We start from the raw sequence: 72,089 nt of genomic DNA on the forward strand, positions 1-72,089 counted from the left end.
CACAAGGGTTCATGGCGGTGATCTTACAACACAGGTTAGATGATGAACACGCATGCACCACGCGCAGTGCACTCGACAACAAGTTCACCATTACGAAATCTTGTATATTAATGGTGCTCTGCAGTGTAGTATCATTTTGAAAACTACTCCAAACGGGGTTCGAAAAGCTTCATTGTAAACATACCGTTTTCTCGCCCTACCTTCGTAAGTTTCACTGTAGCTTGTCAGTCGTGAGATTCACACAGTCTAATTGTATGTGCATATTACAAGAACCATCCTCCGTATATACAACGCTCTCTTCCGCGACATGTGGCTGCATAATGGCAAGTGTTACGTAGAACGCCACATATCACGTGGCAAAATGAAAGTACAATACTTATGAGAACTTGTATTTATATCGACAAGATGGTCCTATTCAAATAGACAGCTGCTGCATCATCGCAAAACGTGCGCATGCCACAGGGTGCGACATGAAAGCCGCACCATTACAATATAACGCCTTTGCTTTCATTTCGACGAATAATTCGAAAATTACGTCCATGTTTTACGGCATAAAATACAGAGATTCGCTCACACCAGCAGCATTGCGCATGAGATTCTCGTGCCTAAGCTCTCTTTTATTCCACCAGCACATAGCCGCATAGTCCAAGGGGCACCACACGCGGGACAGTGACGTTTATTGAGAAAGGTTAAATTTTGTACATTGGTCTAGTGGCAAGAGTTGGATGTTTCCTCTTAGATGAAAATAAACGACGGAAATGACAGAAACAGACGGCTATTTTAATTCAAACTTAGCACACGCCCGCAACAACCATCATGGTCTTCAATTTTTTTTAATTTTTTCTACCTTAGACTGGACCACATCCGCGCTCTTCATGCCATAATGTTGGAGCCTCCAAGTATAACATTACGAAAGCATTATACTTACACTTGAGGCCTGTTGACGTTCTCGGAACCATGGCCGCCATCGCCTGTACCTAGTCACTATACCGTCGCAGCGTTCTCACTGTACTGGCGTGGCATGCGCAACTCGTGCGTGGAGCATTAGGTCTCTTGAGTGCCGATTAAGCAAAGCGTCGCTGTGCGTACCTTTGGCATTCTCGCCAAACACTATGGATACGCACCGCAGCGCTTTGCTCAATCGGCTAGGTATCGGAGCCAGAGCAGCAGGCTGCCTGTTGCAGAATTCTGGTTCCGCTTTCTGTTTCTGGTATGAACGCTGTGCACACAAACACTATATAGCTTACTTGCTAAGAGGCTTTGTGTATACACTGGTTTCAGCGGAATGGGCCGTGAGCTTGAGGCTAACACTGTATTATCATGTCGCTCGGCGTCTTCAGTTATCCTGTGCCGGATTGCTCGCAAACCGACTGCAGATTTTGGTCTGAGTAGTGCTGACACAAAAGGGTATGTCACAGACCCGTGATCCAGCTATCCGGGACCGTGCTCGAATGCTCCGTGATAGGAAGTCACCATCACGGCTGCTCTCGTATGGTCGTACCTAAGCCCACTGAGCAGCGAATTTAACACCATGACCTCTGAGATGGCGCAGTCACGGAGGCAATTTCATCGAGACAAGCTTGCACAATGGAATCGCAGCCTGTGCTCATAGAACGTGTTCGCAATGTACACTTTATGTCGCGCTCTCATTCTTCTTGCCACATAATTGCTGTCATTAAGCTAGCTCGTTGCCTTCAAAATTTAAGCGCAATCCCCAAACCAACGTAAGAAAAAGACCGTGTCACGTCGCTGTTCAAGCAGAAAGCACCCGTCGATATCTTCTAAGCTTGTCAGACCGTATATTAAACACCTGACGGATGTCTTCGGAAAGCCGAATATACTCCGTAGCGTCAAGTTGATACGGCAGTATGGTGTCCAATGGGCACGAAGGCTCACGGCCATACACAAGGAAACAGGGGCAGAAACCGGTGGTCGCTTGCGTCGCGGTTTTGTATGCGAACGTAAGAAAAGGGAGTACGGTGCCCCAGTTGGAGTGATCGGATGAAATGTACATCCGCAACATGTCGCCAAGAGTGCGATTGAAACGCTCGGTCAAACCATTGGTTTTGGGATGGTACGTGGTCGATTTGCGGTGAATTATCCTTCACTCAGCGATGAGGGCTTCGACGCCCTCCTACAGGAAGACACGGCCTATATTACTCAGTAGTTCTTGGGGAGCACCGTGGAGAAGAACAAAAATCGCGAAGGATGAAGAAACCAACGTCACGGGCGGTCGGTGCTGGCAGAGCTGCAGTCTCAGCGTAGATAGTAAGGTGGTCTACGCCGACAATAATCCAACGGTTTCCACACCCGCTATAATGAAGCGGGCCGTAGAGGTCGATGCCGACGTGGTCGAACGGACGAGAGGGGCACGGTAGCGGCTGCAACGGTCCTGTGAAACGCTGGTTAGGTGTCTTACCTTGTTGGCATGTAGTACAAGACCGAATGCACTTTTGCACAAAGTTGTAAATGCCTCGCCAATAATAGCGCGGACGCAACCGTGTGTAAGTTTTGAGGACGCCGGCATGGGCGCTTAGGGGATCAGCGTGAAAAGACGCGCAGATGTCAGAGCGCATATGACGAGGTATAACAAGGAGCCATTTCCGACCGTCGGGCACGTAGTCGCGGCGATATAGAATGTTGTCCCGCTGAGAAAACTGAGTTGATTGGCGACGCAGTGCTCGTGCCGAAGGGGCGCCAGACGGAGCGGCAAGGTATTCAAGTAACATTACAAGTGTTGGGTCCTTGCGCTGCTCTGTGAGCATGTCAGTGATGGCCAACAATGACATTGTGGGCGAGGAAGGAGACAAAGACGCCATATCAGGCGTTAGTGGGGAGCGAGAGAGCGCATCAGCGTCGGAGTGCTTGTGACCGGAGCGGTACATGACGCGGATGTCGTACAATTGCAAGCGAAGCGCACAACGTCCCAAGCGTCCCGACGGGTCTTTCAAGGAAGAAAGCCAACAAAGGGCATAGTGGTCAGTAACTACGGCGAAAGAACGGCCGTAAAGGTATGGGCAAAACTTGCTTAGTGCCCAGATGATCGCTAGGCGCTTCTTTTCTGTGATGGAGTAATTTAATTCTGCTTTCTTTAGAGTACGGCTCGCATAAGCGACGACGTATTCATCATAGCCAGCTTTCCGTTGTGCTAAGAGCGCGCCAAGGCCAACTCCGCTGGTGTCAGTATGAACTTCCGTGGGAGCATCAGGACCGTAGTTGCGAAGAATCGGTGGTGAGGTCAACAAGTGGCGCAACTGCTGAAATACTGCATCACATTGAGGTGACCACGCTGCTATGCCGTTACTGGCGGAATGTAAACTTGTCAAGGGTGCCATGATGGATGCGAAATTGCGTACGAAGCGACGAAAATAGGAATATAAGGCGATAAATCTTCTCAGAGCTTTGATAGACGTGGGCTTTGGGAAGTCTGCAACGGCGCGGAGATTATCTGGGTCCCGGAGGACGCCGTCTTTTGAGATAACGTGACTCAATAAGGTTAGCTTGCTCGCAGCAAAACGGCACTTTTTGAGGTTAAGCTTTAGGCCGGAAGATGCGAGACAGGTAAAAATCTCATGCAGGCGAGCGAGGTGTGTCTGAAGATCGGTTTAGAAGACGACGACGTCGTCGAAGTAACATAAACAGGTCTTCCATTTGTGGCCACGCAGGATGGTGTCGATCATACGCTCAAAAGTTGCAGGCGCGTTACACAGCCCGAAGGGCATGACGTTAAAGTCGTAGAGCCCATCGGGTGTAACGAATGTGGTTTTCGCACGGTCAGGTTCGGCCATACGAGCTTGCCAGTACCCAGAACGCAGATCCAAGCAAATGAAATATTCTGCGCGTTGTAAACAGTCAAGAGCGTCATCGATCCGAGGCAGTGGATAAACGTCTTTTCTCGTTGTCTTGTTTAGGCGTCTGTAATCGACACAAAAGCGAATGGAGCCATCGTTTTTTCTTAACAATACGACAGGTGAAGACCAAGGATTTTATGAGGGACGGATGACTCTACGTTTGAGTATATCGTCCACTTGCTCTGTGATCATTCGACGCTCGTCAGTGGAGACACGATACGGGCGCTGTGGCAAGGGGGATTGGGACCGGTGTCGATGGTGTGAGAAGCACCGGTGGCATGGCCCAATGACGTCTGATGACAGTCGAAAGAAGTGAGAAACTTGTGAAGGAGAGTGAGCAGTTGGCGGCAATGATATGGGGAAAGAGCAGGGTCAATGGCTTTGTCAAAACCCACTGAAGGTGATAAGTCTGAGACCGAAGCGATGGCGTCAACGTGATGGAGGGAGTCGGTAAGAACATCGAGATCGTCAACTTAGTCGACCGCGTGGAAGTATCCTACGGTCTCTCCACGCAGTAGGCTGATCGGCTACTGGTTGTAGTTGGTGACCAGAATCACAGTTGACCCAAACGTTATAGAAAGCAGGGCAAACGGAAGAACAATGCCTTTGCGGCGAGCAAACAAATCGGACGGCGTGAACACTATAGTGGCGTCAGATGCCGCATCAGACGACAGCACAACAGCCATCGATGACTCAGGGGGCGTGGCTGTGTGGTCATCAACAATGAGTTTGTCGGAAAAGTTATGAGAGCTGGTCAGCAGTGATTCACATAGTGGTAAAAGCGACACTTCTGGACGCGAACAGTCAATGACAGCATGATGACGGGACAGGAAATCGCAACCAAGGATGAGGTCGTGAGAGCACGATGGTACCACGAAACACTCGATTAGGTAGAGAACGTCGTTGATGACGATACGGGCCGTCGCGCTGGCAGTGGCGAGCACCAGGCCAGAGGGAGATATAGTCACTTTTTGTAATTTGCGACAAAGGTTCTCGTGAATGACGGAAAAGGATGCTCCGGTATCGACTAATGCCACTGCGGGTACTCCCTCTACAAAAACGGTAATAACATTTTGCGGCGAAGAATGAGGGCTTGAAAACGTCGATGTATTTGCAGTTCTTGCCTCGGGAACTGCACCAGTCCGTTTCCCTCTTAAGTGGGAGCTCGACGACGCAGGGGTGAAATCGAACGGCGACGAGGGGAAAAGAACGCCGAGTTTCTGACCGGCGATCAGCATCAAGACGTCGTGGTGAAAATGGAAGCGTGGCGGCGCATTGTGGCACGTAGATGGGCGTGCCAAAGGTGGTACACGTAGTTGGGGCGCGTCGGCAGATAGGCCGGTTGTCTATAGTGCGCCACGTCTCGGTGGGACGAAAAAACCATGGTGACGGTCCGGCAACTGGAAATGAAGCCGGGTGCACGGGCGAAGAAAAGGGAGCTGTCAGCGCAGGTGGCCGTGGAACCACGGCTGCATAACTGTGCGGTAGCGACGTACGATGAGGGGCAAAGTCTGTATGGGACAGCGGCACACTCATAGGATTGGATAAGGGGGTCGTTGGAGCTGCAGGAAGCGCTTCGAATATCTGAGTCCGGATGGTGTGCTGCACCACTGGAGGCAAAGCTGCCGTAGTTTCGTCGCTGTGAGGCAGCAGCGAGAACTGGCTGGCCACCTCTTCACGAATAAAAACTTTGATACGCTGTGAGAGGGTAGAATTGGTCATGTCGGGCGAAAGCACTATGCTCGAGACGGAATCGGCGTTCTGAATGTTCTGGCGGGCGATGTAACGTTGGCGGCGCAGCTCGTCAAAGCTCTGATAGAGGTTAATATGGACGGATACGCTAGTTTGGCCTTTGGCCAGCAACATCTGGAATGCGCCGTCGTCGATGCCCTTGATGATTTGTTTGATCTTGTCATCCTCTGACATGCTCGGATTTACCTGCTTGCACAAATCGAGAACATCCTCGATGTAGCTGGGGAATGTCTCTCCAGGCTGCTGTGCGCGCTGGCGTAGGCGCTGTTCAGCGCGTAGCTTACGCACAGCTGCGCAATAAAACACTTCGGAAATGTAGTTTTAAACGCGGACCAGCTTGTAAAGACGGATTCGTGGTTGAAGAACCAAAATTTGGCTACGTCGGTGAGGTAGAAAGGCACGTGAGTCAGCTTAGACTGGTTATCCCATTTGTTATGGGCACTTACACGTTCGTACGATGACAGCCAGTCTTCAACGTCGTGTTCGGTGGTCCCACTGAAGATGGGTGGGTCGCGTTGACGAGGGACGCCGGTGCAGATGACAGTGGCAGCCGGTGGGGCAGGCAACGAGGTGGCGGGATCAGGCATAATGCAGCGAGATCTTGTAGGCAGGGTTCGAGCTCGCAGCTCCAGGACGAGGCGAAGGATCTCAGCAACCTCCACCAAATGCGACGAGGTGTATTGTCGTTCACAGCGTTGCGGAACGCTAGGTAAGGGCACTGCAAGGGCGGTCCGTAGCACGGGGCTCACTCGCGATCAAGGCAGGGTCCTTCGACTTCCTCTCGTCAGCCGGCACACACACAAGGGCGCGTCTGCTTCATTACAATATATATATATACATATATATATATATATATATATATATATATATATATATATATATATATATATATATATATACCAACCAAATATTTTGTAGGTCCGGTCTACAGGTGCGTGAAGCAACGAAGGGGCAGACTTGTGCAAACTCCATGTTTAATGGGTTAACATTGTGGCAGCGGCACGGCCTTCGTCAGCATAAAACACCGCTAATCCATGAAACGTGCAACATTCGTAAATGTGTTCTTTCGTTTCTTCATATATATATGTATATATTGGCCCGGCGCAGATCTCCGCCAAGTGCACTACTTCTATATATATATATATATATATATATATATATATATATATATATATGTGTGTGTGTGTGTGTGTGTGTGTGTGTGTGTGTGTGTGTGTGTGTGTGTGTGTGTGTGTGTGTGTGTGTGTGTGTGTGTGTTTAGTGCAATTTGCGGCGATCTGCTCCGGGCCAACGTAATTTGCACTCCTCCATGAGTCATAACATGTGTTGAGTGACCTCGTCGACAACCCTTTGTAATGGGGTGAACTCGGTTGAAATCATAGATCCAGGACCTCAAAGAAGTGCGACGTATTGGCTAACGGATTTGTCTCGCGTTTACTGCTAAATCACCACTGTTTTTTTTTACTATGTACTCAACCTTAAACGAAAAGACCACAATACGTCACACACGAAAACATTCCACAAAACACAGCCACATGGGTTCTGACCTCTGTATGGCGTAATACTGGCCTAATAACGTCCGAACAAAGTGTCAAAATAGTCTCACCCTGTCCTAGGGCACAGGCCAGCCACATAAGAGAGAAAAATGCGTCATTGATTAAATTACGCATTTACAGTGTTTTTCTTTCTGAAAGAAAACAAAATGGTAATAGTAGCTATGTAAGGAATACGCCGCACCAGCATTGCCAAATTAAGGCACACAAGTCAAACCCTACTGAGAGTAGCGTGGTGTTCCCCTTGCATATTATAGGCACGACTTATTTGCACAATTAACAAGACATTCAGCCCTTCACCTTTATGCGAGAATCTTGCCGCAGTGTCTGCACGAGGCCAATGGGCACAGTGTGACCACTAGGCAAACTTCAGCTATCCTGACGGCGTGTTCATGTTTATAGCTTGCATCCTAAGGGCGGATAAAAATGACTCGTTTTCGCGTCCTTCCCACTTTTGCGAGAAAGCACCGTATTTACTAGAATCTGCGCAAGCCCCTGTTGCGACCCTCGAGCTTTTAGCGGTCAGCAACTTCAACAATCTTGTTTGGAATGTTCACCGAAAGGACATATTCTTTAAATAACGCTTTGGAGCTCTTCGCCAGGAGGTGCAACGTCCAGTTGCTGCTTTCAAAGACATCGCTTGCTCCATTGTCACTGATATTTCCCAGACTTTGTTCACCTTACTTTCGTCTAGCATGTTGGGGATGTAGCACTTTCTGAAGACAGGTATATATTAGGTCGCCCAGAATTTTACCCCATCGTGCCACGGTACAGTTCACTGCCTAAGCGAAGCAGACATGTGGAAGTCGTGTCCGTGGTTAGCACATGGATTGGCCTACATTTCGTCCTCGTGGCTTTTAAATGGCTTGGGGACTTCGCAAGGTGATCATGTTTAACACAGTACTTCGTTATAAATAATTCAATAAACATTAAAATTATCTGAAGGTAGGATTCGAACACACGGTCTTCAGCACAGAAGCCCGATATTGAACCATAACGCCACGGACGCCGAGAAAAGGGGAGCCACTAAAATTACCACCGATTATGCGTGTTTGCAGTTTTATTTTCTTCCACGTTAAAAAAAGCACAATTTGCTTTGGAAGTTAGGCCAGTTTAGGCCCCGCTAAGGCTTAATAAACGGAAACACCACAACGTCTGAAACTCGGAGCACGAAGACGAGTCCAATCCATGTTTTACCCGTAATTGCTATGGTGGCTGAACAATCGCCATGCCGGAATTCTCTCTAGCAATTGCAAAAACACTTTACGTATATTGTCAACTATTGGTGTCGACTGTTCTGCGTCGACAGTGTCTGGAGGTGGTGGCCCAACCGCGTGCTCGAATGCAAGGCGGCCTCCGATTTTTTTTGTGCATTATTAAAGGAAAGTATCGTCCTACACATGAGTACGTAGGGTATGTAACCACTAAGGCGTTGCAACAACTCAGGTGTTAACTCTGCATAATGAAACCATATGGTCTCAGATTAGGCAGCTTTAGAATAGAATTCGGTAGAACACGTGCGTTAAATGCAACGACTTTGCAGGACCCTATGCGACACGCTTTTCTATAATAATAAGTGGCGAAAATTGTGGAGCTATGCCGCATTACGGCCAGCCATTCCAATGTTCCAAGCAGTGCTTCGAAAGGAAAACAGAACATAACAAAGTACCGCTTTGTGATATGCGTTCTCTGCTAAGTCAATATTCATGCCGTGTGCTGTGTCACCCTCCGTAGAATACATGAAGACGAAAGTAACAAACACTGCGCACACTATAGCTGATTTGGAACGCACACAAACATTGTCATTAGGCCACCGGCGCTGCAAGCATGGTAGAGTGAAAAGGTGCAGTCAACACCTCACAGTGAGAGAATGTCATACAATTCTTAACGAATATAGGCGATATCCAGACTAGGTCATAACCATAATAAAAGGGAAGCATTACACCTAAGCCGCATTCAAATGCAATAGAACGTAGCCGTAACTTGGAGGATGTACGAGTTCGCTATAAGAACACCATATTTGAAGCAGCTTCATATATAGTGTGTAAAGGTGTTTATTAGTTATCGGCGTTTGGACCGACCATTAGAGCAAGGCATGGACTCTCAGCACGAGCAGCGTTTCCCGAGCCAGGGCACTGAAGCAAACTCTCCAAAGCGCTGGAGAGGACAGCCCACTATAATGTTCCAAATCGTTCCCTGCAATTACCCTCGAGGAACGAAAAGCAAGCCACCGGGTGACCTAAAATCTTGTCACTATGAGTTCTGAGGCGGTCGACGTTAACAATGTCTCGTCCTCCACGGCGCTTGTTTGAAGACGGTTCAACTGGTTCGGTTTCATCACTTAGTTCACGGGCGATGCGCGTTCGCCGACACGGTAGGGCCCTTCACATTTGGGTAAACGATTTGAAGATATACCAGGTGCAGCAGAATGAATTGAGAGCCACACAAGTGCTCCAGGAAGGAAGGTGTGCGCAGAAGTGGTGTCAGTTCGGGTGCTCCTTTGGCGCTCTTGGTCGTTGGAGATATGGGCCCAAACAACATCGCAGCACCCGTCAGCATGTCTTGCCGTGGAAGAAAAGGGAAGCACATTGTGATGTATCCGGCGTTATCGTACAAATGTGTTGATGGTGTGAAAATACAATATGAAAAAGTGTGGAAAACCGGTGGTGCTCGAAGATAGCAGTCTTGTGCACGTAGATCACGGAAGGCAGAATTATGTCCGAATTTGTGCGGTCGGACGAGACGTACGTGGCAAGCATGTCACCAAAGATACGGTCGAAGCGTTCAGTAGGGTATTTGGTTTGAGGATGGTATGCCGTGGTGGCACGATGAACAACGTACAACTTTGAGAATGTGTTTAAGAATGGCTTCAACTACTTCGGACAAGAAGACACGTCCACGACACGTTCAGTTCGTGAGGTGGCCCATGACGAAGGATGAATCGACAAATCAGGAAGGCGACAACATAGCAAGCCGTAGCTGCCGGGAAGGCGGCAGTTTCAGCGTATCGCGCGAGATGGTCGACTGACACGATGATCCAACGGTTTCCAGCCGATGCGGACACGCCAAGACGACCGGGCAGGGCAAGGTAAAGGTTGCAAAATGGCTGGCGAGAGGCGGTGTGGAGATGTCTGGCGTTGACGATCGGGACAAGAGCGAAAGAATTTCTGAACGTAGCTGTACATCCCTTGTCAGTTGTACCACCGTACAAGGTGCTGGAACGTCTTAAGAACTCCCGAGTGTGCACACTGTGGATCGTCGTGGAAAGCTGCGCATATCTAGGAACGCAAACTGTGAGGTATTAGTAACAACCACTGGTGCCCGCCAAAATTATAATTGCGTTGATGAAGCAGGTTGTCGCGAATGCCGAAATGGTGGGCTTGACGACTCAGCATGCCGTTGATTGGTTGGGCTAATGAACCGAAAAGCAGCTCTATAATAGAGGCAATCCATAGGCAATCGGACAGCTCTGAAGCGATGGTGGTAAGGTCGAGCGAAGAAACGGTAAACTGAGATAGTCAGCCACTCGCATTGTCGACAGGTAAGGGAGAAGGCGAGAGCGCGTCACCGTCAGAATCCTGTCGTCCGATGCGGTGCAGCATGCGGATATCACAGACCCGCAGTCGAAGTGCCCATCGTGCAAGACGGTGTGAGCGATCTTTCAAGGACGGTAGCCAACATAGCGCATGATGGTCCGTGCCTAAATGAAATGGACGGCCACACAAATAAGGCCAGAACATAGAGCCCATCATGGCCAAGCATTTTTTGCGTCACAGTGTAATTTGTCTCAGCTTTCGTAAGTGTGCGACTTGCCTAAGCGACGACATACTGAGGAAACGCTTGTTTGTGCTAAGGAAGGAGAGCACCGATGCCAACACCACTGGCATCTGTGTGCACATCGGTAGGGGCTTTCCGGTTGTAATGCCCCGAAATTGGCGTAGACGTCAGCAAATGACGGAGCTTTGTGAAGGCATCATCGCACACAGACGGCCTACAGAGTGAGGGGTCCGTTGCTTCTAAGTAGCCTTATCAAGGACGATATGGTGGCGGCGAAATTGCGGATGAAGCATCTGAAGTTAGAACAGACACCTACAGAACTCTGTAATTCTTTGACGGATGTTGCCTTAAAGAATTCGGCAACATCCCGAAGTTTCAATTGATCGGGGAGTATTCCGTCCTTGGGCAAGACGTAACCTAGAATTGTCAGCTGCCAGCTGTTGAACCGGCACTTCCTTAGGTTTAGTTGTAGGCAGCGTTTCTTAAATACACCAAAGCACACCGGAGCTGTTGAATCTGCAAGTCAGGAGCAATAACTACAATGTCGTCAGGATTACACAAGTAGGTGTGCCATCTTCAAGCCGCGTAGAAGTGTGTCCATCATACTCTCGAAAGTTGTCGGTGCATTCAAAGTCCAAAGGGCATTAAGTTAAATTCGTATAAGCCGTCGGGTGTGCCAAAAGCTGTCTTCGACAGATCAGCGTCTGCCATGAGTATACTTGCCAAAACCCTGAGTGCAAATCTTAAGAAGAAAAGAATTCTGCGCCTTGTAGACTGTCACTCGCATCATCTATGCGCGGGAGAAGTTAGACGTCCTTGTCGGTGATCTTGTTCCATCTTTCTCAGAAGGGTGCTCTCCTCTGAGGAACCGCGCAGAACCATCTTTCTTCGTAAGAAGGACGACAGAAGATGCCCATGGAATGTTGAAATGTTGTATGAACTAGTGGCAAAGCATGCCGTCGACTTGTTCGTTTATTAAATGACGCTCTGCAGGAGATACTCGATACGGACGTTGCCGCAATGGTGGTTGCGAGCCAGTGTCAATCCGATGATTAACAGTTGACGTCCGGCCCAATGAATATTGCCCTACATCTAAAGAACAACAAAATGGTTCTAAGAGGCACAAAAGCTGATGCCACTGGACCCGTGTAAGACCATCGGCAATCAAAGAGCCGAACACGTCACTGGGTGATGGGTAAAACGTAGAAACAGCACTGATCGCACTGGAACTAGTACAGTAACGGTTATTGAGGACGTCCATAGCTTGCACGTCCTCGGCCGCTTCTATATTGCCAAGACATTCCCCTCGGAGCAGCTTCACAGTATGTGAGAAAGGGTTGCAAACGAAAATGGGGCTCTAGCCCTGTGTGTTGTCCATTGTCGCAAAAGGCAGGAGCAGGCCTTTCCGAGTGAGAAAGCGGTCAGATGGAGCAAATAGTGCCACTGCGTCTCATATTCCGCTGCAGTGCGGGGCACGACCTGCTGTTGATTCCGATCTCGAGTGAGTCCGCCTTGGCCTTATTTCTGTTACTGAAGTGCCTCAACTATCATGGACCAAAACTTAAAGAAATAGCAATTGCGTTATTGGAGGGTGGGGGGGAAGAAAACCTAGTGCATGTTGTTTTTTGTACAGTGGAGCCGCCGCCAGTAATTCTTTCGTTTCTGAAATTTAATTCGACAATTGCACATAAGTATCTCATTCTAGAAGTGCTGTCCTCATTATAACAGTGTCGATGAGACATTTCTACGCACCCCAGTCACCCCCAAATGATATCTAAATTCTGTGTTTTCAGCACCGTACTAAATGCGTGTATTCTTTTTTCCGACTGGCAAACAAACCTCACGAAATATGAAAAATATGACAGGACTGCGCTCCTATCCGCATCATACAGTAGGACCCTCAAATAAGCTGATTGAAAGCAATTGCATTGCTTGTCGCAAACCCGAAGAAACAGCACAACACCTTGATAATGTTACGGAAGGGCAGCAACGGCATTCTTCGTAGCCTTGCATCTATTCCTTCCTCTCAACGTCACACTTGTTATCTGTGTCCCAAAGCCCCTTGATAACGCGGCCGAAGCGCCGTTCTGACCATGCAAGAAACGCGAAAAGCGATGTAATAGGCATAGCATGTTTCAAAATCCAGGCTCTGCACGCACCGCATCGGCAGAGTGCGCGCGCAGCTATATATTGCGCCCCAATCTTTCTTCGGACCAAAGCCAAATAAGACATGCCTTATCCGTGTCTTTAGCTGATCTGACGTCCGCGTGGATCGTGAAAGGTCAATCTTTCGTATAACCCTAAAGAAATAAATCGAGTGGGGAGAGGTCAGGTTACGTAGCCGGCCAATTTACATGCCCCTGCCTTCCCATCTCATGGAAAAGCCTCATCCAGCCAGTTTCATCCTCGGCTGCTGCTGTGTGCTGGTGCCCCATCTTGCTGATACCGCAGAAGTGGAAGGCGTGAAAGTTGGGCTTCGCAGAGAAACTCATTCACCACTAGTTCAAGCATTTCGTCCACGTAACGTTGTCTAGTGAGTGCGTGATCGAAGAACAAGGGACTCATTATAGCACCGGCGTAAATTCCGCACCCCACATTCAACGACCACTGGTACTGGTGCCGATTGCACGTTAAAAGGTGTGCATTGTACTCATCGCAATAGTCTGCATTATGCAAATTTACCTTGGTGCTTCTGTGAAAACTGGCTTCATTTGCGCACATCATGTTCCTCGAAAATTCCGGTCAATCATTGGCTTTTGTGAGGACCCAATTCGAGAAATATAGACGATTCTACAGGTCCCTATATTTTAAGCCTTGGTGCTGGTTAATGTGGTACGGGTGAAAGGCCGTCATTCAGAATCCTCCAAACTTATGACTTCTAAATTGGTACCAGGGTGGCCACGTCCCGCACGCTAGTATGACGGGTTGAGCGCATAAATGGTAGAAGCTCCATGCGTAGGCAAGGACTAGAAGATGGAATTCTCCACCGCTGTTTCGTGAAGTTGCCGGTTTGTCTCAGGTTTTCATAATTTCTGATGAAAGACGCTGCGTTTGCGCTAGCATCACACTGCCATGACCTATATATATATATATATATATATATATATATATATATATATATATATATATATATATATATATATATATATATATATGGGCCTTCCTCTAGTTGCCATTTGCAGATCCCAAGGCAAGGACTATGTGTACCTTCTGCCCTATAGAGAAAGGCATGACGACTGGGACAACACAACGCACTTTAAACAGTTGCACTGACGTTGTCAATTCGCTTTTGTCATGATAGGTTTTGTGGCAAAAATAAAAATATACGTGCACTTTATCTACGCTAAGACAACGGCTATCCCAGCTTGCTTCCAACTAGCACCTAATGCGACGTGTTACTTCGGCTGAGGCATGGCAGATAAGGCACTAGCGCGATCACGATGTTTTACAGCGAAGCTTTGTATGACTAGCCGATTCGTCCGTCCGTCAGTTTGCCACCTGTGTGCCGAGAGCTCCTCCGGCGCTACCCCATGCGAATGCACGAAAAAAAAAGCCAAAGAGGGGTAAGCGATTGGCTGCGCCAGTTCTGACGTCGTTGCTCACCGTCTAGCTCGCAGAAGTTTGTCTCCGTCTCCGAAATGGGTAGACCACGCGTCATGCGTACTGCTGAGGAGCAGGCAGCTTTCGATCAGTAACTCTGCGAGTAGAGCCGGGAACGAGCTCATCTACGCGTTCCGATGCGGCTGCCCGGCCATAAGAACAGGCTCGTGCAGCCGGGCGCAAGCACCTACTGCGTACCGAGGATCTGGCAGCCTACCAAGCCGTCGTTTAATGAACCGTCAAGATTAACCCAGTGATAAACACCGGGGCAATACGTTTCAGCTTCGCTGGTTAACTACCTCTGCCGAGTCCTTGAACGGTGACTTTGTTTCTCCATTTCCTTCATTTCGTTCTAACTCGGATGGAGCCTGTTCGAGGGCGCTGCTTTATGATGCGGGTGGGAGCGCAGTAGCCTGGTATTCGCCATATTTCGTCGGGATTATTTATCACTCAGAAAAAATTAGTAAGCAATTAGGACGTCGCCGAAAATACCGTAGTTAAATGTCCCTTGGCTGTGCCTACAAATGCTTCATTCAAACTTTGATGATTATCATAGTACAACTCGAGTTATATAATTATTTGCAATTACGTAATTAAACAACACTCACGAAACATTGCTGGCAGCTACTCCGCTGTACTGGAAAAAATATGCATCAGTTTTTCTTCGAGTATCGCATTGCTCTTTCTTCAAATCTTGGTGCATGATAGTTAATCGGGACAACCTGTATGCATTTATGTAAGCGCTGAAAGATTTTTCTTTTTCTAAGTTTCTTTTTTTATCCACACCACTTTTAAGATCTGTTCAATTTTGCCGAAAATATATCGCGTATCTAGCCGCGTTATCAGCCGTTTACGCACGGGAGACTCTAAAACCACGGTGTTAGAACCATTGAAAAATATCGCGATCATCGAAACCCGTATACAACGGATAATTCAAGCATGTTTTGAGGCATTTGAGATATACTAAATGGACTTAAACTGACCCTACCGACATGTCTCGCGCTTATTTTCTAATCAGATCCTCCCCCCCCCCCCCATAAAAGAAAGTGCAGCATTAAATGAAGAAAAAATATGAGAAGGACGCAAGCAATAAGAAATAAATAACCTAATGTCTACATTTGCAAAGCTAGCATACAGATGTTAATCAAGTGACAAAAGTCGTAGCTTGCGTCCAGTTATTTTTTTTTGTCCATATATTCGTTTTAGCGAGTTTCAGTTTGTACTCCTGTAGGCCACGAGCCTGTATTTGCAACTGTGAATGGTCGTCGGTACGCCTGTAGGGTTTGCCTAGCCCAGTTAACGGCCGCCTCGGCACGTGCGACTCCAGAACTACGAGGCCAGAACCGTTTAGAAACTGTTCTATATTGAGTTGCCCATCGTGATCAGGAAAACACTTCTATCGCGGATAAATCAAACAAATGTTTAGCCATGTAGAGCCCTCTGGGCTGTACTTGTGGGCGATAAGGTGTCCTCGCCATCTTTGGGATTATCGAACAGTACTATGTCGAATGATCGGTTGCCATAGGTGGAAGTTGGAATCCCTCTAGCAGATTTTTTTACGGTGGTGAGCATCAAATTCACCTTCTCCAGTGAACAACATCTGCAACCTTGGAATGACGCCTGTCTCTGGCAAAATATGCTAAAACCAATTGGGGTTATACTAATCCAGGTACAGCCAAAATAGGAATGCCCACAAGGCTCCAACAAGACACTTCTTCAAGAGAACAAGAATTGGCCTCCCTGGTGCAGTATTCGGCCACCCCCTCCCACATGACTCCCTCAGTTGCCCAATAGCCCTCAGTCCCCAACAGCTGCGGGACACCTGACCAAGCCGCCGGTCAGACTTGTAACACAGCAGAGGGTGCTAAGAATCTCTGTGTCCGGACAGGCCGCCAATAGAAAATGACCCTTGCAACATTTAACACCAGAAGCCTATCGGGTGACGCTAGCTTAACAGGACTCTTTGAGGAACTATCAGGCATTGTTTGGCATATCATCGGCCTTAGTGACATTATAATTAGTGAGCCTTATACATCGCTGAATAACGGACATAACCTCTGCTATAGAGGTCTAATGCGAGGTAGCATTCTTGATCCATAAGGACATAGCGGACGACGTTGACGAATACTACCGCGTTAATAAGAGGATAGCTGTAGCCGTAATCAAACATAATAAGAGGTCTATAATAAAGGTAGTACAAGCCTACGCTGCAACATCCAGTCACGATGATGAGGAAGTAGATCAGTTTTATTAAGATGTTGAATTAGTGATGAGAAAACTGCAAATTCAATATACTGTAGTAATGGGCGACTTCAATACAAAAGTGGGGGGAAAGCAGGCTGGTGAACAAGCAATTGACAACTACGGCGTCGATTCTAGGAACGCTAGAGGGGAGATGCCGGTAGAATTCGCAGAAAGGAATAAACTTCGAATAGTGAACACCTTTTCCAGGAAGCGTAGCAACAGAAAGTGCACCTGGAAAAGCCCAATAGGTGAAACAAGAAATGAAGTTGACTTCATACTTTCTGCAGATACCAGCATAGTGGAAGTGATACCTAGGCTAAAGGGCAGTGATCATAGGTTAGTGAGGCCTAGGATTCACCTTAATCTGAAGAGAGAAGGAGCAAAATTGGTCAAGAAGGAACAGGTGAAGCTAGAGGCAGTAAGGATAAATGCAGAGAAATTCAGGCTAGTACTTACAAACATATATGCAGCCGTAGAACAGAGACAAGATGAGGACATGCAGCTAATGAATGAAACCTTAACTGGGCAGGCTTCAGAGGCAGCAATTGAAGTGCGAGGCAACACACCAAGGCTCCCAGGAGGCAAGCTTTCCCAAGTAACAAATGACCTAATAAAGAAACGACAAAGAGTGAAATTGTCCAACTCAGGAGATAAGGTAGAATTCGCGGAACTGTCAAACTGATCAACAAGGTGAGAATAAGTGATATTCAAAACTATAATGGAGAATGACAGACGAATCCTTAAAAAAATGAACGCAGCCTGAAATCAGTGACAAAGAAACTTGGCATAGGACAAGCCAAGATGTATGCACTGAAAGATGAGCAAGATAATATCAGCAGCAATCTCGAAGACATAGTAAAAGAAGCGGAAGGATTATATGCTGACCTGTACAATGAAACGAGGAAGGGCGGCAGAAGATGGAATAACGGTCGATTTATTGAAGATGGAGGAGGCATAATGCTCGGAAAACTGGCGGCTCTTTGTACGAAGTGTCTATCGACTGCAAGTGTCCTATAAAACTGGAAGAATGCCAACAATATACTAATCCATAAAAAGGGAGACTTTAAAGAATTTAAAAACTATAGACGCATGAGCTTACTCCTAGTATAATATAAGATATTTACCAAAATCATCTGTAATAGAGTAAGGGCAAGATTATACTTTAGTCAACCAAGGGAACAGGCTGGCTTCACGAAGGCATACTCTACAATGGATCACACCCATGTCATTAATAAGGTTTTCGAGAAATCTCCAGAGTACAATAAGCCTCTCTATATGGCTTTCATAGATTACGAAAAGGCATTTGATTCAGTGGAGATACCAGCACTCATAGAGGCACTACGTAATCAAGGAGTACAGAACGCTCACATAAATACCTTCGAAAATATCTACAGAGGTTCTACAGCTACCTTAATTGTACAGAAGAACAGCTCGAAGATACTTATAAAAGAAGGGGTCAGACAGGGGCACACAATCTATCCAATGTTATGGACTGCGTGCTTATAAGAAGTATTCAAGCTATTAAACTGGGAACATTTAGGAGTAAGGATCGACGGCGAATATCTCAGTAACCTTGGGTTTTCCGATTACATTGTTCTATTCAGCAACAATGCAGACGAGTTTCAACAAATGATTGAGGACCTTAACAGAGAGAATGTAAGTGTGGCGTATAAGATCATTATGCACAAGACAAAGATAATGTGAATAGCTGGGTAAAGGAACAAGAGTTCAGGATCGCCAGTCGGTCACTAGAGACTGTGAAGGAGTACGTTTACCTTCGGCAAATAATCACAGGGAACCCTGGTCATGAGAAGGAAATTTAGAGAAGAATAAAAATGGTTTGGATCGCATACGGCCGACGTTGTCAGTTCCTGACGGGAAGCTTACCATTATCATTTAAAAGGAAGGTGTACAATGTGTGCATTTTACCAGTGCTAACATAAGAGGCTGAGACTTGGAGACTGACAAAGAAGCTTGAGAAGAAGTTAAGGACCGCGCAAAGAGAGATGGAACTAAAATTGCGAAGCATACCTTTAAGAGACATATGAGAGCGGTATGCATCAGAGTGCAAACGCGTATAGACGATATCCGAATTGACATCAAGAGAAAAAAAAGATGGAGCTGAGTGCGTCATGCAATGCGCCGGGTAGATAACCGTTGGACCATTAGGGCTGCAGAATGGGTACCAAGAGGAGGTTAACGCGATTGTGGACGATAGAAGACAGATGGAGCGATGAAATTGAGAAATTAGCGGGTGCTGGTTGGAATCGGTTGGCGCAGGACAGGGGCAATTGGAGATCGCAGGAGAGGCCTTCGTCCTGCAGTGGACATAAAACAGGCTGATGATGATAATGATGATGATGATGGTGATTTATGTGTGTATTTATGACATCTGCATGCAAAAGACGATGTTTTCATCCCGACTAAATATTGTACATTATTACAAGTGTTCTCTAATGAGTCGTTAGTTTTGCTTACTGGAAAGAGAAGCAATACTGAGACACATATGATTCACGTGCACTTTACAGGCCGTTGATAGAGGACTCTGCCGAATGAGTCACTCAAGTCTACAGGCCTTCTTTAGGGTCCAACAAGCACGCAAATCTTTTGAAGTGAGGTGAACATACAGCAACATATTCATTCTCTAGGCATAGGGTATCCATACCTTTAAGAATAATTCTTGCCTACCTCCTTCTCCTTCAAAAATATAATAAAATTCGTCCTGTCTGTACATTTAAATATATTATGTATGTGCAGGGTGTTTACTGCGCAAATCTAAAACAATGTTGATGTGAAAAAATACGAAAGAGGAAGCCGCCGTTGGTAACTCTAATGCACTTCTTCTCATATTGTCAGCATTTGCGGAAATAAAGCAAAGTAGGAGCTAAAATCCGTGCACGTCCACGCCAACAATGGTGCAGTAAGCTATTGGCAACAATAAAGCTTTAAGTGAGAAGCTCGAGAGAGAGAGAGAAACAACGCTATTGTCTGGGTGGGGCCCTCAGTCCAGGGTTCCTCTGACTCTTGCGGCTCGCTGAGCTTGGTACAGGAGGGCCAATTGGCTCCCCTGATCCTCGCTTCCGAGTAGTGCCTGCCACAGCCATAAGAAGTGCGTGACCCTTATAAAAGGTGAGTTGACGTTGCTTCCCGCGTTCATTGATTAATTGGTCGTTGGTATTCCCACGTTATGTTGGCCAGTGTGGCTTTTGCGCCGCACCATGGGCAGGTGTCCGTGTAATATGTCGGATGCTTCTTGCGTAAGAGGTTTAGGCGTTGGTATGAAATGGTTTGTGAGTATCAGTTGGTGAATTGCTGAAACTCTGTCAATGACACATTAGGCGGGAGGGATGGTGGGTGTCGGATGGTGGGTGTCGGAAGTGGGGTCTCAGCTCCCTCCCGACGCAAACTCCGGAGGGGGCTCGGGCCCGGAGCCCCCTCGTTGTCGGCGCCTATGCGTGAATGTTTCGAATAACCTGTGCTACGTATTCCGTGCTTTTCCTTCATTCAGAGTCACATATTGTGTTGCATTGAGTAATGGGAAAACACTTTTATAACTTAACCCCCCCGATCTTGAATTCCGTCTGCAAAAACGCGCATTAGGAATCGTTATTTGTTCAGGGAGCACACAATCCAGAACCCACCAGTATAACTCATTGCATGTGTTGGCAGTGCATGCACTGTATGAACTGCAAATTTCTGAAATCATTAATAGTGTTATCGAAACCAATGATCCAGTTCCTATTACGTTGTTTCAAATATCATTACGAAATACAAGAGCTGCAACTAACCAGTCTGTACGGGAAAAGGCTTGTGGAATATAACGGCACACTTGTTTGGAATTCTCCGCCAATATATATAAGAGAAGCCCGTAACTTTAGGTCTGCGATAAGAAAATACCTTTTTTTTGAAAAATACTGTGGATAAAAGTACACTTGATGTATACTTACAAACTGCGTTAGTTATGCATGTCAATATCATTGTTATGTATTTTGTCTGTTTTGCTTGCTCGCGTGCGTGAAGGATAAAAGTACAGCGAGTTTATATTTACCTTCGTGCTTAAGCTATATATCTTACTTTTATTATTACGTATTAGGTCTGGTGCTTTGTTTCGTCACGTGCTGCGTTTTTTGTACCATAAGTTGACTATGGAACCGGGGCTAGCCAATGGCTATAGGTCCAGTAATGCTTTTGTATTTTGTAAAATATTTTGTAAATGAAGAACGAATGAAATGAATGAAAAAAAAGTCGCCAGAGCCCCAGCCTGAAGCGATGACCTATGCCACCGTCGCCGGCTGTCAAAAAGTATGCCTCCGCGGCCGCGGAAGGTCCCCGTAACACCGTAGTTTGACAAAAATATTGTTAATAATTTCGAGATAAAGTAAGTTAACATAAAGAAATGAAATAATAGAAATAATTGATAATGTTAATTGATAATTCATAAAGCAAGGTACCCTTTATGTCTAATAAAATTGTAAACTCCAAGACAACCATTCCTGTGGCTGGATCCCCATGAAGTCGCCACCAAAAAAGAATGGTTGGCAAGGTTAGCGATATCGAGATTAGTTTCCTAAGAGTTTTCTTCGTCTATAGAATTGGCGGCACGAGAGTAAGTACTGTTAAATAAAGTCAGGTTCATTGCAAAAAAGAACATAAAGGGATACATTGAGACCAGACCTGCGTAAGTAAAAATTTATAGGCGTTATACGACATCTCAATTTTGCAAAGAAATTTTCCGATTGGCCCCATATTTAGCCCGTAAGGCGATTCGTCTTCTTCCTTACATAAGATTAAATTGCAATACATGAATATGCTAATATGTATATGTGAATATTTTCTTCCCTACTGAATGTTTTCTATGAGAAATTTGCTCAAAATTTACTCATTATCATAATGAGCACCTTTAATCTTTTTTGTTACTCATCTTCTTCTGCATTTATATGTTGAAAATTGTATCCATTCCGATTTCCTCCATTCTCATTGCACAGTGTCTTATGCAGGGTGCCCCAACTATCAAGCACCAAGATTTCGAAATATGCAAATGCAACTTACCTGGGCTAAACCAAGGTAATAGTGTATGCCGTCGCTCGGAGGTACTCAGATTATTTTTGCATTCCGCCTCATTACATCATAATCATAATCTTCATCAATCTATTTTATCTCCAAATAGTCCTTACATCCTTGTTTAATTATTGTGGGGTCTCTGGCTCTCGCGGTGGTTGTGTGGGGGCTGTTGCGTTGTGTTGCCTGGGGGCTCCGTGTCCCTTTCCTCCTTGCCTGGACAGGGTGGCTGCGGGTCATAAAACACTGTCACTCTGCTGTCATCCCGCCCACGGGAAGGTCAACAGGCTTTCCCCATTGGCCGACATTTTGTCAGGATTCGGGCCCTGCTTGCGTGCACTCCGGGTAAGAGAGCGCAAGACGGGGCCCGACGAGACCACATCGGGGCGTCGGAAGGTGCGCCCGTGTTCCTCTCTGCCGGCGGCGGCCCCCTTTGTCCGCCGCCGGGCGATGGTTAGTTCGGCTCGTCTGGGTCCCGGCCTCGGCGGGCGCGCGCACTTTTCCGTCGCCTCGATGTACTGAGGCAGCGTCTTGCGATCGCGCCCCCGTCTGTTCGTCTGCAGTTTCTTTCTATTTGCCTTTTCTCTGCTGTGGGGCGCGCGATGGCAGGCGCTGACCGAGGGATAGGCAACTTCTTACTGCTGAGGTTCTTTGTTCTTTGTTCCTGGGTTCTTTGTTCTCTCTCTGTCGCGGTGCGCCGTTAGTGGCCACCGGCGACCATTTGGCCATGTTTTGTGTATTAATTAGCCTCAGATTCGGACGTGATGTTAAAAAGTGTGTCTGTATTGAGTCCAACCTTAATAAATGTTCTTTGTGACTTCTAGAGAGATTTGCCTAGGGTCTCCCTTGCTGCGCGCGCGGTCTCGCCTTCCCCTAAGCTGGGGGCCGGTGGGGCGCGTCGGCACACGGAGCGGACTGGAGCAGGCGCGGACGCGGCGCCCTGCACGCATGGCGGCTCGGTGTGCTCGAAACCGCGGTGGTCGTCTGGCGCGTGCGGAATCGAAGTGTGCGCGCCGTTAGCGTCGCGAGGAGACCACATTATTGAATGAATTTCTAAAATATAATAATTATATGAAAAGTGTCAATGAAAAAATCGATACAGCTTTCTGCTGCTTAATACGCGCTACATAAAAGTATTTTTCCGAGCATCAAAGGAGCCCGCGATTACACTCGATCTCGCGTGTAATCTTGTAACACGCGATCTTGCCATCTCTAAGCGATGGCAAGGAACATTACCTCGGTTCCGTCAAGCTACGTGGCATTTGCTTAGTTTAAATCTTTGTGCATGATAGCTGAGACACCCTGTATAATGTATGTTTTAGTCAACGGCCACCATTATTCTTTGAAAAAAAAAGAACAAGACGTCGTAATTAGGCAACATTTTTCCGACTTAATAATCCTGTGATTCTTGCCTTGTTTCTGGGATGTCAGAGGTTGTCATTGCCGCGTGTCCAATTTCAACGCACCTTCTGTTCTACGTACGGATCGTGAGGTTCCTACGCACTCTATAAGGCCTTTTCTTATAGTCAATGTGTTCTGTGCCACAATCAAACAATGCGGTTCTTATATTAATAGAAAGTAGTCACAAAAATGGCCTCGAGTATGCGTTCGTATTCCACTCGACAAAAGCTACGTTTCAAGACCAAGCTCAAGTCCGTGAGTGAATGGTTCGTCATCCAACGCGACGTTGACAATTCGAAGTGGCGGAAGCCCCGTTAGGCCTCGATAGGCTTAACTAGTGAGCGACCGCCTCCCCACTTTTTACTATCCGGATCGCCCCTAACGAGCGTGAGAGATGGCTGCGTAAGAAGCGATGTATATCCAAATAATCCCCCCAAATAAGAATAACACGGATGATAATGGGGACACAAGACGGATGTATGAAGTGGGGACTAGTCAAAGGCAGGGGACCGCCGTCCTGTACGAGGTGACGCACGGCTGGCAGCTAGTTGTATCGCGGCGACAACGAGAGGCTGCCAAGCAGGACGACAGGCAACTAGCTTCCACCAACAAGAATAAGATTAACGGATAGCGCAAAAGGAGAAGGGTAGAACGGCGAGACGGGTACCGGTTGTCGCCACATACGCCCGATGAAGGGAAAGCCTCTACCACAATTACCGAAGAATTACATTAAGATAATACTGAAACCCCACAAGGGACTAATGCTGAATGCCTGAGAACAGAAATACCATAAGCGATTATCGCGGCTACCTGGACGATACTCTCTGAAAAGAGACCGAACCAACATAACATCACCGGAGATGATTTCCCTATGCGAATCCGAGAGGGGACGAATATCATCACCGTCTCCACAGCCTCTATGGAGGTTTCGGACGTCAATCGGCGAATCATATGCACGGAGCTGCGAGCAACACAACCCCTCTTCAACGCATACGTAATGGATCCAGAACATAGCGCTTAAGGGGTGGTGCACACAACCCCAGCCCACACAGAGTCAGCAGATCTCCAGCAACACCTGTGAGTCAGGGCACAAGAATCGGCCATCGAAAGAGCACTAATGCTAGGAAGCTCAAACAACGCTCTGCTGACATTCTCGGGAGGCACGCGCCCCAAATACATGTACTACATGGGATTATAGATGCAGGGTATGGAGTACAGACCGACAATCCAAATGTGCCTGGAGTGCGTGTAAGAAGGACACCGCTCAGACGTGTTTACAAAGCCCAAGAACATTTGCCGGGGCTGCGGACTCGAAAAACCATCCGCACGAGGAGACGAATGTGAAGTGCGCCGTGTAAGCGGCGGCTGGGCACGAGACGCGTAGGTGCCCGAACAAACTTACTGCACCCAAGTGCGAGAAGCCGACTCGCAAGTCTCGATCGCCGGAGCGGTCGTGGAAGAACACCAAAACGACACCGGGGCCGTGGTTCGAGCCGACGGAGGAGGACCTCTGCCGACGCCGATCGGGTTCCAGATCGACACAAGGAAGCAGAGCGAAGAGCAATGCCCCATCGAGGGACGCCTCCAGCTCCAGAGCTTAGCAACGGTCGAAGCTGCCGCCGCCTCAAAAACAGCAGGTGTGCTGGACGAGGCATGTTTCTTCCACTGCTCCAAAACAGAATACTGGCGAAAATGACAAAAGCATCACGGAAATGGAAAAGGAAAACGCGCGACTAATGAACAACTCTTAGAAGAACGCAAACGGAAATCACTAGAGGAACAAATGTCACAATTAGAGGCGCGTCTAAATAACAAGATACAACAGCTCCAAATGCCACGGCAATATAAAGAAATAGCCAAAAGGAAGGCCGCGGCAGATATAAGCTCGGACTCCGCCCCATCTGCGACAACACCACTCTCAAATAACACGCAAACAGCGGACGCGCGAATCGAAACAATGATCACCTAAAACGTGAAAATATTTATGCATGAAATGATGGCGTTAGTTAATCAAAAGCTAATGGTATTTCAACAACTATGCATCGAGTGACATGGAAAAACAAGTCATTGATGGGGGAAGAACATAAAGCAGTCACGAGGGTTGCTCCGACCAAAAAATAACGTGTAATTTCGATAGGAGCGGATTGGCAAAATCTAAAATAAGCCGCTGCGTAACAGAATCCGACGGCTCGGACTGGGAAACGCCGCGGTAATAAAATAAGAGTGGACAGCGTGGCTAATCACACTAATAAACAACAACGAATACCAAATTTAGACCAACTGGAGATATGGCAATAGAATTCCCAATCCTTCTCCAGCAATGCTGCAGCTCTAGGAAAGTTTACCCCAAACTCTGAAATCGCTCCAGACGTGATATGTGTGCAAGAGGTCGGAGCCAAGCCGGCCAAAATACAGGCATACAACACCCTTAGGGATTACGAAAATGCGAAGGCCGCCACGCTGGTGAGCAAGTCAATAAACGATGAATTATTAACACTTCCAGAAATTCAGGAAGTACTCATTCAATAGATAACGGTGTGACGCCAAAGAAACGAAGTAAGGCACACGCAGCAATTACAAATGTGTGCAGTTCACGTAAGAGCCAAGGGAAGACCTACCCCAAATTCTCTCGGCAACGAAAAATTTATTGGGGGCCAGGGACATGGCGGTGACAGTGGGGGATTTTAACGCACCCAACGTACTATGGTGATACGTGAAAACGTCGCCGAAAGGGTTCCTAATCGAGCGCATCGCCACGGCTTGGGCTTACTGGCAATCAATCAAATCGGCAAACCGACGCACACGGCTAACAGCGTCAGCAATGACACGGCGCCCGACCACGCATCTACAGATAACGCCAGAGACGCACAGTGGGTTTCTCTCGACGAAAACCTGGGAAGCAACGCGACATCGTCAGAATAGCACTCTCCAAGCCCAACTTCCGTCGAACAATAGGGACCACTAAGTTAACCGACTGGCCTCGCTATAGAGAACTCCAAAGGTCGCCGGAGGAGCCGGATGCCACCCCGACCAACATGCGCGAATAGGCTCAATTTCTTAAACAAGTACACACAGGCACCACCAAAGCCATTCAGCGCACAGCGGAGGCACCGTAGATAGACTCACTTGGTCAGCCTACGTGAAGAGGGGTGGAAACCAGCCAAGAGGTGGAAAAGACAACGCCTAAACAAACACTTGTTATAACGCATTACTCTTTTGGCAGAGCAAGCACAAGACCACGCCAACGAGCTCGCTAAAAACAAGTGGGTGACGTTCCGGGGAACCCTATCAGGGACTCTGGGAAAGACCAGTACGTGGCGAATACTACGGAGCATGCTAGACCCGATGAGCACGCGTACTGAGAATAACAAGAAGTTTCAGACTATAGCAGACAGCTTCGAGCGTACAGACCAATAACTGCTGAAGGTCCTAAAGAACAAATAAATAGGGCCCTTACCCGCGACGGCATCGTCCTACACGATGAGACCATAGACGGGAGAGGCCAACCCAAATTAGACGAGGAAATAACGCACGCGGAAGTCTACGAGGCGTCACAAGCCGCAGTTAAAAACTCGGCAGCGGGCCCAGAGCCGATCACAAATTCAAGGATTCGAAACATGGAATCATCGGACCTAGCGAAAATAAGGAAGATTTTGAACAGCGAGTACTGGTACAAGGTACAAGGGTGCCTCGCACCTGCAATGGAAATTAGCTAAAATAATTATGATCCCCAAGTTAAAAAAGAATCCCTCGATCGATCCACTCCGGCCGATATCGCTCTCGTCCTGCCTGGGAAAGCTCTATGAGAGGGTGATCCATAGCAGACTGCAGCGATACCTAGGAAAGCGGAACTAGTTCCTGGACTCCATGATAGGATTTCGCATGGGTTTATCGTGTGAAGATGCGTTTCTCCTACTTGTAGACAAAATTATAACTAATATACGTTCGGCGACGAGAGACTAGTCCTAGCACTAAAACCTCAAAGGAGCCTTCGACAACGTCTCTCACGCCGCAATAATCGAGGAACTCGAACTCGCGGGTTGTGGTGACTGTACCTACGAATACATAAGGCCGTCTCTTTCCAACCCCGAGTCATGCGTCAGTATTGGCAAACTCACATCGGAGACATTTAAAATGCCTAGCAAAGGAACACTTCAAGGAGCGTTAATATCGCCTCTTCTCTTCAACATGGCGATGTGTCACCTCGCACGTGATCTGAATCAGATACCAGACCTCGGTTACATACTCTACGCGGACGACATCATGCTGTGGGCGAGCGGAGGTTCTCTAGGGGATAAAGAATCTACGCTCCAAACAGTATGCCCTCGCAGAGGTACGCCTTGGGAGTCGTGAACGCGATCTGCCAGCATGAAATAACCTCGTCGGCCATGGCGGCATTCCCCCACCCCCCCCCTCGGCCGAAATGTTAGCAGTGGCGATCACCCTCGCTGAAGCAAAGCGTTCTCACAGGGACTAGGTTGTGGTCACGGACTCCCAGGAGGCATGTCACACGTTTAGCAAGGGATAGGTGACTGCGGCTAGCTTCGCGAAAATTCCCTAATCTTTCAACCGCCGTCATCGTCTACTCTGGCCACCTGGACACGCAGGGGTGCAAGAGAACGAACAGGCCAACGTGTTAGCTAAAGGGTGTAACAACCGAGCAATGGCAGCCTCATCTAATCCCAACCACGCGCACTATCTCTCTCCAAATCTCATCGATTTGAATGCCAAACAGATCTTTGGTCATCACCGCGGAGACGGCAGAAAATACCCACCGCCTCACCCACAACTTAGCGGGGGAGAGGCCGCCGATTGGCACAAAATAAAGACTGGGGTATTGCCCCACTAAAATTGCTAACCGTCATGCATCCCACCAACTATAGGGCAAACTGTCCTTGGTGTGGTGGCATACACACCCTAATACAGGTAACCTGGCAGCGCACTAAGCGGCCTCATGGGCCAAATAGTAATGACACAATGAAGCACTGCGAGGCACAACTCGCCCGTTCCGGTTTGGCGGGAAAAAAGTCCTTAATTAGCGAGGTCAGGGAGGCGGCAGAGGCCAGTGGGGTTCTGGACTGGGGGGCTCCGACCACCCCTCCCTAACATCTCTTCCTGACAAATAAAGTTTCTGTATATATATATATATATATATTGTGGTGTTTAAAGAGGTTGCGGAGATGCTGTACAGCTGTTGCGTTGTGTTTTCGGGGGCTCCGTATCCATTTCCTCCCTGCCTGGACGGGGAGGCAGCGGGTCGTCAAACACTCTCGCTGGGCTGTCATCCCGCCCACGGTAGTGTCAATGGGTTTTACCCATTAGGCGACATTTTGGCGGGATTCTGACCCTGCTTGCGCGCGCAATACGGGCCCCGAAGGTGCGTCGGAAGGTGCGTACGTGTTCTTCTCTGCCGGCGGCGGCCAGCTTTGTCCGCCGCGGGCTGACGGTTACTTCGGCTCGTCAGGGTCCCAACCTCGGCATGCGCACGCGCTATTCCGTCGTCTCGATGTCCCGAGGCAGAGTCTTGCGATCGTGACCCCGTCTGCTCTTCTGTTTCTTCATTTCCATTTTTTTCTGCTATGGGGGTCCGCGATGGCGGTTGCAGACAGAAGGATAGGCAGCCTCTTACTGCTGGATTCTTCGTTCTTTCTTCTCTCTGCCGCGGTGCGCCATTAGCGGCCATTGGTGACGATTTCGCCATGTTTTATGTTTCAATAAGCTTTAGATTGGGATGTGTTGGTAAAACTCGTGTTTGTATTGAATCCCAGCTTCAGAAATGTTCTTTGTGGCTTCTCGAGAGCTTCGCATAGGGTCTCCTTTGCTGGACGCGCGGTCTCGCCTTTCCGTAAATGGGGCCGGCGGGCCGCGTACGCGCGCAGATGCACGTTTGCACACGGAGCGGGCGGGAGCCGGCGCGGACGCGGCGCCTTGCATGCATGGCGGCTCGGAGTACTCGAACCCGCGGTGGTCGTCCGGCGCGTGCGATATCAGAGCATGCGCGCCGTGTGCGTGGAGAGGAGACCACAATATATATCATATAAATAACTTCTAACCACTACCTCAGATTGTATTTACACCACTAGAGAATATTCGGTGAACATATTCCTTTTTAGGCCTTGAACGTTCGGTAGAATAACTATCGAGTAATTAAAAACTGGATCAGACACGAGTAATTTTTCAACCAAGAGAATCGGTTAATATAAAAAATTTGCTTAGCGCGCCATCCAAAATTGTTCTGCAACATGTGGACATATCTCGATGTAACTAGTATATTTAAGGAGTCACATATTCATACGGCAATGATCAGTCTTCATAAATAGAATAATGAAAAATATGCCAATTAAGGCTGCATAGTTTCGATAATGCAAGAGAGAGAGAGAGAGAGAACAACTTTATTGAAATTGCCTGCGGAATCGGTTAGGTTACCTCCACGCAGGGAGGACAAGCTTGTACCGCGACGCGGCCACTACGTCAGTTTCGTGAGCTGTGCGGCGGCTGTTCGTATGTTTGAATTTTATTTTAACAATCTTTAAATTTTCAGAGTTGTCAGTAAAGACAACTTTATTACGATTCTGTACAGGCCAGTTTTATATGAAAAATAGCTTATAAATGTCGTACGACTACAATATAGTTAAGACTCATTTTACTATAATGGGCGTACTTTGCATTTATTTGCCCGAATCATCATTGCTGGCAGCTTTGAAAATGTACACATCGTCAAGGACAAAATAGCGCAATACACAGGAGAAACAGGAATATGAAACAGCACACATAAAATAGCGCTATTTATTCTTGACAATGCGACAACAACTTTACTGCACTTGTGCACTACTTAAGTGTTAACCTTATGTACAATGGTGCATACGGATTCGCACTAGTAGCGGAGTTGTGGTATCAAACTCCAACAAACTTCGCACACTCGACATGTCGCAAGGATATGCTTCCGCCATTTTGCAAATAGACAGAGTTTTAAAGCAGACAAGTAAGGTGCGCTTGTTGTGGTATTATGTTTTAAAAGCATATTGCGCAACATCACGAAGATTGTCACCAAAATCAAGTTGGTTCTAACGGTCCCCATCAAGCTTAAGGAAATGTTCGCCTAAGCGAACAAAAGAGGCAAAGATCTATGAAGGCGAACGTGTGACCTCAAATAGGGGTGCAGATACGTAGAATATACAAAAGAAAACGTGGTCTGCAACATCCCCTTCTCTTGTGAGCAGACATACGCCGGACAGACTAGATGGTGTTGGAACAAAATGCTACGCCACTAGCATGCAGAAACCTCGCTGCGCACTGCCCTAGATATGCTTGCGAGCCAGAATTGGATGAAACTGCCTATGCAACGCACAACCAACAATTTCACCGAGAAATATGGGAACATACCGCATTACATCGCGATCAAACACACTTCTGTTGGTGTATCGCCCATAGCACTACTTCAGAAAGCAACCAAGCAATCGAACGTTCTTTAAGAAACCACGCTGAGCTGAAGTTATTAGACGTTCGCACGCTGACATAAACTTGAAACTTGCTTAATTTCGCGTGTTCAATGAACTGGATGTTGATACTCCACGAGATCATATTGAATGAATTGAATCGGTTGACATCGCAATGAGGAGATGCTAAGTTGTCTGTTTTACTGACTCGTTGCACTAAGCAGCGTCTTCTTTCTCTCCAGAAAGCAGGCCTCGTGTCTGTGATAAGCATACGAGCGAAATGTGCACGGCTTCATGAAATCGAAAGAAAATGCAGTAACTGTTACCGCTTTGCAATGATGCCTGACGCGATTAGTTCTGCTTGTTGCAGGCTCCAGGGGTGCCGCACGAAAGAAGAGTACTTCTGTAGAAGATGTCGTGAAATAGAATGCGCTTTCGACCTTGCTAACGAAGAGTGAAAACGTAATCTGGTAGTTGACGGGGAACATTCTGAGTAGAAAATAAACTGGTACTTTCGTATTCTTTAATGAATTTTTTATCATAAGTTTTCTCCGCACACCATAACAAATAGATATTTTTGTGCCACCGCCCTTCTTTACTCAGTTTACGCGTTCTCAAAAAGTCCGACTTGAGCCTTATTGTGCAATGTAATACACATTTTCTAAGCCCCATCCACCAATTCTACTAAAACAGTGTTTGCATCTTTAACCTATGTAATCAGAAAAGGTATTTCTGAAACTCCTACAGCACTTGCTGATCCCAAATTCTCTCTAGCACTTGAGATAATATATTAACAGCTGTAGACAATGTAAACTATTGAGTGTTCACTTGCTGACAGATGTCATATCCAGATCGCTCAAGAGACATCAACACCCGTCTTCTAAGTCACTCAATTTACAGTAACATTGTAGTCTCTACCCCCTGATTACGATAACACTGGAAGATTTCACACAGGGCTGTACGATTTTCTTGAATATCGTTCCCATCTGCCGAGCCTATATCATAGAATATTTTAAAAAAGAATTAAGAGCGTCTGTGAATAATAATCTCCACTAACAACTGCAACAATTCTGGAGTGAACATGAAGATCTTAGTTGTTAGCACCCACTCGTACTTACTAGATTTGGGTCACAGCAAACGCTTTCTTTGAGCCTCCTACCACCACTGTTTTATAGCTTTTGACCTATCCTCTACGAAAACTATGAAAACCGAGAGGAGTGACGTCCTCCCAGTGCAGTCATTGTTTCAACAAATCTACATGCGTCATTGACACTTTTTCTTGTGAATTGTTGAAAGAAAAAATAATAAATCAATCCGGCGACTTAATTACTTGTTTGGTGGTAGCTGTCCCACATGTGTCATCTTATTTCTCTGCTGAATGGAATCCTGGCTAATAAATTAAGTCATTAAATTATTTCAATGCAGTCACACACTTTTAGTGTGAATTACCAAACTGCCCAAAACGCACCATGCGATGTCCAGGAAACGTGCATCACGTTTTCAGCAATTAAATAAAATGTCATTATGTGCCATTAGTAACACGTATAAATGTGAGGCTTTGCTTTTCTATGTCTAATAAACATCCTGCAGCATTCCCGTCCGCCATTTCGAGCCTCTTAAGTCCTTTAATCTCTAACTCTGCATTTGTTGTGAACCTTTTATGAAATAAATTCAAGTCTCAAGAAACAACATGTATTTACCTTGTTACTATTCAGCCGCCAGTACTTGAAGGTGATGCAATCCCTCGCTGCTTTTCATAAATTTGCAGCAATGGTAACAGCGGCAGTAAACGCCATCTTCCCTATGAACTATTCCATTGCAGCCTAAAGGGTGGTGTCATTATGAAAATTGATATATTTTAAAGACCAAAGTTGTTTGGTATGCATAGCGGGTGTATTTCACTCTGACACTAGCCGATGCCCCTCTAATGTTATACTGCGACATTATGAAATACTGCGACATTATGAAGTGATAGATTCCGGTGAATACAGTTACAATTTCTCAACGAAGAACGTAAGAGACGCTGCACTTGCATGGTCACTTAACCTTTGTTCCTAAGTTAACAAAGGTGTCACTCACCTCGGTCTGGTTGTCTTTTAGGTTCCTAGCTTAGCCACATATTCAAGCCAGGCCGACGATAATGAAGAGGCTCAAACCGCGGCAAATAACTTTCTCCTCTGTTGCTCTTTGTTAAACTTTGCAGGCTGCAACAGAACTGTCACACATAATATGCCCTATAACGGAGAACTATTCCAATGTGTTTTTATTCCAACCTCTTGACGTTGAATTGCGGAACCACCGACGCAAGCATCGGGCGGGAACCCGCAGCGTTGTTTAAAAAAGCCCAATCAAACGCCGTCCACATTTATGGGAGCTCATGTATTTTGCTTGCAAAGCGAATAGCATTGTCTACATTGAGCAGTTTTTCTTATCCAATTGGCTGATACGAGGCGAGGAGCAGGTTCAAGTGGAGAAGGTTTCGATGGGGCCGAGCCAGCACAGTGAAAGCAGATCACCGGATGAGAAGTTTGGGGCCGCCGTTTGCGATTGGTCCGTTTTCCCTTGCTTAGCTTGCGGTGGCTGGTAGAAAATCGCGGTGGCGTACAACGGAAGATTAAAAATGCCGCTAACATGGATAACATCGAGCAATGTCGTATGCGTGCTGAAGAGCCTCGATAACGCTTTATGGCCACGCAAAAAGATTTATTATATTGTTGCGCGTGGACGGACACAGACAGAAGAGGCTATTTACAGGCTATTTACACTGGACTGGAGCCAGAGTGCCAGGCCGACGTTCACTCGGGCCAAGGGCACAGACCCACTTCCTCGTCGTTCTCGCGGCGGCTCGTCCCTTGAGCATCGCTCGATTATATCGTAATACTACCAGCCGGCGGCAAAAAGCGCCGTCACGGTGCTGTTAAATATCCAAGGGGCGTGGAGAGTTGTAGGGTTTGAGTCGTGCGACGGTGGACCATGTCACTGGTTGTCACAGCAGAGGACTTAGTGGGCGTGGCTTGAACGATTTCGTAGGTGACATCGGTCACTTCCTGAAGCACGCGATATGGGCCCGTGTAGCAGGAAAGCAGTTTTTCACAAAGGCCAACTTTACGACATGGTGAGCAAAGCAACACGAGGGTGCCGGGCACACAATTGACATCACGGTGACGGAAGTCGTAGCGCTGCTTTTGTTTGTCTTGAGAGACTTGTAGATGAGCGCGCGCAAGCTGGCGAGAATGGTCAGCATGGGCGACAGCATCACGGGCATAAGCGCTAGTTGATGCAGTGGTGGACGGAAGCACAGTGTCCAGTGGTAGCGTCGGACACGGCCATACAAGAGGTAAAAAGGAGAAAAGCCAGCAGGGTCGAGACGGGAGGAGTTGTACGCAAAGGTGATGTAAGGTAGAGCCTGATCCCAGTCACGGTGGTCGTCTGAAACGTATTTGGATAGCATGTCTGTAACGGTGCGGTCCAAACGCTCCGTGACGATGTTCGTTTGAGGGTGGTAAATTTATGTGGTATTGAGCAGGCAGGCATGATGTCCTCAATGACTTTGGCTAAGAACGTACCGCCACTGTCTGTTAGCAGTTGACGCGGAGCGCCTTGAAACAAGATGATATCATGCAGGAGAAAGTCCCCAACATCAGTTGCGCAACTGGTCGGAAGAGCGCTTGTTACGGCGTAGCGGGTCGCGTAGTCCGCCATGACTGCAACCCACTTGTTTCCTGATGTAGATTCCGGAAATGGGCCGAAGTCTAAACCGACACGATGGAAGGGCTCGGCAGGGATGTCGAGTGGCTGCAGGTAACCAGCGGGGCGTTGTGAAGGCTTCTTGCGTCGTTGGCAAAGTTCACAAGCGGCGACGTAACGTCGTACGGAACGGGCAAGGCCCGGCCAGAAAAAACGGCGACGTACGCGGTCATAGGTTAGAGATACGCCGAGGTGTCCTTCCGTTGGTGTGTCGTGAAGCTCTTCTAGAACGGTTCAGCGGAGGTGTTTAGGTATCACAAGTAGGAAATCAGAGCCGTGGAGGACGAAGAGGCGTAGTGTGGCGTCGGCCGGAGAGTGTTCAAAACGGTCGATGAGTGCTCTGGTGTAGGTGTCACAACGTTGCTCGTCGGCGAAATGAAGCGGCTGCGACACAGAGAACACGCAAGCAGCACTAGTAACATTGCAGGAGTCAGGGTCGTCAACAGGGTAACGCGGCAAGCTGTCAGCGTCTTGGTGCAGGCGGCCAGACTTGTAGACCACGGAATATGAAAATTATTGTAGCCTCAAAGCCCATCGAACAAGCCGGCCAGTAGGATCACTTAGCGATGACAGCCAGCAGAGAGCATGATCGTCAGTGACTACGGAAAAAGGGCGACTGTGAAGGTAAGGACGGAACCGCCCGGACTACAGCAAGGCGTTCTCGTTCCGTAATGGAATTGTTGCGCTCCGATGGTGTGAGGAGGCGGCTCGCATAAGCAATAACGCGATCCTGGCCACGCTGACGCTGGGCTAAGACGGCACCTACGCCATGACCGCTGGCATCTGTACGAAATTCTGTAGGGGCATCAGGGTCGAAGTGGGCGAGAATTGGGGGTGAAGAGAGAAGAGTAACGAGACGAGAGAAGGCGGCGGCTTCTGCGGTACCCCACGAGAATTGTACGTCTTTCTTCAAAAAATTAGTGAGGGCTCTAGCAATTGCCGCAAAATCTTGAATAAAACGACGAAAGTACGAGCATCGCCCTGCAAATCTTCGAACGTCTGCGGCTGTCTTCGGAACCGGAAAGTCTCGGACAGCGCGAGTTCTGTCGGGATCAGGCTGTACTCCGGAAGCGTCAACGAGGTGGCCTAGAACAGTAATTTGGTGGCGGCAGAAACGACATTTGGACGAGTTAAGTTGCAGCTTCACCTTTCGAAATACATCAAGTATAGCCGTTAGACGCTCAAGGTGAGTGTGGAACGTGGGCGAGAAGACGGTGAAGTCGCCGAGGTAGCAGAGACATGTGGACCATTTGAAACCTCGGAGCAAGGAGTGCGTCATACGCTCAAAGGTGGCAGGTGCGTTGCATAGTCCAAACGGCATTACTTTAATTTGGTATAGGCCATCAGGTGTGATGAACGAGGCTTTTTCTGTGTCCATATCGTCAAGAACAATCTGCCAGTATCCAGAACGAAGATCAATAGAAGAGAAATAGCTGGAACCGTGGAGCCAGTCAAGGGCGTTGTCTATACGTGGCAGCGGGTAGTTCTCCTTCTTAGTAATGTTGTTCAGATGACGGTAGTCTATACAGAAGCGCCACGTGCCATCCTTCTTCTTAACCAACACTACAGGCGACGCCCAGGGACTCGAAGAAGACTCAATTATGTTTTTGTCTAGCATTTTGTTCACTTCGCTTCGGATTACTTGGCGTTCCGACTTAGAAACTTGATACGGTCGTCGGTGAATAAGAGTAGCATCGCCAGCAAGAATCCGATGCTTGACCGCGAGCGTCTGGCCTAAAGGGCGATCGTCGAAGTCCAAAATATCTCTGTATGACGATAATACTTGATAAAGGTCTTCAGCCTGCGCAGAAGACAGGTCCATCGCAACCATTTTCTGTATCTTGGGATCGGCGGCCGACGCTCGCACGATGGGCCTGCTAAGCTCGCAAGACGCATCGGTCGATAAAGTTGGCACGTGATGGTCGCCGAGACAGTCAACGTTGGCAAGGCAAATACCTTGCGGTAGAATTTGCTTTGTCAATCCAAAGTTAAAGATAGGCATGAATGTGCGGTTCGCAGTAATAGTAAGTATACTGTGAGGGACGGTAACGTCATACTGTAGTGGAATGTCGGGCATAGGAGTGACGAGGTACTCGCCATCAAGGACTGGTGGAGAGGACAAAAGTTCAATATAGGCTATTGATTTTGGCGGCAGGCGAATAAAGCCGGTGGGGCGTAAGCGGCACTGGAGTGTGTCAGAAGGTTCTGCGAGAATCGGCAACTCAAGGCGAAGGGTACTGTCAGAGCAGTCAATAAGAGCAGAATGAGCGGAGAGAAAATCGAGGCCGAGAGTGAGGTCGTGGGGGCAATGAGCAATCACGGTGAAGAGGACAGGAGTGTGGCGGCCGGCGATGCTAACACGTGCCGTACACATGCCGATGATATGCACAGTACGGCCATCCGCAACGCGGACGACGCGTGCCAACGCTGGGGTGATGAGCTTGTTCAGTCGTCGTAGGAAGGCATCACTCATAATAGAAAGATGTGCCCCTGTATCGATGAGTGCCGTGACAGGATAGCCAAGAACGTTAACGTCAAGAAGGTTTCGCTTCGTGTTTAACGTGAGCACAGGATTTGAGGGCAGTGTCGACAGCGCAGCTTCACCTCCAGAAGCTGCAGTGCCTAGTTTTCCGGCTGGGACCGGGAGGCGATAGGCGGCGAAGAGAAGCGGCGGGGTTGGGGCGAACGAGACTGATGGCGTCGAGGTGAGGGCGAGCGGCTGTAGCAAAGGTTCGGAGCAGGGGCATCAGTGGCAGTGGGTTCATGGCGGGTGGCTTAGGGAACAGAAGGTCTAAAGGTGCGGGAATAAGTTGCGGCGTATGTCCGAGGAGGCGGTGGCCATCGGTTGCGGCAGTGACGAGTGACGTGGCCGATGCGACAGCAGTGGAAGCAGATTGGTCTGTTATCAGGGGTACGCCAATCGGACGGGTTGCGGCGAGATGTGGCGGAAAAGGGCTGTCGGGGATGAGGAGGGCCGGTAGAGAACTGGGTTCTCTACCGGCCCTCCTCATCCCATGGGTCTCTGGGCCGGTAGAGAACTGGGTTCTCTACCGGCCCAGAGAACCATGTTCTCAAATTCCTGTCTGACTACGGCCTGAATCATGGCAATCGTGGTTGCTGGCGGATCGGGAGGCGTCGTGGAGAAAGATGGTGAACAGGTGGCCTCGAGCTCGCGGCGAACAATACGGGTGACGTCGTCACAGGTGGTGGCCTGACGCGGTCGACCCTCACATGTCGACATAGCCGCGGTGTTGGGCAGCCGCGTGATGTGGTGTGTGATACGGCGGCTCTTGGCTTGTTCAAGGCGACGGCATTCTTTAATGAAGGCGTCGATTGTCGGGACGTTCCCGAAAAGAAGCAAAGTGAAAGCGTCGTCGGCGATGCCGTTTAAGACATGTCAAACTTTGCTTCGGACATAGCATCGTCTGCTTTGCGGCATAGAGCCAAGACGTCGAGGATGTAGGAAACGTATGGCTGCGTAGATGACTGAATACGAGACGCAAGAGCCTTTCTCGCGGCAGCCTTGCGCCCAATGGGGTTGCCGAACATTTCGCGTAGCTTTACTTTGAAACTGTCCCAACTGGTTATCTCGTCGTCATGTGTTTGGTGCCACAAGCGTGGGGTGCCGCAGAAGTAAAAGATGACATTGGTGAGCATAATCGGTGGTTCCCAGCTGTTATTAGCACTGGCGTGTTCATAGAGCTTGATCCAGTCGTCAACATCATGTCCCTCCAGACCAGGGAACACACATAGGTCGCGATGTGGGGCGACCCTGACGATTGGAGCAGTGGAACAAGCCGAAGCCGTTGCAGAGGTGGGCGCATCACCTGCAGGCATGGTGACAAGCTCGGTGTGCCGACCACTTCGTAGTTCCGTAGTGAGGACGGAGATTGCTGACCTCCACCAGAATGTTGCGTATGGAAGGACACAGACAGAACAGGCTATTTACACTGTACTGGAGCTAGAGCGCCAGGTACACATTCACTCGCGCCAAGGGCACAGACCCACTTCGTCGTCGTTCTTGCGGCGGCTCGTCCCTTGATCATCGTTCGCTGATATCGTAATAATATGCAAATAAATCCTTGTACCCAGGCAGCTCCGACTTGCCGGTACCAGGGCGATCGGCGAGTAGGCATTTTCTATTACGTTTCCAACGGGGCACTGCCCGGCTATTCAGAAAAAGAAATCAGTTTTGTTCGGTATATTAATGCGTCTTTAACGCGTACACGTCACTATGACTCCGTAAGTTTTCGGGATTTTTTGACATCGCGTGACAGAGAAGGGATTGGGGCGCAGCCGAAAAACGCTTGGCCAATAGCTGAGGGCTAATGGAAAAGGCGTTGAATAAGAAATAATTATGTTTCTTTCGTTTGGTATAATCACGCATAATCAGTGTGCACATATCATATCAAATGGGGCGGTTTCACCGTTTTCGTGACGTCGAGTGACAGACAGGCGAAGTGAGGGTGGTCCGAAAATTTTTTTGACCAATCGTGGAAGGTTGATTACGGAATTGCAATAGAAAAGTTTGCAATGGCTTCACGTTATAGCGTCCCATAATTACTTTTCATTCTTCATGTATCATTTCTACTTGGAGATTCTCTAATAAAGAGAATGTAGCCGGCAACTTTTGCCTTTCTTGCGCCTGTAGGTCCGACTTCTCCGTCCTTTAAGCCAGTTTTCATGCACTTCTGAAGAAATAACCTAAAACCTAAAATAAACCTATAACCTAAAAAATATTCCATTCTTTTTTTATTCCAATCCCCTGACGTCAAACTTGCGTAACGACCAACGCAAGCATTAGGCGAAAACCGGCAGAGTTGTTTAAAAGCCAAATCAAATAGCCATAGGATGTCACTTTCTTTTGCTTTCAAAGCGAATACCTTCCCTACATTGATCAGTTTTTCTTATCAAACTGGCTGAGAAGAGGTGAGCAGCACGCTAAGCTGCAGAGAGTTTCGGCGTAGCTGAGCCAGCATAGTGAAAGTGTATAACCGGATGAGGAGGGTGGTGTCGGCGTCTGCGATTGGTCCGTTTCCACCTTACTTACCTTGCGGTGGCTGGCCGAATCGCGGTGGCGTACAACGCAACGTTAAAAATCCGGCTAATACGGATAACAAACAAGGTAGAGTTGATAGAGCAATGTCGTATGCGTGCTTAAAGGTCTCAATTACTTTATACGGCCACGCAATATATTTTATTCTACGGAAATAAATCAATACTTCCCGGCAGCTCCGTGTAGCCATTGCCACAGCTATTGGCGGGGAGCCATGTTCTCTTATTTTCCGAACGCGGCATCGCCCGGCTAATAAAAAAAAATTCAATTTTGTTCAGCATAATAATGCGTCTTTAATGCGTACACGTCACTTTGACGAGGTGAGTTTTCGCCGTTTTGTGACATCACGTGACAGACAGGCAAAGTGGGTGCAGCGTGAAAAAGTTTGACCAATAGCAATTGGTCCAATCACGCGTTTTTCACTGATGGCGAGAAAGGCATTGAAGGAGAAATCAATATTTCTTGTCGTTTGGTTAAGCAGACATAATCAGCGTGTGCATATCATGTTACATGGGTTGTTTTCGCTGTTTTCGTGACGTCACGTGACAGGTAGGCGCATGGATGGTGGCTCCAAAATTTTTTGACAAGTCGTGGAGGGATGATTGCAAGATTCGAACAGAAATTTTTGAATAGCTTTACGTTATAGCGCCCTTGGTCACTCAAACAATTTGCCTGATCTCAAAGAATTGTTTTAAGAAGGGCGCAACGTGTAGTTATATATTGAATTATGGGAATTAATTCCAGGCTAAAGTATAATTGCTTCACCGTTCAACCTATTTTGGGGTGCTGCATAAAAAGAGTCCATAAGATTTTTTTCCAGTGTTTGAGAAGACCAAAGAAGGCATTGATTTCGTATTTGAAGGAAGAGAGGTCACTCCTACGCACGGGCTATTTCGAAAGTTCAAAAACTGCGGAACAATAGTGTGCCTTAAAGTATTTAAAGAAAACTCATTCTTTGCTAGATTTCATGCGTCGCAGGAGGTTTGTAGATGGTTTTTGCCATTCACTTCGGTGAACTGTTCTAGGTGATTTGGCTCAATATTTCATTGAAGTAGAAAGCAGCTTGTCGGTGGCTTACGATAAGTGTTTAGTTTTTGTACGTTCATCAAATCCTCCGAAAAATTTTCTTAATCAAGCACTCCAGAGTTAAAAGTATGTGGCCTAATTACTGTCTTTGTAATAATTACTCATTCGAGCACGCCAAAGTTTCACGTGCGTTTTTTGAACGAGACATAATTTATCCCGCTTCCTAGGACAAAATATAGACGCTAGCAAATCAGATTTTACTTAAATGGTTATAATTTTACGATATATGATCCAATGTATTGGAAGATATGCGGTCGAATTACGGTCTTTGCAATTCATATTTTAGAAGAGTTGGAGAGTGTCATGCGGCAGTCGTTACATGTCTTTGAATCTCTAGAGAGAACAAAATGGCGCCCGGATTTGAATTTTATGAAACTGGCAGCATGCTGGTGGTAATGGGTGGAAAACTTTACGGTTTTTTTGCGTAATCAGAAATGTTCAATTAATGAACCTTCACTTTTATTGCGATAGCAATTACATCGTCTCTCCAGGCGCATTTCTGCCGTCATTGTCGCAATCGCCGTCAGCATCACCGTGATGTTCCACGTAAAGTCCAAGTGCGATGGCATCGTGGTGGTGCATATTATGCTATGGATGTGAGTGAAATCTTCCGAGGGTGAGCCGAGGGTAGTGTCCCATTCTCGCGTGCGCGAGAGAGAAAGGCGGGGAGGAGGAGCGCCATCTTCCATCGCACGTTAGTCCGGCGGCAGCTGCGTATGGCGCGACTTAACGCAGCCGCGTGGGCCCTATTTTGATTTCGATCTGCGTTCTGTAGAGAGTCTCGGAACGGCGAGAGCTGATAGCTGCGTGCAAGGCCAATTCACGTGGTCGCGAAGGCAAGGCTGAAATGCTGTTCCAAACTAATGAGCAGAGATATCAATTATGGTCGTGAGATTGATGCGCCACTAATCTAGGGGCAAAAGACTAGTTTATAATGAAACACTATCTCGAGGCCAAAGACTAGTTTATAATGGAGAATCACGGGATCCTGACTGTAGCGTCTGTCACACTCCTGAGACAATAGCTCACGTACATTGGATGTACCCTCAATATGCGTTCGAACGAAGAACACTCAAATCTATTGTTGACTGCTTGGACTCCCGCCCCTTTTCGGAAGAAAAGCTTTTGGGTGCGTGGAGGAGTGTTGACTGTGCCCAATGTGCCATAAAATCACTTTTCAACTTTCTAAGTCAGACTGGTTTAGACGATCGTCTATAGAACCTGTGAGACGTGCAGTCAGTAGGAAATGTGTTTGCGCAATAACTTTTTGTGACAAGATTACTTTTTGCGTGGACAAGATTACGCTTGCGTGTATTGCGTCTACAGTGCGCATCCGCATATATGACAACGTGCATATAGTATCTCATTGTACCATAACATAATCACCCGCCTCCAACCTTTCCCTGTATTTCCCACTTCCCCTTTCCCCAGCAAGGAGTAGCAGGCTAGAGGCACGCTCCCGAGGCTGGCCTGTCCCCCTTTCTCTTTATTAATATCTACTCCTTCTCCTAGTTTATAAAAATTTTCACCCAATATGTCACAATGGAAACATTTGAAAACGTACAGACAATGTCCTCAGAAAAGGAAAATGTGAAGTCCCAGGCTGTTTGCTTTCATCCACGATTAATTATGAGTAAAGCTTTGCCTAGCGAACCAACGGAACAAAGCATTCCTCATCGGTAGACGTGCCAGTCTCGGGTGCTATTCACGCTTCGTCGTTTACTTAAGGTGACCAAACCGGCGCTACCTGAGACATGTTCCTTATCTTCGGCTTCTCGAACGGCCAGAACTGACAGGCGAGACGAATGCCCGCCCGGACTACTACTGGACCTGGCGCCGACGCCGATCCGTGAACAATGACAGCTTACTTCACGACTACGACGCTGCCCTCCGAACCGCGTACCAGTCTCCCAACCCTGACAGATTGACCGTCATGAAGAGGCCACTAATTTTTGAAGGGGCCAATATCGATGACTCCCGGGGAACAGCTTCGACGGCAGGTTCAGTTCGCCACGTGGCTGCATCCTATTGGGTAACGTAGCAGACCAGGATGCGGGCAAAAAGGTGCGAGTTTGGCAAAATGATGGGACATTGGAGGTGGGAGGTTGTGAATAGTTGGCCGTTTGCGATTTCCGAGATAATTCCATCGACGAGTGAAAGAGGGAAATAAACAGCATAAAAAGCCGATCTGGACTGCTGTGAGAAGACGGTATTCGAAATACAAACACTTTAGCATGTAGTGTGCTCCGAGAGTCACAGCCTTCTTCTGTAAAACTCAATCACGTACATTTGACTATAAACATCTTGTCATCTTCTAAACATCGCTCGGGACCTTTCTCCCAGCAACTGGCACGGCACCATCCACGAAACCGTCGTGGCCACGCGGACCCTCGACTTCACAACAGTGGCTTGCAGTTTATGTGATCGGTCGGCCTTGGCCAGATCAGTGTGGTGAGTGCTGCGTGTTTGCTTCTTTTTTCGCCAGACACGTTAGAGCAGGCAGTGGGTAATGGCATTCGGTGTTGTTAGTGATTCTGTCTCGTACACCATGAATGTAGTGTCTCGCGGGATGAGTTTGTTGTGGGGAAGAAACACAGGGTGCACTGTCAGCATCGATAAGCTTAAAATCCAAGAATTCCTCGAAAGTCGGGAGCACATGGGCGTTTCGGTTGGCCCTGGGAAAGGCAAAAGGGAGAGCGTAAACGTTATTATCCAGTCAACAAAATTTGAGTCTGGTGAGGCCAGGAAAGTTATTTTGTAAGGAAGGAGCACTGAAAGATTCTGAAACCTCCTGATGGTAGCGATAAAGACGGGCAAGCTAGTGCCTGGAGTTTGCTCTTCATGTCGCCGGAAGCCTCTCTAGTAAAAGTAATCAGTTGCTAGGAGGATATGTTAGTGTTTTCTGGTGGGCGCTGTTTCGGAAATTCCCCTTCTTTAAATAGCGCCATTAGATTTAAGGAAAGCTCAATTTCTTAAGGCAGGCAAATTCGGTGTGTAAAAATTGAAAGTGCACGACTTCCTTTTCATTTCCGAGGAGTTCGGCATTTCCGCCGGCTACGCAAAAACTGAAAATAGCCTTTCTCGACGACATGAAGACAGAAACTGTGATGATCGAGGAAGCTAACAAGACTCCGGAAACCATTGTTGAAAGAAAGAAAAACGTAGAGCAGCGCGAGAGGCGCGACCGTGAAGAGGCAGAAAGTCGCAAGCGTGAAGCAGAAGTGCGCGAGCGGCGCGAGTAGACGGCAGCGCAACGGCTTGCTCTTAGAATGTGAGAGCTTCAACTGGGAAATCAGACGCTTAGACGGCAAGTAGCGCGAAGCCAGCTGTACACTTTCCGGACAGACGAGGATGTGGTTAATTTCCTCGCCGGTTTAAAAAAGGTGTATGAGAAAGAGGGTGTCAGCACAGACACGTAGACCCAGAGATTGCAAGCGCGGATCCCGATTGGTGTCGCTAGGCGTTTCATGAATTGCTCGCCCAATCAGAAAACGCGAGGCTACGATCGGGCTAAGAAAGCTTTGTTCAGACACTTCGGTCTTGCATTTCAGGCCGACTGCGAAGGCCAAAAATATTTGGGAGTATCCTAATTATTTGTGGCTAAGGCCGATAATACCACCTGCCTTAATTTTATTAGCTCTTTAGCAATTTGCTATCGCAATCTATGCTTTGCCTCTCAGGCGAAACTGCGACATTTGAATCAGGAGCATTTTTGAAGAGAATTTGCCACTTTGGCGGTATCTGTCTACCTATATAGCCGCCCACGTCTTGGTGTTCTCATGTTCGTTTCACTAACTTGGTATGTACGAAAATTGGCGTAGTATGACAAGGGTGTATTGCGAACGTGAATGATTGGTGAAGATATGTCATGACATTAATGTCATGTAGGTCACCGAACAGCCACCTATGCCTTGGTGCTCTCATAATCCTTTCGTTAACTTGGTGAGTTCCAAAACTAGCAAAGTATAAAAAGAGTGTAAAAAGAGCATGTACACCGATGATGAAGAACAGCACAATACGTGTAAGAATGAGCGTTTCTATCAAGGCACACTGATGAAAAAGAAGTCGCGGTTTCGTTCAGCATTAAAAGGTGACCTGCCGCTGTGCCTGCTGACTAGTGCTCTACGACCCCTGCTTTAGAAATGCTGCCACGCTGGTGGAGATGCTAGAGCCTGTGACCTCACGGCGGGCAACCCTCATCCGGACCCGTACACCCAATCCCGAAGCTCCACCTCTCGCGACGACTCCAGTCCATCGTTTCAGTCGGCGTCTCCTTGATTTGAGCGTGGAATTCTCCCCCTTTGAGACTTCCACCAGCATCTTACCCTGCCTTAGAGACATCCGCCAGCATGGCTACATCATCGCTCCTTCTCCCTCCTTCACACAGAGAGAGAGAATAAACATTTATTTCATAAAGCGAGTAGAAAATTTCCTCGATGAGTGGGGCCCTCAGTCCAGGGCTCCATTGCCATGCGCGACTTCGCGAGACGGCGACTACCCTTTGCCAGCTGACTCTTGAACAACCCCACGTCTCCGAAATCTTCCACGGGGATGCTTTTGACGATGTCGAATACTCGCTTGACCAGTACGAAGGCGTCGCTCTGGTAAATTCCTGAACCGAACAAGAAAAAGTCGCCGTGCCTTTTTCGCGCTAGAAAACGGCGCTCGTACGTGGCACGCCGACAGGGAAGCAAGCGTCCAAACGTAGGACAATTTTCGTCGACAGCTCCTCGATTCATTCTCTAGCTCGGGGCGGCGAGATTAGGCGCAACAACTTGTTGAGGCTCGGGATACCATCACCATGTGTGCGGAAGGTGTCGCCTGTCTGTTTCGCTGAGTTGAACACGAACAGACTGGGCACGGTGGCACCGAAAGAATGCCGTCCAATCCTCTGCTTTTCTTTGTGCAGTCCTGCCTTCTGCGCACTGCATACTGCCTGGATCACAACGTGGTAACGGCCGCTACATACAAGCACGGCGATCTCATCTACCATCAAGCTACTGATCAGTTTCTGCTGCCGCCCATCAGACCACCTCATCATACAACAACAGCAAGCGCAGAGGGCGCCACGCAGCCTCTGCAAGTGACGACACCATGCGGAACAAGTATAAAGGGTCACCTTTTGAAATACGCGACTACTGGGAACGGTGGCAACGAAAGAATGCGGTTCAATCCTCTGCTTTTCTTTGTGCAGTTCTGCCTCCTGCGCACTGCATACTGCCTGGATCAGAACGTGGTAACGGCCGCTACATACAAGCACGGCGATCTCATCTACCATCAAGCTACTGATCAGTTTCTGCTGCCGCCCATCAGACCACCTCATCATACAACAACAGCAAGCGCAGAGGGCGCCACGCAGCCTCTGCAAGTGACGACACCATGCGGAACAAGTATAAAGGGTCACCTTTTGGAATACGAGACTACTGGGCACGGTGGCACCGAAAGAATGTGGTCCAATCCTCTGCTTTTCTTTGTGCAGTTCTGCCTCCTGCACACTGCATACTGCCTTGATCACAACATGGTAACGGCCGCTACGTACAAGCACGGCGATCTCATCTATCATCAAGCTACTGATCAGCTTCTGCTGCCGCCCATCAGACCACCTCATCATGCAACAACAGCAAGCGCAGAGGGCGCCACGCAGCCTCTGCAAGTGACGACACCATGCGGAACAAGTATAAAGGGTCACCTTTTGAAATACGCGACTATTGGGAACGGTGGCAACGAAAGGATGCGGTTCAATCCTCTGCTTTTCTTTGTGCAGTTCTGCCTCCTGCGCACTGCATACTGCCTGGATCAGAACGTGGTAACGGCCGCTACATACAAGCACGGCGATCTCATCTACCATCAAGCTACTGATCAGTTTCTGCTGCCGCCCATCAGACCACCTCATCATACAACAACAGCAAGCGCAGAGGGCGCCACGCAGCCTCTGCAAGTGACGACACCATGCGGAACAAGTATAAAGGGTCACCTTTTGGAATACGAGACTACTGGGCACGGTGGCACCGAAAGAATGTGGTCCAATCCTCTGCTTTTCTTTGTGCAGTTCTGCCTCCTGCACACTGCATACTGCCTTGATCACAACGTGGTAACGGCCGCTACATACAAGCACGGCGATCTCATCTACCATCAAGCTACTGATCAGTTTCTGCTGCCGCCCATCAGCCCACCTCATCATACAACAACAGCAAGCGCAGAGGGCGCCACGCAGCCTCTGCAAGTGACGACACCATGCGGAACAAGTATAAAGGGCCACCTTTTGGAATACGCGACTACTGGGCACGGTGGCACCGAAAGAATGCGGTCCAATCCTCTGCTTTTCTTTGTGCAGATGAGGAAGGATTACGGCAAGTGTTACCGTTCAAGCGATCCTTTTCTAGATGTGCTGTCGTGCCCATGGCTGTGTTGCTTGCTTGATGTTTTTTGCCTCCGGAAGTTGCTGCTTTTAGGAGGGGACATTGAAACTAACCCCGGGCCCGAAGTTGCTCAAATCTTGAAACAACTTAAGGAAATCGCAGCTGATATTAAGGATATCAAAGAAAACCGCCTGGTTGAAATTGAAAAAAAAGGTTGCCGCTTTATCGAAACTTCAAGACAAGGTCACTTTATGCCAAAACCGGCTTTCACATATTAACGAAGTTGTTCTGACCCTTGAAAAGAAAATAGACGAATTGGAGAACCACAGTAGAAGACCTAATTTGATTATTTTTGGCCTAACAGAACCAGAGAGGGAAAACGGCGAATCACTGGAAACAGCTGTAAATAAAGGTATCTTCCAAGAACTTCTCAAACTTAACCCGATAGCTATTGAACGAATACATAGATTAGGTCGTCCGTCCGCGAATAAGAAACGACCTGTCATCTTGAGATTGTTCGACACAAGAGACAAAGCATTAATTTTTAAACAATGCCACAAACTGAAGAACACTACTGTATCAATAAGTGAAGACTATTCGCGAGAAGTTAGCAGGAAGCTGTGGGCAAGTGCGAAAGAAAACCGCGAGAAGGGTGATAAAGTTTCCTTAGCTTTTGACAAATTATACATCAATAGTACAGCTTAAATTTGGAGCGAGGAAAAAAATGAAAGAATACCTGCTAAAAAACGACGCAGAAAAACCATACCGCGCAACGACCTGCCGTCACGCGCAAGCGCAGAACTAGGCACGAGCGTCGCCAATGATCCAGACAGTGTTTCAGAACTTTCATGTTTAGAAATCTTTCAACCTGCCGTCCATAGCAATTCAGTTTCAGCTAAGGACAAACGTCTGCGTATCGTGAATTTTAATGCTCGTAGCGTGGTGAACAAGACAGATTCCCTAGAAATTCACTTGCTACAACACGATCCGCACATCGCAGTCATAACGGAAACCTGGTTGCGCAGCGATATAACAAATGAACTTGTTTTCCCCCCAATTACAAAGTATTTCGTAAGGATAGACTGCGCAGAGGTGGAGGTATAGCGGTTCTAGTTAAAAATCAAATCGGAGCCACGCTTATCGGTGATACTCCCCAACTAGAGTACCTATGCGTTAAGCTATCGTGCTGGGGTCAATCCTTTGTGCTGTTCGCATTTTATAGACCGCCCGATTCTACACCAGACTACTTGAATAAACTTAAAGAGCGCATGTCTCTGTATCAAAATAAGAAAAGTTTTTTGATCGGCGATCTTAACATGCTTGGTGTCAATTGGGAGCTCCTCCAAGCAAACAATAAGGCTGATGCAAATGCTAACATTATTTTTGACATTATGCTAACACATGATCTTATTCAAGTGGTTAATCAACCCACGCGTGTGCAAGGGTCATCACGTTCTATATTAGATGTTATTTTTTTAAACCGAACCTTTTCCGAGCATAGCCTGTCAATCGAAGATGGCTTATCTGACCATTACCTTATTGCACTTTCCTTGCCCATTGTCAAAACTACCGTTCCTAAAACTAACAATACCAAATCTTTTAAAGATTACACTAGAGCGGATGACGCCAGCATAGTTGACTACATGGAAACTTGTCTTACGCGCTTTGCAGATAATGGTAGTGATGTGTCTACACTTTGGACCACGTTTGTTACAATGTGCAGGCATTGCATAGATACATTCATACCCACTCAAACTAAGAAAGTCAATAAAAGTACGCCTTGGATGACGCGTGGAATAGTACAACTAAAGTGCAAAATCAAACGATAAAAAAGAAGCATCCACGCATGGTCGTTATCACGGAACTCTAAAACAAGCTGTCATGCGCCGTGCGCGATTCAAAAAATTTTTATTTTTCCACAACATTACCGAACTTTATAAAAAACGCACCGGATAAGTTTTGGGGATACCTTGGCAATAGCAAGAAGGCTATTACGGAAATTGCAGTTAATGGAACCATTATTACCGACTTAAATGCCATTGCACAACATTTTAACTCTTATTTTCATAGCGTATTCTCCCGTGCACGATCAGGCCCATCTTTGAGTTCTGCAGGGTTTGAAGAGCATGAGGCGAACTTTATATCTTACCATGGCATTGTGTCTATGTTGCTCAATTTAAAAACCAAAACAACTCCTGGCCCTGATAACCTCCCGAATGTGTTTCTTAGGCGATATGCCGAAACTGTTGCCAAGTTCTTAGTGGTATTATTCAGAGCATCTTTGTTAAGCGCGAAAGTGCCTGAGGATTGGAAGATGGCTCGAGTTGTTCCGGTCTTTAAAAAAGGCGATCGATTATTGCTAGAGAATTACCGCCCCATATCATTAACGTCATCTTGCTGCAAACTTTTCGAGCACATAATCGCAACTCGCATTAATGAATTCTTAGATGAACACTGCATACTGGCAAGTGCTCAACATGGCTTCAGAAAAGGTTATTCCACTACCACACAATTAGTAACAATAATTGATTCAATTATCAAAGCTTTAGATGCCAACGGTCAAATTGATGCAGTGTTTTTAGACTTCAGTAAAGCATTCGATAGGGTAATTCACATAAGGCTAATTTTAAAATTAAGGAACATTAACCTTCCGGACATCATAATTACTTGGATTACAGACTATCTGGATAATCGCCAACAGTATGTTTCAGTTGACGATCACAACTCGGGATATCTACCAGTCACTTCAGGTGTTCCCCAGGTCAGCGTCCTGGGTCCGTTGCTCTTTCTTTTATATATTAATGACATAGTTACCGTAGTCAAACCAGGAACACAAATAAGGCTGTTTGCAGATGACTGCGTTGTATTTCGTACTATTAAGTCCGTGGATGATCAGGAGGAACTTAACTCCAGCTTGAATAATATATTTTTGTGGTGCGAAGAATGGGGCATGGCTGCTAACATAGATAAAACTGTCTCTCTTCGCATAACGCATAAAAAGAATCCCCTGGCGTACGCCTATCAAATGAGATCTGTTCCATTGAAGCAAGTTGAGAGTTACAAGTACGTTGGCATAACGTTCACTAATAAATTTTCTTGGAACCTTCACATTGATAACACGTGTTCTTCTGCCTTTCGTAAGCTAACCTATCTGCGACACAAACTAAGAAATGCCCCCTCAAACGTTAAGCTACTCACATACCTAACCTATATCCAGCCAAAACTTCCATATGCTTGCGTTGCATGGGATCCCTATACTAAAATCAGTGTTAACAAACTTGAGAGAATACAGAGAAAATCTGTTCGTTTTATTTATTCCAAGTTTAAAAGTTCGGATTCGCCGTCAGAGTTGATGTTGGCTAACGACATTCCTTCGCTTGAACAGAAAAGACAGAAGCACAGGCTAGATTTTTTACATAATCTAATTAATCAAAAATTGGCTCTGGACCCTTCACTATATGTAAGTCGCCTCTCCACAAGGTATACACGACACCATCGTACGGATACACTGACACCCATCTATGCTAGGACAGACAGCTATAAGTTCTCCTTCTTTCCCCGGACTATTTCTGAATGGAATTCACTGCCCGCCCCTTACAACATGTGACTGTGTTTTTGTAAGTTTTTATTATCTTTTTTGTTTTTAAATATAATTTGTTCTCCTTGCTGTTGAATGAGCAAGGCAAATCCTCGACTCTCCCTTGCGTTTGATGTGCAATTCCCTTGCTTTTTTTTTACATTGTTCTGTTTGCACCATGGATTGATGTAGGTATTGTGTTTTGATATTTTCATTAGGTGTTTCTGTGAGCAATATATCGTTGTAAAGTCTATATATTTTACGAATGTATACGGGCGTATCTTGTATATGCCTTGTACTAATTATCTGCGCGTCCTGCAAGGACCACAATGTGGTCTGCAGTATGTACTAAATAAGTAAAATAAAATATGACCGAGGCGAAGAAAGCGCGTACGTCACCTAAAGCGGGGAACTAAAAAAACGCTATTTGCCGGCCTTTTTACAAAACCCGCCAACAACGGTCGACAAATTAATCCAGGAAGCGACTTTCAATCGAGCGGGCACTTCATCAACATTGCTGCCACTTTGACCTACAGCCCAACAACACACCAATCAGCTTCCAAGCTGAGATCATTGAACAGACGTCTTTACAAGACGTCTTGTGTGAAGAGGTGCGAACCCTCGGCGTTCTTTCTACCAAGACACCAGTCATTTCTGTTGCCGAAGCCGTGTGCGAGGAGATGCGGCAAGCCTTCTCATCACCAGCCCCATATCCGCCGACACGTCAGCTGAACTATGCCGACATGGTCCGACGTCCTCCCCCTTCACCGCCGGTAGCGCCATTTCAGCCACAGTCCCTTCCCGTGCCATGGTGACAACGGGAGTTTCCAAGACGACCTCCATTTCGCTATACCGACTTGTGGCGCGCGGCCGACCCTCTACCGATCTGCTTCCACTGCAGGGAACCAGGCCACCTTGCCCGTTACTGTCCCCATCGAGATGTTGGAGTCAGGCCCTTTTCGCCTGCGCTACTCTGCACTTCGACGAACGTCGCGCCCCGAACAGTAGTCAGCTGTCGCCCAACCAAGCAGCTTCACCATGTCATTGCTGGCAGTCCCGGTCACCTGTTCGTTACACTCCCTCTAACCACCAGAGTTTCACCACCGACGTCGACAAGGGTGCTTGTTTCCACAGTCCTAGCCGGGGCAACTATTGGAAGCGACTTTCCAAGGGAAGTTTGGCCTGTGTAGAGATGCCAAAAATGCCCGCCTCCCCACGCACCCCATGAATACGATATGACGACGTGACCATGTTGCCCGTGCCGAACTTGTTCACAATGGCGCAGACTGCTAGATTATGCTGCAAGAGCTGGCTCACCGCATTAGGAAATTGAAGACGCCGTGGACAAGGTCCCACATAAGAAGTGTCGGGGGTCAGCTAATGACTCCAATGGGAACATGCTCCACCCGAATCCACATCGGTGATTCCAGCTTCTTTGCCACTTATGCCATTCTCCCCGACTCCTGCAAAGAGCTCAACTTTGGCAATGCATTTTCGGCGAAATTATTTTGCAGTCGTAAATATTACGGATCGTATGGTGACCAACGCGTATGGTGACCAAGGTTAGCGCTCGTCCTGTCGCCTCCTCTGTCTGTGTCCCTGTTATTTGCGCTAGTCTTTTGATTAATAGCGTATGGTGACGTTTTCTGCGAGCCCATATGCGGACACAAAAAATGACGGGCATCGTGATAATTCGCGAATCGCCGACGATGTGACCATTCAGCCGCGATCCGGCCGTCTTGTATCTCAATCATGCACGAAGCTCTACCGCGGGATATCATCGCGCAACAAATCGTTGCACTATTGCTCACGCAAGGCGTGCCCATTGCTAGAAGCGTACTCAAAATTACTCATGGGCATGCTGAAGTCCTCACGAACTTCAGCAACGAACGCCGTCACATCCAGAAGGGCACCGCAATACCGTACTGCATCGACATCATACAACTAAAAGATTGTTTCGCTCTACAAAAAATGACCGTCACGCCCTCGACACTTTTTTTCTGTCGACGCCAGCTCCAGCCTGTCGTCTTCTGAGTGGCAACGCCTATTGGAGCTGAAAAACCAGTCCAAATGTTTCTTTTCGCTACGCCAGAGGTCAAACAAACAACACTCACCAAGTAGAGCACAATCACGGATGATACTACGCAGCCTATTCGATAAAATTCTTACCGTGTCGCTCCAAAGCAACGTGAAGAGATTCAAAAGCAAGTGAAGAAGTTGCTCGAGGATGATGTGATACAGCCTTGGAAAACTTCTTGGACGTCTCCTGTCGCATTAGCGAAAAAAAATAAGGACGCCTGTTTGCGATTCTGCGTGGATTACTGCAAATTGAACTTGGCCACGGAGAAAGACGTCTACCCGCTGCCACACATCGTCGATTAGCTGGGCAATCTGCTGCATGCACCTTGTTTTTTTTATGAACAAAGCGGGTGTTGGCAGAGAGAGATCGATGAGTGATATCGTCAGAAAACAGCCTCTGTGACCCCCAATGGTCTTTACGAAATTAAGGTCCTTCCTTTCGGTTCGTGCTCAGCGCCTGCCACTTTTCAGCTTCTAATGGACATCGTACAATCATGCCTCAAGTGGCATACATGCTTGGTCAATCTAGACGACGACATAGTGTTCGCAGCTCCATTCGAGGAAGCCCCTAAGCCGGTTACTCACTGTTGTCCAAGCCATACGCAGGGCTGGCTTGATGTTACATACAGAGAAAAGTCATTTTGGCTTCAGTGAACTGCGCTTCCTCGGCCTCATTGTCAGTCATGATGGTATAAGACCTAACCTAGACAACATACACTTTGTGGCAAAGTTCCCCACATCTCCGACAAGAAGGGAGTGAGGCACTTGGGGCCATGCGCCTATTACCGAAGGTCGATTGCGAACTTCTCATGTACTGCTGCGCCGTTAACACGTCTGACGTCTCGAGGCAATGCCCCCTTTCGGTGGGGTGAAAATGAGCAAGCAGCCCAGCACCTCCTATCTTTTTTTTCAATACCAGCCAGATGCGGCCGACACGACCACTCACCACCCTCTCCTATCATCCTTTCCTAGTCTCCCTTTTCGACTAGGGTTCGCGCTTGCTTTACGGACGTAAGGGAAAGTACCATCTGAGTGGCGCCTCACAGCGGAAGCGGGAAAAAGGCTTACAGACGCGTAATAGCCTGAGTGACGCAGGGATGGACAGCCGTATGGCAGCGCCGCGAGCTCAGACGCACGTATGATGCAAGCAGTCGTACCATTTGGGTAGCGTCGCATCGCGGCAACTGACAGAACTTAGGCGTACCAACGGCTCCCATTGAAAAGTGAGCGATTGCATTGGCATTGAAGTTATATAGGAGGGGTTGCTTTAGCGAACTACGCTAATGCCTGTAAACGCCCCCCGCTCTGGCGAACTTAGACCAGGGGGCCCCTATAGCACTTCACACTGATGCGAGCAATGTTGATATGGGTGCCGTACTGATGCAGTGGCAAGGCGGCTAACGATAAGAATATCTCGCCGTAGTGTGGGCGGTTATGGAATTTCGCCCGTATTTGTACGGCCGTTCATTCAAGGTTGTAAGCGATCATCATTCTCTTTGTTGGTGACTAATTGCAAAGACCCATATGGGTGTTTGGCGCGCTGAAGTCCTAGGCTGCAGGAGCTCGACATGACCATAATTTACAAATCAGGGAAGGGACACACCGACACCGACTGCCTCTCACCGTCACCCGTCGAGCGCGTAGGTAATGGTGACGTGTGCGTGGACATTTCATGTATTTTTGAGTGGTGGCGATGCCCTCACTGTTGCACAGGAGCAGCGCCAGGACACCAGAGCTGCTCCCAATCATTAATTTCTTGGAAGGTCGAGGACGTTCCGCGGCTCTATGCCAGGTGGCTGGCGTTGTTTTTTTCTGCGGAACGATGCTTTCTGTGAAAACATTTCTGTCAGCGGCAGCACGTAGTTGCTTGTCATGCCGGCATCACTAGGAAAAGAAATACTAAAAGCATGTCCCGATGAAACCACCGCAGTTCATCTAGGCTATACTAGAACACTGTCCCAACTCCGACGCAAGTACTACTGGCCAAAGCCACCCGCTGTTGTAAAACATAACGTACAAACATGTGCCGACTGCCAAAGAAGCAGAGTACTTCCCGGCAAGTCTACAGGTATCTTACACGGTACCAGGCACCCGTTCGTCCAAGTTGGAATGGATTTCCTAGGTCCGTTTACAACTTCTATAGGAAGCAACAGATGGATCAATGTTGCCTCCGACTACCTGACGCGGTACACGGAGACAAAAGCTACGCAGCGGGGTACGGCAGTCGAAGAAACAAATTTTTTATCCAAAACGTCGTCCTTGGGCACAGCTCCCCAAAAGTAGTCACGACCAGTGGCGCAGCCAGGAATTTTGTTCGTGGGGGAGGGGTTCACGTTGCGGCACGGCCACCTCCTTATACAATTTGTCGAGTGATAAAATGCATGAATAATAACTGCATTTCCATGGAACGATGCTGCAATCGAATTCTGTAACGCTACGCACAGTCAAGAGAAGTAAAATAAGTATTCACTCATAAAATAATAGGCTCGTACGGCCCAAAACTTGTGTCCGAAGCAATTGACATCAATGTTTCCATGTTTTTGTCTATATGATAAGTAAAGGAAATATCACACTAACTTTAGAACTATATCAGTTCGAAAAAACCAAAGCAGTGCATGCCGCTGATATAAAAAAATTGTAAAGGCCGTGAAATGAAAAAGTCCAGGACAGATGTTTTAATGAAACTTTGTCAGTGTATTCCTTGTTTACATTTTTGTGCATATTCAACGGCCAGGGAAAAATCACATTTAACGCTGTCATTTGTTCCAATGCATTGCTCAGGAGCAGTTGTCACCGGTCTTGTATTGCGAGCAATTACACCGAAATAATAGTCGCAACCGGGAGCACATAGAAAAGGAGGAGTTATGCAAAATATACGAGGACGAGTCAAATGAAAGCGAACGAATGCGAAAATACGACAAACGGGGTACTTCATTTTAAAGCAGTCCGACTGATTAAGGAGTCGCGTGATTCCCATCTCATCAAACTCATTAGGTTGCCGCTTCGAAATGTCTGTAACTGTCTCTTTCAAGTCACCGTCCGACACGAATCTGGTTCCCTTGAGCTGTTTCTTCAATTGCCCCAAAATGAAGAAGCCACAGGCGACAGGTCTGTGCTGTATGGCGGATGTGGCAGCGTTTCCTATTTGAACTTTGCCAGTTGTGTATTAACCACATCAACGATGTGCGCACAGGCGTTGTCGTGGAGAGAGATGACCCAATTCGTCAATTTTCCACGTAGTTTGTTCTTGATTCCCACACGCAGCCGCTCCGGCGTTTCACAGTATCAGAAAAGATTGATAGTCTCTCTAAGATGAGCGAATTTTATCTGTATAGGCCCCTGACGATCGAAAAAAAAAAATTCAACATCACCTTCTCCGAGGGCATGACGGCCTTTGCTTTCTTTGGGGTTGGTGAATTCGAATATTTCTACTGGACGCTTTGCCGTAGAGTTTCAGGCTCGTTGAGTTGGCAGGGTCGATCTAAATAAGTCGCGAAGCTTGGGGCGAAAAGCGGTTCAGTACAAATTGTCACGGACATCAGCAAGGGTGGTTATGGAAGCAGCGATTGAAGCGCTACTCCCATCGCTTTTCCCGCTGAAAGCTCGAAACGCCCATCAAGTCGAATGGCGGGGCATTTGAAAATACAACTCTAAAGGCAGGCCACTAAAACAAATTTCGCGCCTTCGAAAACAAAGTGACGTCACTTCTGTTTTGAACGGATATGGCTCCACATTATTTTTCTTCCGTTGGAAGTCTTCCCTTCTTATACGTATGGCGGTCAGCCTCATGAAACGCCGATGAACCGCTATATTTTGAACGTACGGGCTCCTATGGAAGCTTCGCTACCAGGTATATTTACCTTGGTAGTGGCGCCATTGTTCGTTACCGGTCACAATTGCACACACGAAGTCGTCACCCACATGGTGATACCGGATCAGATGAGTCAACACAACGCCGAACTTGTCCGGCTTTTGGCGGTGGTTCAAAATCTTCGGCATCCACTGAGCACACAACAGCCGATAACCGAGACGTTAATGAATTATGGTGTGAACCAAACCGTGACTGATGTCCACAGGCTCTGCGAATTCATCGATGCTTATCCTCCGGTTTTGTCTATTCAGCTCATCAATGTCTGCAATATTATTGGGGGTAACTACATGGTGGCTTTGGCCCGGTCTTGGATCGTCTTTGTAACTTTCGCGTCCATCTTTGAATCGGTTGCTCCAACGCTTCACAGTGGCCAATGAAATGCAATGTCGAATGTACACGGCTGCCATACGACGTCTAAATTATTTTTTAGGAAACTCCTTCAGCTGGTGCTCTCATGGTCTCATGGTGCTCTCATGGTCGTTTTTTAACTTCCTATGTACCACAATTGGCATAGTATGACAAGAGTGTATGACCAACATAAGTGATTGCTGATTACATGAAAATAATAACCTGCGTGATGAAGGTCATGAATCAGCGGCCTACGTCTTGGTGCTCTCATGGTCGTTTTTTAACTTCCTATGTACCACAATTGGCATAGTATGACAAGAGTGTATGACGAGCATAAATGATTGAATATGACATGAATGTCATGGCATGCCTGTCAAGTAGGACACAAAACAGCAAGCTACTTCTTCACATGTACCATAATTGAAATAGTTTTACAAGAGTGTCTGACGAACATAAATGACTGGTCATGGCATGCGCGTCGTATAGGAATGAAACAGCTGCCTATCAGATCCCATACGGTGTGGGATCTCCGGCTATTTTTTATTGAAGCGATAGCTCTAAGGGAGCCGCTAGTAGAAAATCCGGCGTAGTCGGCGTTGTAGGTGCGTTGACCGTGCGTTGAACCTACCTGAACAAATACTGCCGATGGAAGGAAAGGATTTATAAAATTTGTTAACAAGTTGCGGTAACCGATGAACATGACAAGCAAGCTATTTCCTTCGGTGCGCATGTGCGCACTCTTTCTATCACACCTCCCCTCTCCCCTTACCTTTTTTTTATATTGCCGAGCGTGAATAAACCCGGCGTTCTTCGGCTGGTACGACTGTCTCGTTCACTACGGGAGGGGCGTTGCCTCCGCCCGTCAACCATCGTAACAGTGGCGACGAGCACTCCCACGGATACGCATCAGCGGCCGGGCACCAGCCACGACACGAAGACGCCCATCAGCCCAGCCGCGGCCATGGCCCTCAAGCTTACGGATTTTATAGATGACACTGATAAGTGGCACGCATATCTCGTAAAAGTCGACGCTTACTTGGAAGCAAACGAGGTTACAGACGACGCCGAGAAGAGAGCCTTGTTGGTTGCGGCGTTAGGATAAAGGACCGTGAAGATTCTTTGCGGTAGAGTCGCAACTAGAAAACCGAGCTCGCTAAGCTATGAAGAAGTCGTTTCAACCTTGAATGAGCACTATGATCCGTCTCCTAACGAGATATCGGAAAGTTTCAAGTTCTTTCATCGAACCCAACAAGGAGAGTATATGCCGGCGTTTATCGTCGAGATTCGTATAATAGCCCATAATTGCAATTTCTTTTTGATGTTGCAGCGAATGCTGAGGGATTGCATCGTTCGCGGAGTGCGGTCGAAAAACTTGCAGAAACAGCTATTAGCGAAACCTGGTCCGTACTGCCTACGAAAGAATTTAATACCCAGGCCACGTTCTCGTACAAAATATGGCGATCAAAAACTAAGCTTCATGATATCGGACCTTCTCAACGAATATTCGGAAATTGCTGAAGCACTCGTTACAGCTACCTCAGTGCATATTTCAGAAAAATGCTCAGAAATTTTTTCTTTAGCACAGACTAAAAATCGTGCCAGACTGATCCCAGTTGGTTTCTGCTTACTCCGTGTCTTGGCTTTTCATTGTGAAAGTCCGATATATTTTCTGTACCCGGACGATTGTTTCGACATACCTGTACAATGTATCCGATTGTATGTGTATTTATGTTATTGATGTAAAAAAAAGAAAGAACACTTATTGATGTTTAAGTTATACTGTGTTCCAAATTGAGGCTATTGTATTCAATAATTTTTGTTATTAATTTATGTTCTTGTGTGACCGCAGCTGCCAAGGGTGGAGAGGCCCAGTCAGGCGCGTTCAGTGCCTTTAGTCGCGTCCTCCAAGGCATTTCTGCAAGGAATGTCTTGAATAAATGAATAAAGAAAGAGAAAGAAAGAAAGATTTGACTCTTGCGGAAGCCGAAGCACTTGCTCTAGCAGTAGAAAGCGAAGAGCTAGGTTCCCAACAGATGAACATTCAAGGTGACGCCGTCGGTGGGCTCAACTTTCAGCGGAAAGGAGAATCCGCACTATTAAGGAATGAACCGAGCATGTCAGTGCAACAATGTAGCTGCTGTGGCAGGCAGGGACATCAAGCCATTGCGGGCTCGCTGTGAAGGCGCCGGTGTTACAAATGCGGGCGACAAGGTCACATGGCGCGAGTATACTCGCAAACAGTTCCCGCCCATCGAACCTTGGCGGTAACCGAAAATTGGAGACAGCGGCACAATGCATTGTTAATATGGTCAATAAAAAGTAATGAATGTCTGGTTCCGCCCATACAGAAACTTGTCACGTGGAATGGAATTCCAATGAAGATAATAATGGACACCGGTTCGCCTGTATGCGTGGTGCCTAAAGCAATATACGAAGCCCATCGTCATAAGTGGCCACCGTTTTATGAGGCTGCGCTAACGCTTTCATGTTACCTTGGAAAGCTACCAGTGCTGGGCGTTCTGTAAATGCAAATTTCCTCTAAGTCTGCGACAGTTCACTGCTATCTCGCAGTGTTGAACTGCGAAGGCCCTAGCCTTTGTGGCAGAAACACAAAATAAAAGGGGCGCCGTTTGTTCAGTGCACGTCGCAGTCAGCCGAAGTGAAGCTGGAGAGCTAAGGAGCAGCACCCGTGACGGAGCAGTACGCTGACCTTTTCACGGAGGGCTTGGGACTCATCAAGGGGCCGCCCGCACGGCTGCATATAAAGGACGGAGCAACACCAAGGTTTTGCAAGGCAAGAAACGTTCCGTTCGCTCTATCAGACAAGGTCTCCGCCGAGTTAGACTGACTCGTGGCTGCAGGCATTATCACACCTTTTCCCAATGCAGAATGGGCCACCCCGGTGGTTCCCGTATTGAAACGCGATGGCACAGTTCGCATCTGTGGAATATTAAAGTAACACTGAACCCAGTTTGTGAAATGGAATGGTTTCCTCTACCCGTAGTAGACGACATTTGCGCTACGCTTCGCGGGGGACAGCAGTTGAGGATCTTCGATTTACGCGATGCCTGCAACCAAATTCTTCTAGATGAAGATTTGCGTAAATTAACTGCTATAAACACACACAAAGGCCACTTCTGCTATAAACGACCGCCATTTGGAATCACGTCCACACCTGCGATTTTTCAAAGCACGATTGAGTATGTTCTGCAAGGTCTTCCAGGGTTTCAAGCATACTTAGATGATGTCTAAATAGCAGATGCGAAGGATCAGCCAATTACGAATCTGCAAGCAGTTCTGCAGCGTATCAGGGAAAACGGCATCAAGCTCCGGGCGGACAAGTGCCGACTAGGCGAACCGTCCGTTACGTATCTAGGACATAGAATTGACGCCGCAGGGTTGCACCCATCAGAGAAGAACGTCGAGGTAATTAAGCTGGCTCCGACTCCCCGAAACGTTGCGAAGCTTCGGTCCTTTTTGGGCATGCTGACTTTTTATAAGAAATTCTTGCCTAATCTGTCCACGTTCCTCAGTTCCTTATACCGACTTCTGGAAAAGAAATCGAAATGGTCTTGGGAAGGGCCTGAGGATGAGGCATTACGGAAGGCCAAAGCTGTTTTGTGTTCTGCTCCGGTGCTGACTTACTTCGACTTGGCAAGAGAGCTATTTTCGGAGGCTGATGCGTCACCCTACGGCGTGGGAGCGGCCTTATTCTATCGCAATGGAGGACAGTATCAGCCCCTAGGATTCCGATCTGGGACGCTCAGTGCCGCAGAAAAGAATTATTCGCAGATCGAGCGTGAGGCATTAGCTCTCGTCTACGGTGTCACGAGGTTCCGAGATTACCTGCTGGGTAGGCAATTCACACTAATAACTGACCATCAGCCACTGTTGACGACAGTTTGGGACAGGCAAACGCCAGTTATGGCCGCTGCCCGCATTCGGCGATGGGCAATCATACTCGGGGCCTACCTATTTCGATTGCAACATAAGCCTGGAAAATTCATGTGAATTGCAATGCCGATGCTCTGAGCCACCTAACTCTACCGTTACAGGACGAAGCCGACCAGGAGGATGAGGCCCAGTTCGTACTGATCCTGGACCAGTGGGATCAGCCTGCCGTGCCGTTAAAGGAACTCAAAGCACTCGCCGTCGCTGATGAGGTACTCTCACAGGTACGCAAGTACACGCGAGACGGTTGGCCGCGCAGTTTTCAGATGGAAACGAAAGACGTAGCAGGGTTCTACAAAAAGCGGCATGAGCTGTCTGTTACTGAAGCAGTGCTCTACTGCGGTCATCGCCTTGTAGTGCCGACAGATGCGCGAGGGAAGCTGCTAAAGCTACTACATGCTGCCAACCAAGGCGTGTCTGCTATGAAGGCAAAAGCCAGGTCTTTGTTTTGGTGACCCGGGTTAGACCACGATATCGAGCGCATTGCAGCGACATACCACAACTGCGTGCAAACGTTACCGATGCCTCAGGCGAAATTACCAATAAGTTGGCCCGATGCGCGCGAAAGGTGGTCACGCTTGTATTTCGACTATGCAGGACAAATCAAAGGGAAAAGCTTCAGGTAGTTGCCGATTCACACACATTGGATTGAGGCGCTTCCTATGACGCAGGCGAACGCTCACAGCACCATTAATGTCCTCGGGACAATATTTAGCTATTTTAGCATACCGCGCACGATCGCGTCAGACAACGGGACGCTATTCACAGCATGAGAGTTTGAGCAGTTTATGAAGCGAAATGGAATCGCGCACATTTTGGCACCCCCCTATCACCCCCGGAGTAATGGCCTAGCCGAGCGAGCCGTGCACACCGTCAAAGAAGGCTTGAAGAAGATGGGAGGCGGTTGCATCATAACGTCGTTGGCCCGGCTGTCTTGCAATTATCGAAACGCGACGCAACAAGCAGACCCTTCTGCTTCAGAGATGCTATTAGGTTACCGGTTGCGCGCAAGACTCGACGTCTTTCCCTTTCATCCAGATCCTGCCCTGCCAAAGCTGCGAACGACTCGAGCTGGAACTTTGCACCGGGAGACTATGTGTACGTGCAAAATGACGGCATCGGCGATAAGTGGGCCCCAGGACTGTGCAAACTATTTCCGGCGATCGCCTCCTGGATGTTAAGACTGCGGACGGGCTTGTCTGACGCCACTTGGATAAAGTTCGTAAGCGGAGCACAGATGAGACCCCGGCAGCCATCGACCTGTCGAGGCTTCCTACAATAGGTTCCCCAGTATTAAAGGAACCAAGGACCGGTGAAAGATCCGAGAGAATATTAGAAGCGCAACTTCAGGAGCTACGTCGCTCCACACGGTCAAAGAAACCTGTTGTGCGTTTTGGTTACTAAGGGTGAAGAAATGCGGTACGCCATGAACATGACAAGCAAGCTATTTGCTTCAGTGCGCATGTGCAGACTCTTTCTGTCCCACCTTCCTTCTCCTTTTACCTTTTCTTTATATTTCCGAGCGTGAATAAACCCGGTGTTCTTCGGCTGGTACGACTGTCTCTTTCAATACGGGAGGGGCGTTGCCTCCGCCCGTCAACCATCGTAACACAAGTCAAAGAATGTTCGCCTTTTCGCGAAATTTCTCAGGGAGGCTCATTTAACCAAATGAAACTAATTGAGCTGAAAAGAAAATTGAGGTTTCAGTGGAAGTCCAACCCACGACTTTCGGAATGCGAAACCGCCGCGATTGCTCGTCGATTCAAGCGTGTTAGAGGCTTCGTAGTGAATGCTTTGTGGTATTTGACTTAGCAAAGTGTCTTCAGAAATGTACTGTTGCGTACAGGATGATTAAAAGAGTGGTAATAAAGAATGGCCTGATTAGGCAAGTCTATGTGAGTGTTGCGGTGGTTCATTGTACTTAAACAAATGAGTGTGTGTCTATGTGTGCGTAATGGATAAGCAGGTTGCCTTCTGATTGGCTATTGCGTATTAGAGAAACGTACTAACGCGTTCCTGGCAATTGTAAGGATGCTAAATAGGAATGAAGTAATTAGATTGAAGTGAATACCTGTGGTGGTTTTTTGAACTTAAACGAATGGATGCATGTGTATGTACAATGTATCGCTGAGAAGTATGTGGTATCGTCGATGAGTATATTAATTAGTGAAGTAATTACAGGTGTTAGGTGAGCGTTTGGCAGCTTCATTGAATGTCAATTGATGTGATTGTGGTTATAAAGAAGCGTGCCACACAGTTCAGTTTACAAGAGAGTAGAGGTAAGTAGTGATTGATTTTCAATTGGTGAATAATCATTGACGATTGACAGCGATTGGTCATTCATGATCGATAATGTGAGAAGTAGGAAGTGGTGCTGTAATTGTAGAGAAAATTTAAAGTATGAACCTATATTCCCGAGTAGACTGTCAGATTTTCAGGTAATACTTTGTCCTAGTGTGTGATTCATGTCATGTGTTGCATACTTGCACATGCGGTGTTTATGGGAGCGTCAACATTGTCAGTGGAGGGAACTGATGGAAAGCAAAGCTGCGGAGATGCTGTCGAACAGGCTGCCCCGTGCTGACATTACTCATCACGCAGCTGCACGAGTGGAAAGTTCCTTCATCTCGAGGAGGGCGCGAGGGGAACTGTGATCGTTGACATCATCATTCGTCCTTGAGCAAAGCTGAGCGCGCCGTGTGGCTTTCGATTTGCTTCCAATGGCGGCGCTGCTTTACCAACTCAGGTGCACGCACCATTGCAACAGGCGTGCATTGCATTTGTTTTTCGCGGAGGCCGCTAGTGGGAATATCATAGAGAAGACGTCTAAACCCCCTGAATTTACAAGAGTAGCGACATTCCTCCTCCACCGGCCTCTCCTCAACGTGGCCACGCGCTGCTCCTTCCATAGACCTACGCGCGACTGGTCATTAAAGATTGATGTTGCGTGTTTTCGGATGGTTGTTTACCGTATCTGAATCTTGTTTAGCTTGTGCTGTACTAGGAGAGATGACGGAACGCCATCTAACCAACAGAAGCAGCTTATTTGTGTTGTTCTTCGGTAGAGTAACTGTGCACTTCTCTTTCCACTTTCTTATTGTTAGTTTGCTTCCAGTTAAAACCTTTTGATGATAGTTTCGTGAACAACTACCTTTGTATCGAGCATTAGCACAAACATGGGAGGTCTTTGTCTCGCCAGTAATGTATCCGTAATGTACACAGGGTTCCAGTACCTCCCGCGGTATGTGTGTGATGTCGTCCACGGCCAGTGTACCTGCCGAAAAATACACCGTCGCGGCTTGCGCAGATCAAGCCGATTTGTGAGTTAACTCTGTTGCGTTGAGAAGATTATTCATTCCGATACCTAAATACACTTGCACGGGGTGGAAAGGCTGCGATGAAGGTGTATCTGGTACATGCGAAAGACGATTTTCTTGCGCGTGTGCAGCACTTTGTAGCACCTATTGATTCAACAACTCGGATATGTTTGCGCTGCTCGAATGCAGATACTTCTATAGCTGCCTGTACCGAATTCGCTGGCTCGTGTCCAGCATGTCCAGCTTCATGTTTTAATCAGCTTAGTGCCCCGATGACCGAATAGAACGAGTGCGATATCTTTGCCTCAATAACACGAGTGTGATGCTGAAATGGGCGCGATCAGCGCGGAACACCTCAACTATTACAGTACTTTAGTCATGACACTTTTAACACTGCACACGGTGAAAGTGGCCCTACGCCTTTTTGTCAAACTTGTCCCACTGACCCTCAAGCGCATACATCAAAGTGTAACTTGAACTGAATTTGTAAAGAAACCGATTGCAAGGGAGGAGGAGAAGGAGGAGGAGGACACATATGTAGTTAAAAAAGGAAAGGACAAGCAGGTGTGTTTCGCCTTGTGCTGGAGGCGCCCTTAGTCCAGGGCTCCTACGGCTCTTGCTGTCTCCCAGGCCAGCCGCACCAGTTGCTGCTGGTTAGGAGGGTCCGAACTAGTCAGCACGGCCTCCCACTGCGCGGGTGTGGGGTTGGGTAATTTTGGGGGCGGCCTTCACGTTGGGGCACGCCCATGTGGTGTGGTATAGGGAGGCGCAATCGTTACATAGGGGACATTTGTATGAATATAGTGTAGGGTGTATTGCGTGTAGTCTGCTTACATAGAGGTATGTATTGGTTTGTCGCTGTCGCCGTCTTACGGTGTCTCCACGTGAGAGGGTCTTGTGTGGAGGTGAGTGTTGTCCTCTGTTTAATCTGTGGTGTTGTAGTATGGTGTTGTATTGTAAAGGCACGGACTCCATATATGCGGCCGTATCCCTTTCTTGTGAAGCTCGGGAGGCATGAGCTCGGGCTACACTGTGTGCACGCTGATTTCCACGGAGGTACTCAATGTGGTATCGTCAATGAGTATATTTTAGTTAGCGAAGTAATTAGAGGTGTTAGGTGAGCGTTTGGCAGCTTCATTGAATGTCAATTGACGTGATTGTGGATATAAAGAAGCCTGCCACACGGTTCAGTTTACAAGAGGGTAGAGGTAAGTTGTGATTGATTTCCAATTGGTAATTAGTGGTTGAAGATTTACAGCGATTGGCCACTCATGATCGATAACGTGAGAAGTTGGAAGTGGTGCTGTAATTGTAGAGAAAGTTTAAAGTATGAACCTATATTCCCGAGTATACTGTCAGATTTTCAGGTAATATTTTGTCCTAGTGTGTGATTCATGTCATGTGTTGCATACTTGCACATGCGGTGTTTATGGGAGCGTCAACATTGTCAGTGGAGGGAACTGATGGAAAGCAAAGCTGCGGAGATGCTGTCGAACAGGCTGCCCCGTGCTGACATTACTCATCGCGCAGCTGCGGGAGTGGAAAGTTTCTTCATCTCGAGGAGGGCGCGAGGGGCACTGTGATCGTTGACGTCATCATTCGTCCTTGAGCAAAGCAGAGCGCGCCGTGTGGCTTTCGATCTGCTTCCAAGGGCGGCGCTGATGTCCCAACTCAGGTGCACGCATCATTGCAACCGGCGTGCATTGCTTTTGTTGTTAGCGGAGGCCGCTAGTGGGAATTTCATAATGACGTCTAAACCCCCTGAATTTACAAGAGTAGCGATATTCCTCCTCACCTGGCCTCTCCTCAACGTGGCCACGCGCTGCTCCTTCCATAGACCTACGCGCGACTTGTCATTAAAAATTGATGTTGCGTGTTTTCGGATGGTTGTTTACCGTATCTGAATCTTGTTTAGTTTGTGCTGTACTAGGAGTGATGACGGAACGCCATCTAACCAACAGAAGCAGCTTATTTGTGTTGTTGTTCGGTAGAGTAACTGTGCACTTCTCTTTCCACTTTCGTGTTGTTAGTTTGCTTCCAGTTAAAACCTTTTGATGCTAGTTTCGTGAACAACTACCTTAGTATCGAGCACTAGCACAAACATGGGAGCTCTTTGTCTCGCCAGTAATGTATACGTAATGTACACGGGGTTCCAGTACCTCCCGCGGTATGTGTGTGATGTCGTCCACGGCCAGTGTACCTGCCGAAAAATACACTGTCGCGGCTTGCGCAGATCAAGCCGATTTGTGAGTTAACTCTGATGCGTTGACAAGATTATTCATTCCGATACCTAAATACACTTGCACGGGGTGGAAAGGCTGCGATGAAGGTGTATCTTGTACATGCGAAAGACGATTTTCTTGCGCGTGTGGAGCACTTTGTGGCACCTATTGATTCAACAACTCGGATATGTTTGCGCTGCTCGAATGCAGATACTTCTATAGCTGCCTGTACCGAATTGGCTGGCTCGTGTCAGCATGTCCAGCTTCATGTTTTAATCAGCTTAGTGCCCCGATGACCGAATAGAACGAGTGCGATATATTTGCCTCAATAACACGAGTGTGACATTGAAATGGGCGCGATCAACGCGGAACACCTCAACTATTACCGTACTTTAGTCATGACACTGTCAACACTGCACACGGTGAAAGTGGCCCTACGCCTTTATGCCAAACTTGTCCCGCTGGCCCTCAAGCGCAGACATAAAAGTGTAACTTGAAATTAATTTGTAAACAAATCGATTGCAAAGGAGGAGGAGGAGGAGGTCATACATTTATTTAAAAAAGGAAAGGACAAGCAGGTGTGTTTCTGCTTGTGCTGGAGGCGCCCTTAGTCCAGGGCTCCTGCGGCTCTTGCTGTCTCCCAGGCCCGCCGCACCAGTTGCTTCTGGTTACGAGGGTCCGAACTAGTCAGCACGGTCTCCCACTGCTCGGGTGTGGGGTTTGGTATTTTTGGGGGCGGCCTTGACGTTGGGGCACGCCCATGTGGTGTGGTATAGGGAGGCGTAATTGTTACATAGGGGACATTTCTATGAATATAGTGTAGGGTGTATTGCGTGTAGTGTGCTTAAATGGGGGTATGTATTGGTTTGTCGCTCTAGCCGTGTTACGGTGTCTTTACGCGAGAGGGTCTTGTGTGGAGGTTGGTGTTGTCCTCTGTTTAATCTGTGGTGTTGTAGTATGGTGTTGTATTGTAAAAGTACGGACTCCATATATGCGGCCGTACCTGCTCGCTGCCTGCGCCTGCCTCGCTGCCTCGCTGCCTACGCCTGGGAGTATTAGAGGCACTTCACGAAGACGTATCGGCTGGCTACTTAGGCTTCCACAAGACTTACGACCGCATCAAGACCCGCTGCTTCTGGCCTGGCCTATGCACAACGGCGGCCAAATACATTGCATCTTGTGCGTCATGTCAGCACTGCAAACGCTCGACATCCCCACCTGCCGGTTTACTACAACCTCTCCCTTGCCCGGACGCACCTTTTGAATTTGTTGGTATTTATTTTGTATGGTCCCTTGCCCTTGACACCCTCCGGTCACCGTTGGATTGTGACCTCGGCTGACCATTTAACAAGATATGCCGAGACTCCCCTCTGCGATCCGGTACCGCTTCTGAGGTCGCCGACTTTTTCTTGCGCTCCATCGTCTTGCGCCACGCGGCTGCTCGCGTTCTTCTCAGTAACCGTGGAAAGGCGTTCATCTCCCAAGTTCACGAAGAAGTTCTTCGGGCCCTCATACCGACCACAAATCTACTTCTACCTATCATCCGCAAACCAACGGCCTTACTGAGCGCTCCCACCTTACGCTGTCTAACATGATTTCCATGTACATCCGTCCTGACCACACTGACTGGGATAAAATTCTTTCTTTTGTGACCTTCGCATATAATACTGCTATTCAACGGACTACCGGCTACAGCCCTTTCTTCCTTGTGTGTGGACGTTCTCCTTCCACGATATTCGACACAGAATTTTTTAGCACCTTCTTTGCCTAACGCATCGCTTCCAGAAGATTTAGCTGCCCGAGTTGCACATTGCCGTCAAATCGCCCGACAAAGCACAGAAGCTACTCGAGCTGAGCGCAAACGTCACTGCGACAACAAACGCCGTGACGTGCGTTTTCACCATGGAGACCAAGTCCTGCTTCGGACTCCAGTCCGCACTCCAGCCCTCTGTGAGAAGTTCCTTCAACGCTACATTGGCCCATACACCCTTGGGCAGCAAACATCTGCAGTGAGCTATCTCGTCCGCCCAGTACACTCCATCACTGACCGAAATTGTTCATGGCTCGCGGATGAAGCCCTTCACCCCCCGTTTAGATAACATCTAATCAGCGGGAAGGCTGGCCGCTTCCATGACGGGGGGAAGTTAGTATAAGCGCTATTAACGTACTTCGTCGTTTCCATTTGTACATAGCCATCATCATCTTCCCTGTTCTTCGACTTCTTCGCGCATGAGCTGGGGCGTTGCCTTTTTTGGAATAAACAGCGCTGGACAACTTGATCGGTCTCGGTGTTATAATATATATATATATATATATATATATATATATATATATATATATATATATATATATATATATGCTTCAAGGATCTTAGGGAGCTCGAAAAATGCCAACATTATACCAATCCACAAAAATGGAGATGGTAGAGCATTGCAAAATTGTAGACCCATTAGCTTACTTCCACTATTGTGTAGAATATTCACGAAGATAACTTCCAACAGAATAAGGGCAACACTAAATCAACAAAGAGTACAGGCTGCCTTCAGGAAGGGATACTCTACTATGGATCCCCTCCATGTCATCAGTCAGGGAATCCAGAAATCTGCAGAGCTTCTCTATATGGCTTTCAAGGATTACAAAAAGGCATTTGATTCAGTAGAGATACCAGCAGTCATAGGGGCATAACGTAATCTAGGAGTACAGGAGGCTTACGTAAATATATTGGAAAATATCTACGAAGATATTTACCTTGGTTACTTTGCACAGTTACCTTGATTCTCCACATGAAAGGTAGAAAGATACCTATAAAGAAAGAGGACAGGCAAGGACATACAATCTATCCAAGGCTATTCAATGCGTGCTTGGGAGAAAATTCAAGCTAATAAAGAAGGAAGGCTAAGGAGTGAGGATCAACAGTGAAGCAATCTTCGGTTTATAGATGGCAGTGTCCTGTTCGGTCACACTGTCGACGGGTTTGTAACGATGTGGCATTATTCGATTCGGCGAAGCACCGGCCTACAGGCGCCAAAAGCTCATAGGAATATTAACCGGCGAGCAAGACGGTTATTGCCGGCCACACGGGTAAGCGGCCGAAAGAAGTCAAAGGCACACTTAGAGATTATTTTCTTTTTGTCGTCGGTGCGACCATGACGCCCCGACGGCTTTTTGTAGGAACCTCTGTGTACTCTCTTGCTTATAAAGCACCTATAGTATGCGCACAGTCCCAGGAAACGTCGAACGCTTTTGTTGTCGGTAGAAGTCTGGAAAGCAGCTACAGCAGCAGTTCTCTCGTGATCCAGATAGACGCCTTCCGCGCTCATGACATGTCCAAGGAACTTCAGTTCTTCATAACCGAAGTGAGATTTCTGAAGCTTTAAGGTGAGATTGGCCGATCGGATTGCCTCAACCAGTTGCCGCACTTGCTTAAGATGTCCGGAGAAGTTCCCTGAAGATACGACCCCATCATCCAGGTAGACCAGACAAGCTTGTTATTTCAGGTCGGCTAGCACAGTGTCCATCTCCTGTTGGAATGTTGCCCCAGGAGAGCACAACCCGAATGGAAGTACAAGGAACTAATGAAGCCCATCCGGAGTGACAAAGGCTATTTTATCTCAGTCACGCTCGTCTACCTGAATCTGCCAGGAGCCACTTTTCAAATCAAGGGAGGAAAAATGTTTCGCTCGCCGTAGCCGGTCGAGAGAGTCATCTATGCGTGGCAACGGATATACGTCTTTACTCGTGACATTGTTGAGTTTTCTGTGATCGACACTGAAGGCGGAGATTGCCGTCCTTCTTCTTTACCAGGACAACCGGTGACGACCACGAACTGTTTGAAGGTTGGATGATACATCGTCAACCGTCTCCTTGACTTGCTGAATTGATTCGTGTTCTGCGAAACACGGCACAGCTACTAGTGAACAGGACGAGCACCGTCGTAAGTAATTATCCTGTGCTGCGTGATTGGCGTCTGGCCGACTTTAGATAATCGAGCGAATCAGTCCTTGAATTCACACAATGGTCCTCACAGTGCCTGCGTGTTGTCTTCAGACAGCTCGTTCTTGATGTGGATATTTGTAACGCATTCTTCATCGCTGCCGCTTTTTCCGCAAGCGAAGCACTCAATGACGTCCTCCAAGGCTTCAGCGTAAGCGACGGCAATGCCACGGAAGAGGTGTCGTTGTTCATTTGTGAAGTTGGTGATCAAGACACGGCACTGGCCATCCTATAACGTCATTTATTCCTCGAGCCACGCTAATTTACACTAATTTACGCTAATCAAGATTAATTAACCAACTTCTGAAGCAATGAAGTCAGGCAAAAATTGAAATTATAAAGTTGTAGAGCGCTTTGCAATACGTCCGATTAAGCCGTTTCTAACTTTCTATCTATTAAGGATTACTGTTTTTCACCTTACTACGGATACCCGCGAAATACAAAAGAAAGAAAACCGCAGTGCATACCCGCTTGCGCGCCGTGATTGCAACGCGCCCAAACTGTCCGCGTATAGAGGAACATACCATCTATCAAGGCGTGCTGCTGCTTAAAAGGCGAAAGCGCCGTGGCGAAGGCGTTGGCTGCCCTTTTTTTGGCCAGCGATATGCTTCCCTCGCGGCGGTTCATGTTAGCGATAAGCAGACGCAGCGGCAGCACACCCGGCTAAATGCTACGTTCGTTTGTGCGCGGAACGCTTGGGAGGAGAGCAATCACGACGCGCAAGCGGGCATGTCACGTGATGTTTTTTTTTCTTTTGTATTTTGCGGGCATCCGCACTATGTTGAAAAATACTAATATTTATTAGATAGAACGACAGAAACAGTTCATTCGGACGTTTGGCAAACCACTCTGCAGCTCTCTAATTCGAATATTCTTTTCCCAGCTTCGTTGCTTCAGAAGTTGGTTAACAAATGTTGAATAAATAATGGATTAGGCGAAATACAAAAAATAGCGTGACAGACTACATGCAAAAGTGAGCAACATGCATTTGGTCGCGCCGTCTTAGAGTGTATCGGCATATTTTTTAACTCTGGCTAAAATTAGCTGAAACACTTTGTGTAATACGGAGCGGACACAGCTGCTTACTCAAAACGTGGTGGCGTAACCTTAAGCAAAATAAGAAAGAAGAAAATGCTACAGAAATTCAAAGTGACTCAAAACACACTAAAATGTCAGGCAAGCATGTGCAAGCGTCCAATGAAGCATCCACTCCGGCAATGTTTCTTATGCAGCGTACACACTACGAACGTAGGCAACAGACTGCTGAGCGACTCCTGCAGCACTTGCTAGCATGCAGCGAAAAAATGTCCTATAAACGCGTCCTATAGCGCGCGAGGAGACACGCGATGTGATATGCGCGCCGCGTTTTGTCAATACATGCACGTTCTACATGGCACTTGCATATTATTACACCAGCTAGAGCGCCATGTGATAGAGAGATATAGCAAAGAGACTAACGGCAGGGAGGTCAACTAGACGAGCGTCCGGTCTGTTAACCTACACTGAAGGTGAGGGACAGACAGGCAGACAAAAAACTTTAACGATTGTCCTGAGGAACCGCGTTAGGGTACCTCCCTTTTCAGGGAGTCCTCGTAGCCGTCGCGGACCGCACCCACATCGGGGTCGGAAGATCGTGGTCCTCCGCCCAGTCGCAGGCCCCCTGGACAGCCCGCAGTTGCTCTGAGAGGTCGCCGCTCTTCAGGGATGTCTCCCAGTTCGTTCGAGTGGTAAGCGATGAGCTGAGTAACGCCGGGCATATCCAGAGCATATGATATAAAGAGCAGTACGCCTCCCCACAATCTGGGAAGTGG

This window comes from Dermacentor variabilis, chromosome 3, assembly GCF_050947875.1.
Source record: "Dermacentor variabilis isolate Ectoservices chromosome 3, ASM5094787v1, whole genome shotgun sequence".
NCBI classification, from domain to species: Eukaryota; Metazoa; Arthropoda; class Arachnida; order Ixodida; family Ixodidae; genus Dermacentor; species Dermacentor variabilis.